The sequence below is a fragment of the Sceloporus occidentalis genome, unplaced genomic scaffold (assembly GCF_023333645.1).
Source record: "Sceloporus occidentalis isolate IW3139 unplaced genomic scaffold, rSceOcc1.0.p SCAF_39, whole genome shotgun sequence".
In the NCBI taxonomy this organism is placed as follows: domain Eukaryota; kingdom Metazoa; phylum Chordata; class Lepidosauria; order Squamata; family Phrynosomatidae; genus Sceloporus; species Sceloporus occidentalis.
The window spans coordinates 7,565,721-7,632,742 of NW_028317019.1; the positions used below are offsets into that span (position 1 = coordinate 7,565,721).

The 67,022-nt window shown below is 44.5% G+C and overlaps 2 protein-coding genes across 2 annotated transcripts; one reads left to right on the top strand and one right to left on the bottom strand.

Annotated features, from left to right (window-relative positions):
* The first annotated feature begins 4,966 nt into the window (after nt 1–4,966).
* LOC149290512 (uncharacterized) lies at nt 4,967–38,349 on the top strand. Its single transcript, XM_089489355.1, has 5 exons — nt 4,967–5,112; nt 18,263–18,431; nt 19,270–19,390; nt 23,142–23,873; nt 38,306–38,349. Exons 1-5 carry the CDS (start codon nt 4,967–4,969, stop codon nt 38,347–38,349), a joined length of 1,212 nt encoding a protein of 403 aa, XP_089345481.1.
* A 16,392-nt stretch (nt 38,350–54,741) lies between these two features.
* LOC149290513 (uncharacterized) lies at nt 54,742–55,857 on the bottom strand. Its single transcript, XM_089489384.1, has 2 exons — nt 55,721–55,857; nt 54,742–55,592 (listed from the first exon to the last, which is right to left on the bottom strand). Exons 1-2 carry the CDS (start codon nt 55,755–55,757, stop codon nt 55,111–55,113), a joined length of 519 nt encoding a protein of 172 aa, XP_089345510.1. The 5' UTR covers nt 55,758–55,857; the 3' UTR covers nt 54,742–55,110.
* Between the last annotated feature and the right edge of the window lie 11,165 nt (nt 55,858–67,022).

Here is a 67,022-nt window from a genome sequence, read left to right on the forward strand (position 1 = left end):
ATGAGAATGGAAATCAGAGTAAAGAGAGGAGGCTGTTACCCCATGATTAACCCCTCCTTATTATAGATTAAATTAATAAAGTTGCTGTGAGTAACCCAAGCATGACCCTGCTGCTTATGCCCCTAAATCCATTTAACCGTTGCATCCTTACTCATAGGAGCTAGCAAAGAATGGGGTCTACCTTAAGGGAATCACTGGAAGGAGATATTCATACAAAGGACTTTTGAAAAAAATATTCCATTAACCATGTGCAAAAATACTTTGATTGCCAGGTAGCATCATATCCTGTGAGACTGCCATAGAGTCCTGAGTCAGAGCCCAAGGCATAATGCAAGCTAACTGCAGAGGTCCCTTCATGCTGTTTGACACCAGGAGATGACTCACAACCAATACAGTATACATCTCACATGCGGATTGGTGTGTATTGTATTGGTGTTGTGTGTACAAGAGATGGTGAAGTTGATGGAAGTCGAGGAGGAGAGCTTGCAAATATTTGTAATATTTTGCAACTCAAGAGAGAGAATCTCCAAGGATTTTGATGAAATCAACTGTGTTTGTGACTTATTTTTCAGTGTGAAAAGTGGTCAGTGCATTGCCAATATCTATATCTGGATATTTGCTTCCGACTCTGTTATGTTATTGTTGAGCCAAGATGTATCTGAGAGCCAGTGTGCTAATCACTTTTGTCTGAGATATTTCCATCAAGCACCCATTGCATTCAATTTGGTTTCAGACCATTCTTCCACCCAGGAAACATTCTAAAGCGATTTAAACCTTTTTGGACACTCAGTTTCTGCTCCCAAGCAACAATTACAGTATAAATATCTGCCCTGGATGGCTGTTCTTTGATGCCAGTCCAATCACAGACACACAGTCTGTTGGTTTACATGGCTAAGCACCTCAATGCACTCGGCAACCCCACTTGTCGCAAGAGCTCCTGACTTCTCTTCCCATATGAAACCCTCAGCAATTGGAATCCAGATCCGCCTATGTAAAGTATTACCATTATGAAAGTCTTACATCTCTTGACCACTCCCACATGTTATCTAGTTCTTGTGCATGTGTGTGAACCCTTACATGTGTGTGTGTTGCTTTTCCCCTAAATAAAAGATAAAACCTATTTCAAATGCCTTTGGAGTTCTGTGTGCTTCTGGGCCTGGTATAGTTGGGCTGAATCCCGAGGTCACTCTTGTCCCAACCAAACTATACCTCTCTTTACAGCTACGTACCAAACTTCCCTAAAAGCATCACACTTGCGGGTGTCCTTACCAAACTCCAGCATTTTGGGTAACAAAGGGCCTCTGGAATCAACCATGGAGCTAAGCAAACTCAGGTTGGACAAAAACATTAGAGAAAAGGGAATTTTTGTGTCGCCTTTCCTCTCTTCATAGACATTGTTGATAACTGCTAAATGGAGCCCCTTAATATGTCTGAAAACAAGGGCCTGAGCCTTGTTCTCACCAGTTCACTCAATCCAGTCCTTAAAATCTGTGAGGTGGTGGCTGCCTCCCAATCCCCAAGGCCCCTCTCCTGGCCCTTCCCAGAGGTCCCTTCTTCTCCGCACAGAGCTAGGCGATCCTGACTTTCATCCTGCCTTCCCCTCCTGGATCCCAGAGGCCTGATCCCCTTCCCTTTCTCCCTCCGCTCTCCAACCTTCCCTCTTGCCATCTGCACTGCTTCAGCATCTCACCTTCACCATCTGTTCCCTGCCTTTCTGTTTTTCACATTCCCTCCTTCTCTCTATCACAGACGGAAATACACCCACAGAGTGTGTGTGATGCATAAAAGGGACACTTTGAGGCCCATTTGTTGAGAAAGGAAGGATAATCAATATACAAATAACTAATTGGGAAAGGCAGAGCAAGGGGGATTGGGACCTGGACTCCAATTTTGGTGAGGGTCAAGTGCCAGAGAGCAGCCTTAAAACATCTCTAAGACAGGGATGGACTACTGTTGTTGATGGGTGTGTGGTCACATTGCCACCCAGGGGATCTCAAGGGCACCCCCACATGGTATTCCCTGGGGGATGATAAATAATATTTTGCCCCTCAATATCCGACAGCATCCCCTTTGTCCCTGTTCTCTGAGCCATTGCAGGGTCAAGGGAGCCATTTTACACAAGAAGCCTCTCCAGAGTCTCAAAACGCTGTAGGAGGCACCAAGAGAGGCAGCAAACTTGGTCAGGGATGGGCTGAGGAGCATTTGGAGCCAAAAAAACATTTTTCTCCGTGGTTCCTTCCCACAAAATCCTAGAATTGCCAGTTTAAGATACGATATTTAGAATCCCTAGAAAATGGAGAGCAATAGTGCCTCACTAAACTACAAATTCAAATATTCTACAGGATGTTGCTATCACAATTAAACTACGCATGAAAGGGATCTAGGATTCTTAGTAGACCACAAGTTGAACATGGGCCAACAGTGTGATGCAGCAGCTAAAAAGACCAATGTGATCCTAGTCTACATCAATGCGAGTATAGTGTTATGGCAGGGGGTTGGACTGGATGGCCCTTATAGTTTTTCAACTCTTAAGGTAAGTAATAGTGCAACTCTATTCTGCTTTCATCAGGGCCCACTTGGAATACTGTGTCCACTTCTGGTCACCACAATTCAAAATAAATGTTCAGAAGCTGGAGTGTATCCAAAGGAGAGCAATGAAAATGATGAAGGGTCTGGTAACCATCAAGCCTTATGAGGAGTGGTTTAGGGAGCTGGAAATGTTTAGCCTGGAGAAGAAAAGGTTAAAGAGTGGATATGATAACCCTGTTTAAATATTTGAAGATATACTGAGGAGGGAGCAAGCTTGCTTTCTGCTGCTCTAGAGCAAAGGACACAGAACAATGGAAGCAAGGCACAGGGAAAAAATATTAGGAGGAACTTCCTGACAGTAAGAGCTATTCAACAGTGGAATATCCTCCCTCAGAGCATGGTGGTGTCTCATTATGGTTGTTGTTGTTGTTGTTGTTGTTGTTGTTAATTTCTAAAGCACTTCTTCTTTGAAAGGCTTTAAAGGTCTTTAAACAAAGGCTGGGTTGCCATCTACCGGGGATGCTTTCAGTGTGTATTCCTGCATGGCAAGGGGTGGAACCAGATGATCCTTGTGGTCTATTCCAGCTCTATGATTCGATGATTCTAAAGTGGAATCATAGTGCCATGATAATGTAGTATGAAAGGGCCCTCAGTCTTTATAGGAAGAGCAATGGATTCAGCTTCCTTACCCACAAAAGCCACATTCTCATAATTCTCGATCATCACATAATTGTACATATGTTTCTGCTTCTTTGTCAACAGTTTCCATTCTTCCTGAGTGAAATGTACTGCCACATCCGCAAAGGTCACCTGCAATAGAAAATAGCCTTCATTCAGAGAATGACTAATACAAAAAAAAAAGGGGGGAGCACATGATGCATCCCAAAATTATTTGATAACCTCAGAATTTAGTCCAGGAAATGAACTTTAAATTCTGTTAGCAAGAAAAAAGCTACTGCCTTTGAGATTCAGTTTGTCTCAAATTCTTTCAATATAATATACAATATAATAAACAATATATTGCTGGGATATTGATAATGGATTAGGATACTGACTATCGCAACACCTATAGTACATTTAGCCATTTGTTGCCAAATTTCAGAGGCAAATGTCATTTTTAAAAAGCAGTTCTGGGGAGCCCTGTGAACTTGATGGCCACGGGGCCACCCCCAATTTATATCCAGAGACATTCTCCCAACATTTCACAGATGGGAAAAACAAAACACATGTGGGCAAGCAACACCAGAAAATGGTGAAGATGGAAGAGGAAGATCACACAAGCAGGAAAGGGCACAGCAGTTTGCTTTTCCCTCAGGCTCCTAAGAAAGGAAAGTCCCTGCCCCCTTCTTTCTTCTCCTCTCCCTACTTTTGAAATGATGGGGTGCAAACTCCTTGGCACTCCTTATGCAGAAATTGAAATGAGCTGAAGAAAGGGGAAAGTAAAAGGAGGAGAGAGAAACCAGACTATTTAAAAGCCCTTGAAATAATGGGGTCACAGAGGATTAACCAGGACTGTCTCTACCAAATTCAGCCAGTATTTTATTTGCTTCCCTTTCATAAATTGGCCCAGCAGTGACACAGATGAAGCTATTAGGATAGTGACTCACCAAAGAGTGCAGCCTCTTTCTGCTGGAGCCCAACTTCCTCAGCTTGGCCTCTGTGTTGGCCATCAGGAGGGCAGGGGGTCCTGGTGGCCCTGCACTTGGTCACTTCCAGCAAGAGAGGCCCGAAAGCCGTGTACAAGGAAGCCGAGATGAAGTTCCTGAGAAAGGGGACCAGGATTAGGATTGGCTTGGTAAGAAACCCTGCAGCACTCAAAGAGACAGAGAACAGCATCCTGCTGGTGACACACACCGATGACATATGCCTCTTTTGGGCCAATGCAGAGGTGGGCATTTGCTTCCTCCCTCTGCACCAAACAAAGCTCCCCAGACCTAGCATAGATTCACTGCAGCTCCCCTACACAACAGATACTACATGCCTTCTTAGAGTGGTGGGGGATTAGGGGATGAGGAATTGGAGAAGGCCCTGGTTATGTCCCCGTAGCTAGATGTGAAATGAGTGCATCATTTGCTGAAACTTCCTGACCTCTCCAGTGGCCCTCAGAGGAAGATGTCTTCATTTTGCTTCTGGCTACATAAACACAGCTGGATGCTTCTCCAATACCTCGCACCCAGCACTCTCACCAGGCATGGAATGGCCATGCGGGATAGTTTCCACAACTCTATGGCAGGACCTGTGTCAGTGTATGGCCAGTTGTACTCTTATTCCACCTGGAGCAACACTGGATTATAGAGGGTTCTGTTGGGTCAGGCTTTCTGGCCTGGTGGCCTTTCATTTTCCCATTGGCCAAACCAGTTGCCCTCCATCCCCCAGGGAGGCCCCCGGTCAAGCAAATGAGGAAAGGAGCATTCTCTTCGGTGGTTGCCCCCCTTCCATGGGATCCAGCCCTCCTCCCAGGATCGAGGAGCACCAGAGCATTGAGCTGATGGCAAGAAAAAACCGAATTGCCATGGCAGTCTTCTGCATGCAGAGAAGTCATTATTCTGAGAGTGCCTCTGCCCATGTGACCATAAGTGACTGGTGAGTCAATCTATAGGTAAATCCAACTGATTCAGTGATTCTCTTCTGATCAGGACTAAGAATAGGATAGGATACAGGCTAGGATTTAGGAATGCATGTGGCTAGAACAAGAAATTCCCAAGCAAAGATGGACTGGTAACAGTGTGGAAAATAGGCACTCTCCACGTAGAATCATAGAATTGTAGAGCTGGAGGAGACTACAAAGACCACCCAGTCCAACCCCTTGCCATGCAGGAAATCTCAATCAAAGCATCCCTGACAGATGGCCCCCTCCCCATTTAGACACTGGTGAAAATAATTATTTCATTTTTGCAAATGAGACTATTTCTCTGAGCTTAACTGCTGTGTTTGTCTATGTCAGTCATAGTAGGAGCAAGAAGTGTGCACCTCCTCCCTCTGCTTGCTAAAGCCACATAGAAGTTGAGGCATGTACGTTTGTGTGCATTGTTTCAGAATGGACCTACACTCGTCCCCCGGGATACGAACGCGCCGCGTTGCGAATTTTTCGGGTTACGAAGAAAAAAACATTAATTAATTATTTCCGGGTTACGAACGTTTCCCCGGCTTGCGAAAAAAGTTTTGGTGCTTTTCGGCGCTATTTCGCACCAAAACGCGGCTTTCCCCATTAGCGCCTATGGGGATTCGGCTAACGAAAGACTTCCGGGTTACGAAAATGGCGCCGGAACGAATTAATTTCGTAACCCGGGGGACGAGTGTATTGTCAAAATCACATTCATCTAAACTTCTCCTTGCCTATTTTTTAAAAGCATGCACACTGCTGAATGTATTGCACTTGATACATGAAAAGTCTATAAATGTACAGGTTTATGCATGAAGATTACTCCCTGGATTATGCTCATTTTTGGGAAGGGAAGATGTAAGTAAATTCATTATATAAACCAAGTGAAACAAATACCTCACAAAACTCTAGAAAACACCCCATACACACACAGTCCCCAAACAAAGGACTCACTGGCGCATTGTGTGTCTGGGGTCTGGAAATCTCACTTCCACATTCTGGGAAGACAATGCTGCAAGAGACTGATTTGGGGCTTGATGCCTGCAAAGCATGGACTCACTCTCTCAGCTGCTGCCCTTCCACACAAACCTGGGCTGAAACATTTAAACAAAGGTCATATTTCAGCTCCAGGAATAAAAGCCTACCTTCAGTACAAAGACACTGACTTCTTCAGCCCCAGAAAGGCCTCTTCTGCAGTCCTTTATGGCCGGAGCTTCCCTGGGTCAGAGGCCGTCTCCTCAGCCGTAGAGAAGGGTTGCTCTGAGTGCGAAGGAGGAGGAGGTCCACAGGGCTGAGGGAGGGAAGGCAATGGGAAAAGGTCAGTGCCAATGGCCATGGAGGGCAGAAAGGTGACAATGCCTAGGAAACTCCTCTGAGTCCCAGCCATTCTAGGAATGAGTGGCAGGAGTGAGTTCAGGGGGCTGAGGGGTCTCCTTTCCCAAAGGGGGAGGCAAGGACGGAAGAACCCTCCCCAGCTAGGGCCCAAAGGGAGGGTCTCTTTCCCAACTCTCTCTCCCAGCCCTCAAATCCCAGCCTCCCCACTGGCCCTGAGTCCCTGCCTCTTCTTCCTCAGAGCCCCCCACAGGCCCCTTCCTTCCTTCCTTCCCCCCAAAATGGAGGGGCAGAGGCACAAAGGAACACACTTCTTTCCTTTTGGCCCAAGGAGCCTGGCCTCCTTCTGACTCTGGAGCCTCAGGAGAGAAAGAGAGGCCTCTGTTCAACTTAGGCCACAGAGAAGGTTCCGGAACATTATTCCCCACAGTCACAAGCAGCAGAAAATGGCCTCTGGAACACAAAATGGCCAGGGATGGTGGAAGGGACTGGGATTCTAGAACACAAAATGGCCACCAGAACACAAAATGGCCACTGGGATACAAAATGGCTGCCCCTTCCTCATCGCTTGGCAGTTGGCAGTTTGAGGCCTTCAGGGAATCCAAATTGGTGGATGAAAGGGCCCCAAAGTCGGAAGGGATCCCAAATAGGATTTCCAAACCTTAACAACACCTAGACATTTTCCTGATGCTATTGAAAGTGAAACTGATCCCCTCCTTAATTACAATCAATAGTGAAGGATGTTAATACTAATATTAAGAGTGCCCATCGTCCGCAACCCAGCTCAGGTCTTGACCGCTCAGGGAGGCCAGTCCAGCTGCAGGTGGCCCTCCGTCCGTCCGTCTGTCCTCCTTTCCTTCTGCATTCCTCCTCTTTTCCCCAGCATCAGCCCCTTTCCCAAGAAGACTGCATCTGCACTATAGAAATAAAGCACTTTGACACCGCTTTAACCGCTCAGTGCTATGGAATCCTGGGATTTTATCTTTGGACACTTAGCCTTCTCTGCCAGAGAGCTCTCATGCCACAACAAACTACAGATCCCAGGATTCCATAGGATGGAGCCAGGAGAGTTAAAGCGGTTTCTAACCAGATGATTTCTGTAGTGCAGATAGAGCCCAAGTCAGTTGTAAAAGGATAGAAGCAACCAAGTGAAATTTTTATTCTGTTAAAAATGGTTTTACTTTTTTAAAATATAAGCAGTTTGTTTTTCTGTCTAATCCTTATTCTTCTAGTTGTTGTTTCTTTGTATATTGGTTTGTTTCATTCTTGGTAAAATGAGTTATTCTGGTCGGTCTCCTTCCTTCTTGCCTAAAAGTCTATTAATAAGAAAACTGGGGAGTCTTTTTAAACTTTCCAGAGGAGCCACTTTTGGCCTTGTTTGGGGGACTAACCTCCTCTTAGAAGCCAAAGCCCTATGTTTCTGAATAATAATAATAAGGCTTGTATTAAAACTATCCTCCCCATTTCTGATCCCTTTTAAAACCCTTGTTCCCCAGAAGGAGCAGAGCTGTGTAATAAGAAAGCACTCTCAGAAAAGAGACACAAAAGACACACAAAGAGACACACTTCCTTCCTTTTGGCCCAAGGAGCCTTGCCTCCTTCTGACTCTGGAGCCTCAAGAGAGAAAGAGATACCTCTGTTCAACTGAGGCCTCAGAGAAGGTTCTGGAACATTGTTCCCCACAGTCACAAGCAGCACAAAATGGCCACCAGAACACAAAATGGCTGGTAGAATACAAAATGGCTTCCAGAACACAAAATGGCCACCAGAACACAAAATGGCTGCTAGAAGACAAAATGGCTACCAGAACACAAAATGTTTGCTGTACCACAAAATGGCTGCCAGAACACAAATTGGCTGCCAGAACACAAATTGGCTGCCAGAACACAAAATGGTCACTGGAACACAAAATGACCGCTGGGACAAAAAATGGCTACTTCTGTCTGAGCGCTTGGCAGTTGTCAGTTGGAGGCCTTCAGGGAGAGAGAGACCGAGGGAAGAGTGGAAGGAGGTCCTGGAGGGAGGGGGCCTTGGGAGATGGGGAGCCTTCCTGAGATATTTGGGGTTCGCTTCCTAACAAAGGGGTTTCTGGCCTCATAAAGGATTTGGGGCAAACTGGATCTGAAAGGCATTAGTAGCCTTTTCTCTTGCCAGTGGGATTTACAGTGTATTTCCTGGACTTGATCTTCCAGCATCCACATGGCCAGAGAGAGGAGGGGTCCTGCCTTGCAGTAAGGCCCCTCCAATCCTTCTGAACCAAGGACTACAACTCCCACATCTTCTTTCTTTCTTTCTTTCTTTCTTTCTTTCTTTCTTTCTTTCTTTCTCCCTAGCTACCTTGTGTTAGTGGTGTTACTGGACTTGTTGTCGTTGTGTGCCTCCAAGTTGTTCCTGACCTATGCTGACCCTAAGGGAAGCTCTTCGCAGGCTTTTATTGGCAAGATTTGTCCAGAAGTGGTTTTGTAAGTGCCTCTCTCTGAGGCTGAGAGAGTGTAACTTGCCTAAGGTCATTCAGTGGGTTTCCGTGGCTAAGAAGGCATTCGAACCCTGGGCTCCAGGGTCATAGTCCAATACTCCAGCCACTAAACCATGTTGGCTCTTTCTTGAGGCTTAGTCGTTTTTTGTGGAGTGGCTCTAAGTCATTGTCGACTTCTGGGGAGCCTCTCCTGGGGTTTTCTTGGCAAGAGCTGTTCAGAGGAGGTTTGCCATTGCCTTCCCTGAGGCTGAGAGAGTGTGACTTCTTGCCCAATGGACCCAGCTGGTTTCATGGAGGAGTGAGGCACTGGACTCTGGCCTCCAGAGTTCTAACCCAACACATAAACCACTGCACCACACTGTCTCCCATTCCCATGTACAACCTGAGAAATAATTGCAGGTTTTTTTCTTCATGTGTATCTTCACGTCACTTCTAATTTATGGCAACCCTAAGGCAACCTTATCATGAGGTTTCTTTGGCAGGTTTCTTCAGAGAGGGGTTGCCATTGCCATTCTCTGAGGCTGAGAAAGTGTGACTTCCCAAGGGCCGCCTAAGTCCAAAACACACTGCAGCAATAATCCAATCTGAGATTGCTTTAACTGCCCTAGCTGAGCTCAGTGCTAAGGAATTCTGGGAAATTTAGTTTTCTGAGACATTGAGCCTTCTCTGTCAGAGAGCTCTGGTGCCACAATAAACTCCAGTTCCCAGGATTCCCTAGCACTGGGCCAGGGAAGTTAAAGCGCTCTCAGACTGGACTATTGCTGCTGTGTGTTTTGGACCTTACTTGGCCGCAAACTGTCCATAGCCTGCAGTGCATCTCCTATTTCTGTTGGCAGTCCCTCCCTCCCAACACTTTCTCATTTCTCCCCAAAACCAGCGCAAAGATGGCAGATGGAAAGAGGTTTTAAAGCAGCATTTAAATCTGCCATATTTGTTTTTAAAAGACTAAATGTCCCAAATGCTATTATCAGTTTTGTAGCTATTATTACAGAAAGACATAGAGCACAAACTCCTCAAGTACCTTTATTTTCTGGAGTGAGATGGGCTTTTCCAACTGACTCACTGTGATGATCTCCGGTGGTCCAAGCAGCCAAACTGCGGCCCTGTAATAATAATAATAATAATAATAATAATAATAATAATTTATACCCCTCTCTTCAGCCAAAAGGCTATCAGAGTGGCTTACAAATTGTTAATTAGACATTTAGACATTATGGCTCTTAGCCCAGCAGACCTTTAACTTCCTTAAATCACGCTGCCATCATCCAGCGAATTATAAAAGGACTTCCCTTAACCTACACTGGGACCAGTTAAGGAACCTTATTTCTCCTTCTTTACTGATTTTCCCAAGCATCAACTGAGCCAAGACACGTGTAAAAGGAGCGTTGAGTAGTAGATACTCCAAGGAGATATTTACTATAAATAACAAAATATAACTAAAATATAAGTCCTACAAGATATTAAGAATCTTGCAGGTACAATATTTGTAAGTATATAATATTCAATTCATAAAAGCTATTAAAACCATAAATAAACCCAAGTGTCCAATTCTGAGACTAACTTCCAAGATCCGCTCTATAACTCTCTCTCTCGATCTCCAACCGACACAATTCCCCCAACTGTCTCTTGGTCTCTCAGGCCTTATATCTCCTTCTCACGGAAGCTTCCAGAAGAACCTTCATCTTGCTCTCTGATTGGTCAAGAGAGCCTTCCGTAGCAGTGATGTCATTCTGCATTTGCATAAACCTCCCTTTACTGCCTGAAGAAGACCTCCATTGACTGGAGCCCAGTCATTACACTTTCCCAAGGCAAGGCTTCCACCTATTTCCCAATGTTGCTCTGCCTCCCAGTTGTTTCCAGGTCTTATGGTGACTTTATGGGAGTCTCTGAAGGGGTTTTCTTGGCAGGTTTCTTCAGAGTGGGTTTCCCATGGCCATCCTCTGAGGCTGAGAGAGTGTGACTTGCCCAAGGCTTCAGTGGTTTTGAAGCCTTTTTGCTTTATCTTCTAGAAGGAAGCTGAAGTGTTGCTTCTTGCATTGAAGAATGAGAGGAACCTTGTGGCATCCAAAAGGCTAACATTCTCTGGAGTTATGTCTGATAATATGAATATATAGGATTTCAATCCCTGTTCGTTTATTAAAAGGTTTATAGTGCACCCCATATCATAGAATCTCATAGCTATGTCCCTTAATAGCAGTTAACCAAATTAAACAGTACTGTATATAAAACAAAAACATGGAACAAGATAGACAAGAGGCCTCCAGGCTCCACCTGGCTCTTTTGCATTGGTGGTGGCAGTGGAGCTGCGGCTGTGAGGAGGCCAAGCCTCAGACACCACTCCTGTGGTGGTGATGGTGACGGCGGAGAGGAGGCCAAGGAGAGTGCCAGAGGCGTCCTCTCCGCCGCCGCCTTTGCGTGAGGGCCAGGTGCTGGGCTGGAGTCTTCTTGGCCTCCAACACCCAAACCTGGCACTTTTGTGCTTGCGGTGGCAGCGAGGAGGCTGAGGAGGCATCTGGTGTTGCTGCTCCGCCACCTCGGGCTCCTCGTTGCCAAGGCCAGGGGAAAGGCGAGGTGTTTCTCCTGGAGGCCAAGTGTGCTGGCAGTGGAGCAAAGGCCGAGGAGTACTGCCAGAGGCCTCTTCGGCCCCCTCTCCACTGCCGCCATGGCGCAAGGGCCGTGTGGGGCTATTGGAGGCCAAGAGGCTTCTGGGTCACCACCCGGCCCTTCAGCGTCATGACAGTGGAGGCATGCAGGCCGAGGTGGAGAGGAGGCCTCTGGCGCTGATCCTCTGCCTCCTCTTCGCTGCCACCGCAGCAATCACTGCCACCTCCGCAGAAGGGCCGGATGGTGGGCTGGAGCCCTCTTGGCCTCCAACATCCCCACGCGGCCTTTCCCCCGACCGTGGCGGTGAGGAGGGAAAAAGTTGGGGAGGGGAGGAGAGGAGAGGGACTTTTGTCCCCAATGTTGGCACGTGTGGATTTGAGCATACGCGGATTTTGGTATACGCCGGGGGGCGGAACGGATCCCCCACGTATACCAGGGCCCCACTATATTTGCAAGCAAAGGAGGGCCAAGAGAGCCCTGGAGAGCCTTGCCTTGGGGTGGCTCTGGATCTCTGGTGCCTAACAAACTACAAATCCCAGGATTCCTCAGGATGGAGCCAGGAGAGTTAACACAGTTTCGAACTGGAATATTTCTGCAGTGCAGACACAGCCTGAGCTGGTTGTAAAAGGGTAGAAGCGCCCAAGTCTGGTTTTTTTCCTCTCTTAATAATGCTTTTACTTTCAAAAACTAAGCGCTTTGTTTTGTTATTTTTGTTGTTGTTTGTTTGTTTCATTCTTGGTAATATGAGATGGTCTGGTTTGTCAACTTCATTCATGCATTAAAATCTTTTAATAATAAAACTGAAGAGACTTTTAAAACCTCCCAGAGGAGCTACTTTTAGCCTTTTGGCAGATGGGGGGGGGGGGGGAATCCTCCTCTTAGAAGCCAAAGCCTGATGTTATGAAGAATAATAATAATGCTTGTATTAAAACTATCCTCTCCATTTCTGATCCCTTTTAAAACCCATGTTCCCCAGAAGGAGCAGAGCTGTGTCTATTTGAAAAGACACACAAAACACACAAAAATAAACACACTTCCTTCCTTTTGGCCCAAGGAGCCTGGCTTCCTTATCTCTCTAAAGCCTCAGGAGAGAAAGAGAGAACTCTGTTCAACTGAGGCCTCAGAGAAGGTTCTGGAACATTATTCCCCACAGTCACAAGCAGCACAAAATGGCCGCCAGAACACAAGGAGGCAGGGACTGGGATTCCAGCCAATCAGGGCCAGGGACACAAAATGGCTGCCAGAAAACAAAATGGCCTCTGGAACAGAAAATGTGAGTCTGGGGCAGGGGGTGGGGTCTTCCAGGTCCTCTGCCCCCATTGGCCAGCCTCAAGAAGAGGAGGAGCTTCTGCTTCTCTATTTAGCTCTGCGTGCGGAAAAGTGACCGAGGAGAGAAGCAGAGTGTCAGAGGGAGAAAGAGACAGATAGAGAGACAGGAAGGAAGGAGGAGAGAGGAGTAGAGTGTAAGAGAGATAAAGAGACAGACAGGAAGGGAGGAAGGAAGGAAGGAAGGAAGGAAGGAAGGAAGGAGAGAGGAGCAGAGTGTAAGAGAGAGAAAGAGACAGACAGAGAGGGAGGAAGGAAGGAAGGAAGGAGAGAGGAGCAGAGTGTCAGAGGGAGAAAGAGACAGACAGAGAGGGAGGAAGGAAGGAAGGAAGGAAGGAAGGAAGGAAGGAAGGAAGGAAGGAGAGAGGAGCAGAGTGTCAGAGGGAGAAAGAGACAGATAGAGAGACAGGAAGGAAGGAGGAGAGAGGAGTAGAGTGTAAGAGAGAGAAAGAGACAGACAGGAAGGGAGGAAGGAGTGAGGGGAGTGAAGCGACAGCAGAGGGACACGGCCTGGAACCACTAGGCTTCACTGATGCACTGAGATCTGGCTGGGCCTGGCTTGAGTCTACTGCTGCTGCTTTCCTTTGGCCACTGCCATTAAGGAGGGGAGGAAGGAGGCCCAGCAGTCCTTCTAGGCATGGGCCACTCTCTCTGAAGTCCCAAAGGGGATTTCAGTGCTTTTAATGGTGGTGCTCATGCTGTAGCAAAGATGATGATGATGATGATGATGATGATGATGATGATGATGATGATGATGATGATGATGATGATTTTATCAGGCCTAGGGGGGAGGATAGAGCTGCTGCCAGACCTTAATCATCATTAATGCCACCTTCCTGTGCCTTCTTGCTTTGCACCACTGTAATGGCCATGGCTCAGTGCTATGGAACTCTGGGAATGTTCTTTTGGTTTGGCATTTTAGGTGTTGTTAAGGTTTGGAAATACTGTTTGAGGACCCTTCCGACTTTGGGGCCCTTTCCTCCTCCATTATGGCTTCCCTGAAGGCCTCAAACTGACAACTGCCAAGCGCTGAGCCAGAGGCATCCATTTTGTGTTCTGGCGGCCATTTTGTGCTGCTTGTGACTGTGGGGAATAATGTTCCGGAACCTTCTCTGAGGCCTCAGTTGAACAGAGGCCTCTCTTTCTCTCCTGAGGCTCCAGAGTCAGAAGGAGGCCAGGCTCCATGGGCCAAAAGGAAGGAAGTGTGTCTCTTTGTGTGTCTTTTGTGTCTCATTTCTGAGAGGGTTTTCTTATTACAAAGCTCTGCTCCTTCTGGGGAACATGGGTTTTGAAAGGAATCAGAAATGGAGAGGATACTTTTAATATAAGTGTTATTATTATTCTTCACAAACATGGGGCTTTGCCTTCTAAGAGGAGGATTGCCCCCCAAAAAAGGCCAAAAGTGGCTCCTTTGGGAGGTTTTAAAAGTCTCCCCAGTTTCCTTATTAATAGATTTTGAGGCAAGAAGGAAGGAGACAGACCAGAATAACTCATATTACCAAGAATGAAACAAACAAAAAGAGAAACAAACAAGAACAACAAAAATAATGATTAGACAGAAAAACAAACTGCTTATATTTTAAAAAAGCAAAACCATTTTTTACAGGATAAAAATTTGACTTGGGTGCCTCTATTCTTTTACAACCAACTTAGGCTGTATCTGCACTGCAGAAATAATCTGTTTCGAAACTGCTTTAACTCTCCTGGTTCCATCCTATGGAATCCTGGGATTTGTAGTTTGTTGTGGCATGAGAGCTCTCTGGCAGAGAAGGCTAATATCCCAAAGGTAAAATCCCAGGATTCCATAACACTGAGCGGTTAAAGCGGTGTCAAAGTGTCTTATTTCTAAGTGCGGATGCAGCCTTCTTGGGAAAGGGGCTGATGCTGGGGAAAAGAGGAGGAATGCAGAAGGAAAGGAGGACGGACGGACAGAGGGCCACCTGCAGCTGGACTGGCCTCCCTGAGCGGTCAAGACCTGAGCTGGGTTGCGGACGATGGGCACTCTTAATATCAATATTAATATCTTTCACTATTGATTGTAATTAAGGAGGGGATCAGATTCCTCCTTTCAATAGCATCAGGAAAATGTTTAGGTGTTGTTAAGTTTGCAAATCCTGTTTGGGGTCCCTTCCGACTTTAGGGCCCTTTCATCCTCCATTTTGGGTTCCCTGAAGGCTGCCAACTGCCAAGCACTGAGGCAGAGGGAGCCATTTTGTGTCCTGGCGGCCATTTTGTGTCCCGGTGGACTTTTTCGTTTCTGTCAGCCATTTTGTCTTCTGGTGGACATTTTGTGCTGCTTGTGAATGTGGGGAATAATGTTCCGGAACAATCTCTGAAGCCTCAGTTGAACATGTCAGGAAATGACATGGATGTGGCCACTAGGTGGAGCTGTTGTGCAAGTTATATATATACAGCTCTAGTGGCAGTTAAATGTGTCAGCATTCGAACAGTGCATCATCGGAATGTTGATGCAACTGTCAACTGTCCTTCCTAACTGTCACTGAGAGACAGAGTGAGACAGTTGGTGTGTGAGAGCAACTGCCTCTCTGTGGATGGTGTTACTGTGGCTGCGTCCCAGGTTGTGTTATTATTGTTGGTTGGTGTAAATAGTGTGTATTAGAGACGGTTGTCCAATACACTGTGTGTGTGTGTGTGTGTGTGTATATATATATATATATATTGTAAATATTGCAAACGAAGATTAAAGTCCTCATGAAGAGTGAAGGCTTGTTCTGTGGTTATTTCTCAAGCCTGGAGCTCATGACCGTTTGCAGTGGTGAAGGAATATTTCCTTCTTGACCAGAATACCTTTGCAGACATCTCCACAGATTCCTTCTCCCTGGCGTCCTGTCGATGTGGTTCAACTCAGCAGGTGGTTGTGGTGGACACAGCGCGTCTTTCCACACGCCCCAACAAAACAGAGGTTCCTCTTTCTCTCTCTGAGGCTCCAGAGCGAGAAGGAGGCCAGGTTCCTTGGGCCAAAAAGAGGGTTGTGTGTCCCTTTGTGCCTCTGACCCTCCATTTTGTGGGGAAGGAAGGAAGGAAGGAAGGAAGGAAGGAAGGAAGGAAGGAAGGGGCCTGTGGGGGTCTGAGGAAGGGAGGCAGGACCAGTGGAGAGGCTGGGCTTTGGGGGCTGAGAGAGAGAGAGGTGGGGAAAGAGACCCTCCCTTTGGGCCCTAGCTGGGGAGGGTCCACCGGTCGTTGCCTCCCCCTTTGGGAAAGGAGACCCCCTCAGCCCCCTGGACTAACTCCTGACACTCATTCCTAGAATGGCTGGGACTCAGAGGAGTTTCATAGGCATTGTCACCTTCTGCCCTCCATGGCCATTGGCACTGACCTTTTCCCATTGCCTTCCCTCCCTCAGCCCTGTGGACCTCTTCCTCCTTCGCATTCAGAGCAACCCTTCTCTACGGCTGAGGAGACGGCCTCTGACCCAGGGAAGCTCCGGCCATAAAGGACTGCAGAAGAGGCCTTTCTGGGGCTGAAGAAGTCAGTGTCTTTGTACTGAAGGTAGGCTTTTATTCCTGGAGCTGAAAGATGACCTTTGTTTAAATGTTTCAGTCCAGAATTGTATGGAAATGTTGCAGCTGAGAGAGTGAGCCCATGCTTTGCAGGCATAAAGCCCCAAATTCGCTCTCTAACAGCATTGTCTTCCCAGAAGGTGGAAGGGAGATTTCCAGACCTCAGACACACAGTGCGCAAGTGAGTCCTTTTTATGGGAACTGTGTGTGTATGTGTTGTTTACTAGAACTTTGTGAGATATTAGTTTCACTGGGTTTATAAAATGAATTTATATACGTCTTCACTTACCCCAAATGAGCATAATCCAGGGTGCAATATTCAAGTCATAAACCTATACATTTATAGATATTTGTTATATCAAGTGCAACATATTCAGCAGTGTGCATCTTTTTAAAAAATATTCAAGGAAAAATGAAGAAATTGTGATTTTAACAATAGATCCATTCAGAAACAATGCACACAAATGTATATGCCTCAATTTCTATGTGGCTTTAGCAAGAAGAGGGAGGAGGTTCATACTTCATGCTCCTGCTATGACTGACATAGGAAACACAGCAGTTAAGCTTAGAAAAATAGTCTCATCTGCAAAAATAAAGTAATTATTTTGACCAGTGTCTAAATGGGAAGGAGGCCATGATGATGGGAGGACATGGATTAGATCTGTAAGATCATGCCCAAGAGCTAGAGCTTCTCCACCTGGGACATAGAGCAGGTCCTCCCCCTCCTCCTCTGTGTGAAAGAGAAGTCAAATTCTCATCAGTGATGATGACACAGCATGACAAATTTGTATTCCTGAATTTAAAAATCTGAGGAGTCCGGAATCCTGTTGGTTAACCCTAGAGAGCAGACCCACTGAAACCATAAGTGACTGGTGAGTCAACTTATAGATAAATCCCACTGATTCAGTGATTCTACTCTGATCAGGTTAGGCACAAGATAGAGGCTAGGATTTAGGTCTGCATGTGGCTGGGACAGGATATTCCCAAGACAAGATGGACAGGCAACAATGTGGAAAATGGGCACTCTCCACATGGGCAAAGACACTATCAGAATTGTGACTTCTCTGCATGCAGAAGGCTGCCATGGGAATTGGGTGCTCCCTTTCCATCAGCTCAATCGTCTGGTGCCCCCTGATCCTGGGAGAAGGGCTGGATCCCATGGAAGGGGAGCAACCTGAGAAGAGAGAGCTCCTTTCCTGCCCTTCTTGACTGAGGGCCTCCCTGGGGAAGGGCCATTTTTAGACGCATTCCACCTAGAGCAACACTGGAGCATAGAGAGTTCTGCTGGTTTGGCCACTGGGAGAATGAGGAACCACCAGGCCAGACAGCCTGACCCAGCACAACCCTCTATGCTCCAGTGTTGCTCCGAGTGGAATCAGACTACAACTGGCCATTCAGTGACCCAGGTCCTACCATACAGTTGTGGAAGGCATCCCACATGGCCATTCCATGCCTGGTGAGAGTGTTGGTGTGAGGTATTAGAGAAGCATCCAGCTGTGTTTCTGTAGTCAGAAGCAAAATGAAGACATCTTCCTCTGAGGGCTTTGTGGACCTCTGCAGGTTTCAGCAGATAATGCACTCATTTCACATCCAGCTATGAGGACATAGTCAGGACCCTTTCCAATTCCCCATCCCCTGATCCCCAGCTACTCTCACAAGGCATGGAGTAACTGTTGTGTAGGGGAGCTGCAGTGAGTCTGTGCTAGGTCCAGGGGGTTTTGTTTGGTGCAGAGGGAGGAAGGGGATGCTCACCTCTACATCGGCCCAAAGGAGGCATATGTTACCTGCATATGTCATCAGCAGGATGCTCTTCTCTGTGTCTTTGACTGCTGCAGGCTTTCTTGCAAGCCTTACCCTGGTCTCTTTTCTCAGGAACTTCATCACGATCCCCTTGTACACAGCGTTGGGACATTGTTTGCTGGAAGTGACCAAAGTGCAGGGCCACCAGGATCCCCTTGCCCACCTGATGGCCAACACAAAGGCCAAGCAGACGGAGCTGGGCTCCAACAGAAAGAGGCTGCCGAGGGTTAACAGCTCTTTGGTAAGTTGCCATCCTGACTGTTATTTTCATCTGTGTCTGTGCTGGATCATGAAAGCAAGCTGAGAAGATACTGTCCCAGTTTGGCAGAGAGAGTCTTGGTTAATCCTCTGTCTCCTCATTTTTTCAGGGGCTTAGGAAATGTCCTATTTCACTCTCCTCCTCCCATTTCCTCCTTTCTCCTCAGGTCAGTTCAGTTGCTGCAAAGTGCATTCCAGGTTCAAAAGAGTCTACAGCCCATCAATGCAAAAGAGGGGAGAGGGGAGGAGAGAAGGGGGCAGGGTCTTGCCCTTGCCAGGAGTCTGAGCCAAAAGGAAAATGCTGTACCCTTTCTCGCTTGTGTGATCTTTATCATTAACAACTTTGGCCATCTTGACCCCCTTCTGGTGTTGCTTGTCCACATGTGTGTTGCTTTCCCCATCTGTGAAATGCTGGATGATATGGAAGAATATCTCTGGACCTAAACTGAGGGTGGGCCCAGTGGCCCTGAAGCCCAGAGTACTCCCCAGAACTGTTTTTTAAAAATGAAATTTGCCTCTGAAATTAGGTGAAATATGGCTAAATGAAAACTAATATACATGTTGGAATAGCCAGTATGTTAATCAATCAATAGTATTCCAGAAATGGCCGAAATTATATTGTTTATCATATTGTATATTATATTGAAAGGATTCGAGACAAACTGGATCTCAAAGGCTGTAGCTTTTTGCTTTCTTGCAGAATTTAAAGTTTATTTCCTGGACTGAATTCTGAAGTGTTGAAATAATATTTGCAATGCACCATGTGTTTTCCTCCCCTTTTGTTTAGTCACTCTCTGGATCAGGGCTATTTTCTATTGCAGGTGACCTTTGCGGATGTGGCTGTATATTTCACTGAGGAGGAATGGAAACTGTTAACGAAGAAACAGAGACTGATGTACAGTTATGTGATGATGGAGAATTATGGAAATGTAGCCTCTGTGGGTAAGGAACCTGAATCCATTTCACTTCCTTTGAAGACTGAGGGCCCTTTCATAATTCACTGTCAGAGTGCTATGATTCCACTTTAGAATTATAAAATCAAAGAGTTGAAATAGACCACAAGGACCATCCGGTCAATATTCTGCCATGCAGGAAGAGACATTCAAAGCACCCCCGAGAGATGGCCATCCAGCCTCTGTTTAAAGACCTCCAAAGAAAGAGACTCCACCAAACTCTGAGGGAGTATATTCCACTGTTGAAGAGCTCTTACTGTCAGGAAGTTCCTCCTAAGGTTTAAGTGGAATCTCTTGTCCCTGTGGCTTGCATCCATTGTTCCATGTCCATTAATTTGAAATTAATAATAATAATAACCATAATGCGATGCCACCATGCTCTGATGGAGTATATTCCACTGTTGAATAGCTCTTATTGTCAGGAAGTTCCTCCTAATATTTTGGTGGAACCTTTTTTCCTGTGGCTTGTGTGATCGAGTTTGGATTTATATAAATTTTGGGTACCAAGCGATCAAAAATCATGACCCCTGACTGACCCCATCACAGCCGCCATTATCCCAAAAGCGAGCTGACCACGTAGCCGGACAAGCCTAGTAGGCCATGGCTAAAGCAGAAAGGTAGATTTAAACCTTTAAAACCAGTTCTGGGAGTTGCCATTGTCGCAGGCAACATGAATGAGGACAAAGGAAGTTTGCCTCACCTATTGATGGTATTAAGTACCCAGCCATCTACATAGTAGTCTTCTCCCAAAGAAGTGGCAGACCCTTTTGTGTATCCATTGTTTAACTTTAGTCTTAGTCAATAGATAGCCATGAAGACCTTTGTTCCGCAGGTAGCTATAGCCTAAGGATACGTTTCGCAGTATAAATAAGACCCAGATTCCAGCCCTCCTTTGGACTTTGTGAGCTACAGTTCCAAACCTCAACTCTGTCGAGCAATCGCTCCGGAGCTCTCTTGGGCACTGCGTCCTGCTGAAATCACTTGGGCAAGCCAAAGCCCACTGTCTCTTTCAGGCCTCTTGTTAGCTTAGCCCGCTGGAACTTAGCTCCTAGCCATCGCGGTTGCCGCTTGCTTTCCGTTCCCCGCTGCCATGTTCACTTACCAACATCCCTCACATCTGTCGCTTGGAGAAGACTCCTTAGGTAAATATTTCAACGGTGCCTCTATCCTTTCTCCTTTACCCCCAACTCTTCCCCTCCCTTGCTTTAGCATTGAATGTGCATGTGCGTGTGTGATCCCTTTTTGGTTGTGTGGCTTTAATAAATGTTTATATTTTATTTGCAGCTCATTGACATTGCAGTCTCTGTTTCTTGGGGTTGGACTATATGACCTCTGGTATACACATAGGGACCCAATCCGCTGCGTGCGTTGTTAGGACACGCCTCTTGTAAATTTGAGCTAATTAAATTCCCCTGATTTGATCCTTCCTAACACTTGCGTCCATTGTTCTGTGTCCTTTGCTTTAGAGCAGCAGAAAGCAAGCTTGCTGCATACTCAGTATCTCTTCAAATACTTGAACAGGGCTGTCATATCCACTCTTAACCTTCTCTTCTCCAAGCTAAACGTACCCAGCTCCCTAAGTCATTCCTCAGAGAGCATGGTTTCCAGACCATTCACCATTTTGGTTTCCTTCCTCTGGACATGCTCCAGTTTCTCAACTTCTGTTTGAATTGTGGTGCCCAGAACTGGACACAGGATCATTGCAAATGAGCTCTGACCAAAACAGAATAGAGTGGAACTATTACTTCCCTTGATCTTGACACTATACTCTTATTGATACAGCCTAGGATCACATTGGCCTTTTTAGCTGCTGCATCACACTGTTGACACATGTTCAACTTGTGCTCTACTACCATTCCTAGTTCCCTTTCACATGTAATTTAATTGTCATAACAACTTCCTGTGGAATCTTGGAATTTCTAGTTTTAGTGAGGCACTATTGTTCTCCACTTTGTAAGGATTCTCAATATCCAATCCTAAACTGCCAATTCTGGAATTTTGTGGTAAGGAGCCATGGAGATTAATGCTTTTTGCCCCTAAATGGTCCTCAGCCCATTCCTGAGCAAGTTTCCTGGCTTTTGTGGCCCCTCTTCCAGCCTTTTGGGGCTCTGGAGAGGCTTCATGGGAAAAAGGCCTCCCTTGGCCCTGCAATGGATCAGAGAGGGCCCAACAGTGGCAAAACGGCCTCCACTTCCACAAAGGGATGCTGTGGTATATTGAAGGGCAAAACATTATACCATATTTTTAGGCAACACAATTTGGGGTTTCCCCTGAGATCCCCTGGGGTCCAATGTGACCACCCCACTTCCGAACAGTAGGCCATCTCTGTCTTAGAGATGCCTTAAGGTTGTTTTAAGGCTCATCCCTCACACTTGACCCTCACTAATATCAGAAACCAGGTCCCAGACTCCTTGTTCTGCCTTTCCTAATGCATTAGTTGTATAATGATTGTCTTGCCTTTCTCAAGAAATGAGCCTCAAAGTGTCCCTTTTGTGCATCACACTCTGTGGGTGTGTGTCTGTGATAGAGAGATGGAGGCAATGTGAAAAACAGAAAGGCAGGGAAGAGATGCTGAAGGTCAAATGGTAAAGCAGTGCAGATGGGCAAGAGGCAGGGTTGGAGAGCGGAGGGAGAAAAGGAAGGGGATCAGGCCTCTGGGATCCAGGAGGGGAAGGCAGGAGCAAAGCCAGGATCGCCTAGCTTGAAAAACACACAAAGCATCACAAGAAGTAATTTGTATTGTAGCAATAAGGGTAAACATCAATCCATAAAATGAAATCCTAAACCTGGCAGGTAAAAATTGTCCCAAATAACTTTGAGAAATATAGACTTAAAATAGTAGCTTTGGCACGGTTGCTTAGAAAGTTGTATCCTAACTGAGTATCTCCCAAGCTGAGTTATATAACATTTCAAGCAGAATACAAGCTGCACATGGTGTGTTTATAGTGTTTATAGTGGCAACCCACTCATTAACTTCAAACTTCTAAAATGATTCATATAAAACAGAACAGTCAAATGGATATAGTGCAGAAAACACCGTATACAATCCTATTAATTCCAAAATGGAAGTTGTATAAAAATGTAATAGCCTGACTCTTGGTCATAATTATTTCAAGATATTTCATGGGTGTTTCTACATCTGTTCCAGAAAAAATCTGCTACAAATAATCGCAGATGCACAATATCTGGCAACTTTAACAGTTACCTGCTCCTAATAATACAATTATTTGCAAGCTCTCCTCTCCGACTTCCATCAACTTCACCATCCCTTGTACACACAACTGTAATCCACACCAGTCCACATGTGAGCTGTATACTGTATTGGTTGTGAGTCATCTCCTGGTGCCACACAGCATGAAGGGACCTCAGCTTCCATCATGCCTTGGTCTCTGACTCAGGACTTTATGGCAGTCTCACAGGATATGATGCCACTTGCCAATCAAACTATTTCTCCACATGTTTAATAGAATATTTTTGCAACATTCCTTTATCTGACTATCTACTTCCAGTGATTCCCTTAAGTCCCCCTCTAATCTCTTCTTTGATAACTCCTATAAATAAGGATACAATTGTTCCATAGATTTAGGGGCATAAGTAGTACGGTCATCCTTGGGTTACTAACAGAAACTCTCTTAATTTACTCTATAATAAGGAGGGGTTAATGAGGGCTAAATCATGGGTAACACCCTCCTCCCTTAACGCTGATTTTCAGTCTTATCTGTCACTGTGCTTCTTTACAGAAAAATATTTGAGTCATGAGAGAATCCACACAGGAAAGAAGTCACATAAATGCCAGCATTGTGGGAGACATTTTGCTTACAAGTCAATCCTTGTCATGCATCGAAGGGTCCATACAGGAGAGAAGCCATACAAATGCCAGCATTGTGGGAAATGTTTTTCTCAGAAGTCAGACCTAGTGAAACATCAGAGAGTCCATACAGGAGAGAAGCCATACAAATGCCAGCATTGTGGGAAATGTTTTTATATGAAGTCAGTCCTAGTGACACATCAGAGAGTCCACACTGGAGAGAAGCCATACAAATGCCAGCGTTGTGGTAAATGTTTTCCTCGGAGGTCACACCTAGTGATACATCAGAGAGTCCACACAGGAGAGAAGCCATACAAATGCCAGCGTTGTGGTAAATGTTTTCCTCGGAGGTCACACCTAGTGATACATCAGAGAGTCCACACAGGAGAGAAGCCATACAAATGCCAGCGTTGTGGGAAATGTTTTTCCTCGAAGTCACACCTAGTGACACATCAGAGAGTCCACACAGGAGAGAAGCCATACAAATGCCAGCATTGTGGTAAATGTTTTCCTCGGAGGTCACACCTAGTGATACATCAGAGAGTCCACACAGGAGAGAAGCCATACAAATGCCAGCATTGTGAGAAATGTTTTACTTCGAAGTCAAACCTAGTGACACATCAGAGAGTCCACACAGGAGAGAAGCCATACAAATGCCAGCATTGTGAGAAATGTTTTACTTCGAAGTCAACCCTACTGACACATCAGAGAGTCCACACAGGAGAGAAGCCATACAAATGCCAGCATTGTGAGAAATGTTTTTCGTCAAAATCATACCTAGTGATACATCAGAGAGTACACACAGGAGAGAAGCCATTCAAATGCCAGCAGTGTGGTAAAGGTTTTTCTTGGAAGTCAGACCTAGTGACACATCAGAGAGTCCACACAGGAGAGAAGCCATACAAATGCCAGCACTGTGGGAAATGTTTTTCTCAGAGGTCAAGCCTAGTGACACATCAGAGAGGCCACACAGGAGCGAAGCCACACAAATCTCAGCAGTAAACTAACATTATTTTTGTCAGTAAGGAATATAAAATATTTTCAATCCAACGGTGCTAAGAAAAGGCCCTTGTGATTTTGTTTGTAAGGTTTCTCTGTCCATATGTCTGTTTGTTTTAAAGTTGTATTTTGTTAAGTTTAGGTTTTATTTGCTAATAGTATAGATAGTTGCTATGGGTTGTCTATTTGGCTGGGGATTGTGGGTCATGGTATAGGTTAGCTAGATGAGGGGCTGGGATTTGTTGCAGCTGTCTAGAATATTTATGGGAATGATAGCTTTTGCATTGTGTGGGATGTTGGCTGAAGAAAGTCGGAGGCTGGTATTAACAGAAAGGGCTAGTTTCTAGGGATGGCAAAGGGGGGCTTGTTACCTGTGGGGCATAGACTGTAGGAATTGGAGGGGGGAGCTAGGCTTGGAAGAGGGAGGAGTTTTAGGTGTTTGGGGTTTTAATGTATTGTTTGCTTGGAATGGGCAGTTCTGGCTTAACCACTGAATTTTTGACTGTGTTCTCAATAAAGTTCTTTACTATTTCAACACACTGGACTCTTAAATGCACATAAGTTGTGAATTTGTGCTAAACTGACCCTTTATTCCCTCCTCAGTTTTCTGTTCCATTCCCAGCCATAAGAACAGCAGAGGCAAACACACACAAACACAAACATAGAAGATACACAGAGAGAGCTTTATTTCCAAAGCAGAGCCTTCCTTTCCTGCCTTTTCCTCCTGAGTCCAGCTCTGCACCTTGGGCTCGCCTGGAGTCTCCTCAAAGGAAGAAAGAAGGGAAGAAAGGGGAGACTGCTGAATCCCCAGCGCATACCTTCCTTTCCCGCAAAGGCCACCAGTGGAATAAGCAGCAGCAGCAGCAGAGAGGCCCTTGCAAATCCTGCGCATGTTGAGGAGGGGCCTCGAGGGGGATGTTGAGGTCGCCCAGGACCAAAAGCCTAGGTGACTCCAGCAGCATCTCAGAGACCAGTTGTGTCAGCTCCGCTAGGGAGTCTGTTAAGGAACGGGGTGGACATTAAACCAACAGAATCCCTAGACTTCGCCTAGTCTTTAAGCTGAGGCAAATACATTTGATGTGGTCGATCATATGGATAGGTATCCTGCTCAAGGCAAGATTGTCTTTATGGACCAAAATGAGGTCCCCTTACCTGCTCACTGACGGAGAACCCGGCTGGTAAGGCCTGATCCCAGGTGGCTGAGCTATCATCATGCAGCCAGGTCTCCATGAAACAAGCCAGGTCAGCCTCTTCGTCCAGTAGGAGATCCTAGACTATCTGCGTTGTATTTTTGACTGACCTGGCATTACACATGGTTGGTTTGGTATGCTCTCCAGCCATTTTGGGATAGCAGGGTGAATGGAAGGGGAGAGAGATATCTGTTAGGGTCCTAATTGCAGCCCATCTTGCAACACAAAAGGCAGTACTTTGAAAAAGGAATAGCTTTTATTGAAGAAGAAGTAATGGAAGTGACTTTTTTGTCAGGAATTAAAGAAGGTATAAGCATATCCCTTTTATAACCATATGCATCCACCTCACTCCATTTACCAATGAAGCTAATTAATCGGGTAGCCCTTTCCCGCACAGCGTTCTCCCACCCTTTTCTGCGCAGTGTCCTCCCATCCGGGATTCTGGCAGCTTTCCTGAAAGCAATGAAGCTCTCATGTGCCTTTTCTCAACCACTGCACCTCTGGCCTTGGACCACAGAACTCAGCCACACAACGGTTTTAATTTACATTATGGCTTAGCAATATATATAGCTATCTATAATATAAAACCCTATCAATCTCCACATAATATGATACCACATGAAAATATAATATGCCTAAACCCATAGCAACATAATATAATATAAAAATATCCATAGCTCTCTATGTTTCCCCTCCTTTTCCAGAGACCAGTCTTTTAAACTCAAGCCTCTGTTAGAAGAGTGATTCCCACACATTCCAATCCTAGCAAACAATCACATTCTTTAGCCATGATCTCTCTACCTCTTTCTAGTATCTTCTATTAAAGCACATATTAAAACATATTATTTTAACCCACCATAAATCCCATCTATCTTAACTCTAACCTAAACCTAAACCTATAACCCTTATGACATGAATCCCTAAATGAATAGATGCATAAATAAAGGTATTCATGACATAATGTGACCTCAGGCTGGTGCTCCTTACCTGAATGAGACTGGCCCATTGCGACCTCAGGCTGATGCTCCTTGCCTGCAGCAATGAGATGGGACCATTGTGAATTTAGGCTAATACTGCTTATCTGAAGGTTTGAGATGTGACCATTGCAACCTGAGGCTGATGCTGCTTGCCTGAAACACTGAGACTGGCCCATTGTGATCTCAGTTTCCTTGGCTGAAGCATTGAGAGGGTACTATTGTGACTTCAGGGTGGTGCTCTTTACCTGAAAGATTTAGACTGACCCATTGCGACCTCAGGCTGATGCTCCTTGCCTGAACGATTGAGATGGGAGAATTGTCACTTCAAACTGGTGGTGTGTCCCTGAAGGATTGAGACTGGCCCATTGTGTGTCAGAGTTCTGTCATAAAGGGTAAAAATATTAGGGTTTGGTTATTAAAGTAGGAGTTATAGTTGCAGTCCATAGTATGCAGTGTAGAGTGATGGATTATAGAAAGCCCGTAATGGAAAATGATAGAAGGACAGATGGAGTGGCTTTTAGATTAAGCAGGGTATTTGGAGAGGGGCTGGGGTTGCAGCTGTAGATGGTTATCAAGGAGGAGTGAAGCTGGCTTGGGAAGACCCCTCTTCAGGGTGAGGCTGTCTGGGAGAAGGGAAGGGAAGTATACACAACCTTGGTATCTATGCAACCTCCGCTTGTGTTGCTTTAGCTTGGGAATTGGGGGCTGGTTTAGGGAGGGATTGAGCAAGTACCTTTGGACTTCAGACTTTGCAAAAAGGTGTTAATGGGTGTTTCTGCCTGGATTCATCAATAAAGCTTCTTTTGTTTCAAATGAGTTTTATTTTCTGAGCACAGGACTGACTCCAGATCTCACTGTTTGCAATGTCTCACAGTTTTACCTCCAATGGAGACCCAGGAACAAGAAGAGTTCTTGGAGAACCCGGTGGTTCTGGAGATCCCGGTGGTGGAGGAGCAGGTGCCTTCTTCAGAGGAACTAGGGCCAAGCCCAAGACTGGGAAACCTTATGAAGCTCACACCATCCAGGCCACCACTGGAGGATTTGGGTTTCCGGCCCCAGACTGGGGAAAGGAAGGCCGTCGGGGGGCAGAGTGACAGCCTGGGACCTGGCAGTGGGGGAGTCGCTTGATAGCTGCCCCAGCACAGAAGAACCCCAGGTAGACGTTTATCGAATGGAGGAAGACATAAAGGAATTAAAGGACCTTATGCAGTGGATGGTGTCACAATTAAAGATATGGAGGAGGAAGATGTCAGAGGCAAACCGAGGGCAGCTGATGCTCATTGCCTGAAGCACTGAGGCTGTCCCATTGTGATTTCCAAATCCTTCACCATTTTAGTTGCCCTCCTTTGGGTGTCCTCCAGTTTCTCAACATCCTTTTGAATTGTGGGGCCCAGAACTGGACACAGTATTCCATGTGGGGCCTGACCAGAGCAGAATAGAGTAGTACTATTACTTCCCTTGATCTAGGCTCTATACTTCTATTGATGCAGCCTAAAATCGCATTGGCCTTCTTAGCTGCCACATCGCACTGTTGACTCATGTTCAACTTGTGGTCTACTTGGACTCCTAGATCCCTTTCACACATAGTTTCATTCATCAAGGTGTCCCCCATAATCCTATATCTGTGCATTTCATTTTTCTGCCCTTAATGCAGTACCTTACATTTCTCCATGTTAATTTTCATTTTGTTAGCTTTGACCCAGCTTTCTAGTCTATTCAGGTCCTTTTGAATTTTGATCCTGTCCTTTGGGGTATTAGCTACTCCTCCTAATTTGGTGTCATCTGCAAATTTGATAAGTATGCCCCCAATTCTGTCATCCAAATAATTGATAAAGATCTTGAATAGCACTGGGCCCAGGAAAGGACCCCACTGGACACAGCACTGGTCACTTCTATCCAGGATGAAAAGGAGTCATTGTTGAGCGCCCTTTCGGTTCGGCTGGTCAACCAATTACAATTCCATGTAACAGTTACCTTGTCTAGCTTGTTTCATGTTTTTGTTTTATATACCATTTAATTTGGTTAATTGCTATTAGTGAATTGCCCAGAGTGGCCACCAGATGGCGCTCCAGGATAGAAGTTGGTGAGAAGCCCAAGGAGGCTGCAGTGCCCTGAGTATCCACAAGAGGGCGGCGTTGTATTAGGAATGTTCTTTATGGATAAAACAGAAGTCTATGGGGACTAATGTGATTTTCCAATTGGCTCCCCATTCCTGAGGGGGCGTGGCCTCCTTCCCTTTACCTGGACCTTCCTCTGCTCCCATTGGCTGCCTATTCCCCCCCCTCGGTTGCCCTGAAAGCGAAAGGACCACCGGAAAGAAGTGGGGGGAATTGCAGCGCTGCATCATGGGAAATTTGCAACTGGGGGGTTTGCGGTGTTGAAACAGAGCAGAAGCAGAGCTGCATTCCACACCAGACCAATTCGGAGTGGAATCGGAGTGAGCTTGGAAGTGATTTCTGAGCATTCGCTTGTTACCTATTTCACCAAAATGAGGGGTCACTTTGGAACCACTGCGGAAGCCCCATGGAAGGAGCCCCCATAGAAAGGAATCCTGTGTGATGACACTCACATTTTCGCGTGGATTCGCATCGTTTGACCTGCAGTGGCTTCGGATCTGAGCTGCAAAGAGCTGCAAAAACCTCCGTGTGATAAACACAGTCTTTCAGATTTCAGAAAACTCTGTGGTTTGGGAAATAAGAAGCTAATTATCATAATTGTTGTTGAAATTCAATGCCCCAATAATATGGAAGTCACAGTCTGTCAAAGTTTACATGAACTGTGTGAAATGTGGTTTTTGTGTTGTTGTTGTCTGTCCTGAATTTCCCATCTCCACTAAATGACCCCAAGATCAAGCAAGAAGAGGGAAGGAGAAAACTGTGTCTCCTTCCACTTTCTCAACCCCATTTAGAAATGTATGAACCTCTTTCATGGCCATGCTTAGACACAGCTTTGCTCCTTAAAAAACACAAGGCTTGTAATCTTTCACAGAAGACATATTATTTGGGAGGCAGTTCAAGAAAAATCCTGCCAGGAAGGTGCCCTCAATTTCTTTTCTGAGGCATGTAGGCTGGTGGGCTTTTCATCCACAGTTTTATGGTGGAGGTGGCCTCTGACAATCATCCTTTGAACACAGACAAATGAAGAACTGCCTTCAACTTGACCACTAGCGAACCTGTTAAACGTTCACATGATGAAGAGAGTTCTGCCTGATGGATCCCATGATGCTTCTCCTGAGTTTCACTTAATTTCTTCAGGTAAAATTGTATTTATTTGTTAGACTGTTCTTATACTTTAAAAAAAATCTTCTCCAGTCAAAGAACTTGGAAAGAAGAAAGATCCCTCCACAAAATTGTCTGGCCTTAAGATGAATGAGAAAGGCATCATGCGAAATGAAGAAGAGACGGCGATCCTGAAACAGACAATTCTTTCTGACCCAGAGGAAGGGAGCCAAGTGAGTCTGGGACACTTTTATGCAATAGGTTCTTGGCCTTAGGAGAAAAGCCGCAACATGGAAAAGGGGCACCAGCTCATCTTTCTACTCTTTGTTCAAATGGACAGGTTTTCTCTGACCTACGGAGCCAAAGCAGCCCATTTGGATGTTGAATGCGGATTGGAGGATGACTCACATTTGCCACTGGGATCTTACTGGCATGGCTACAGGAACATGGATCTCATAGAATCAGAGGACGACCTGGAACTAACTGACAAGGAACAGAAGAAGCCTATGCACTTTCCATGTGTTTTAGAGTTGGGCAGCGTGTTCGCATCTGGCTGTCTTGAGAAGAGAGTTAGTTATTCCTCCCCACTGAGAAGTCATCCTTAAAGTGACGGAGGTTAGGGCAGGGAAGCATTAAATTCACCCCAAACTTTTTACTGAAATCTCTTCTTCCCAATAAATTCAATGCCTTGGACAGTCAAGATTAAAACCAACATGGATTCACTGTCCCACTAAGATGGAAGCCACTATGGGCTTTGGATACAATGGGACACAGACCTTTGTCTTTAGTGAGAGCCATTCAATGAATTTTACGAAGCAAGTCAGGTCAGATCTAGGAGTCCAAGTAGACAACAAATTGAATATGAGTCGACAGTGCGATACGGCAGCTAAAAAGGGAATGCGATTTTAGGCTGTATCAATAGAAGTATAGTTAGAAGTTAAGAGGTGATATGATAGCCCTGTTTAAATACTTGAAGGGATGTCATATTGAGAAAGGAGGAAACTTGTTTTCTGCTGCGACAGAGACTAGGACCCAGAACAATGGATGCAAGCTACAGGAAAAGAGATTCCAGCTCAACATTAGGAGGAACTTTGTGCTAATAAGAGCTGTTCAACAGTGGAACACTTTTTCCTCGGAGTGTATTGGAGTCTCCTCCCTTAGAGGTCTTCAAACAGAGGCTGGATGGTCATCTGTCAGGGATGCTTTGATTGAGATTTCCTGCATGGCAGAATGGGGCTGGACTGGATGGCCTTTGGGGTTTCTTCCAACTCTATGATTCTATGAATCCCCTTAAATCTTCCATCATTTTGATATAGTCCATTACTTTATCCCAGTCTTATTATACAATGTACTGTATTCCAGTATTCTTTCACTTTGACACAGGACCAGCAGAGATGGAAAAATGTACCCTTTTTATTTCCGCACATCCAGCACCCATCAGAACAAGTCTTAGATATTTTATGTATATTTTCATGTTTTAAATACCATCAAAAAAAATACTTTGTAATAGTTTTCCGTTAGGGCTTGGGAAGCTGTGTATTTTATCCTCCTTTTCCAGGTTAACTCCCATTCTTCCATCTCAATATTGTGTCCTAGATTTCTTGGTGATTGAACCGTGTTTTCTTTAACCACCTCAGATTCCATCTCATGTTTTAACAGGATTTTATACAATCTCCCCACAAGTGAACATTTCCCGATAGCAAGCACATTTCCTAGGATTTCTGTACTAATTATTTCTATTCCATATGTTTTCATATCCAACAAAAACCTCTCTCTTATTTGCCTGAAAATAAGCCCATTGCATTGTTTAACCTTATTTCTTCTAATGTTTTTCAATTTAATACATTAGCTTGGCTTATTGCCTTGCTTATTTATCATTGTATTATTATTATTATTATTATTATTATTTATATCGCGCTTATCCAAACAGATCAAAAGAATCAGTAAAATACAATAGCAACTTATCATTGTTGCGTCCAAAACTCTCCCAATTCCTCCCATCCACATTAAAATACAATTAAATTCTTAAACAGTTATTAAAACAATTATTAAAAATATAGCAGAGGCAGTTAGAGCAGTTGTTGAACAATTTATTAAATTAATAGGAGATTGCTGTAATGTTAATCTGGAAAGGCCTGCCGGAAGATATACGTCTTGATTGCCTTTTTAAATCCTTCAAGACGGGTGATATATCAGATCTCTTCTGGAGGCTATTCCATAAACTGGGAGCGGCAGAAGAGAAGGTCCTCTGGGTAAATGCAGAGAGCCTTGTTATGGTTGGCTGCAGTAAGCTTTTACTAGAGGATCTCAGTGTGTGGGGCAGATTGTATGGGAAAAGAGGATCCTGTAAGTAAGCTGGACCCAAGCCATGAAGGGCTTTAAAGGTTATAACCAACTCCTTATACTGTCCCCAGAAATTAATGAGCAGCCAGTGAAGAGACGTTAGAATAGGTGTGATATGGTCACCTCTAGATCTTCCAGTGACCACTCTGGCTGCCATATTTTGGATTAGTTGAAGTTTCCGGATTTGATACAAGGGTAGCCCTAAGTAGAGCACATTACAGAAGTCAAGACGTGAGGTTACCAGCACATGCACCATAGTTTTTAGGTCTTCTGTTCCAGGAAGGGACGCAGTTGGCGTATCAATCAAAGATGATAGCAGGCACTGTTGGCTTACTTGACATCTGGAGCAACGGATTCAGGAGCACCCCCAAACTGCAAACACAGTCCTTTAGGGGAAGTGTGACTCCATCCAGGACCAGTTGACAGACCTCTGTTCCCAGAATAGGACCTCCAACAATACACACCTCGGTTTAATCTGAATTCAATTTCAATCTCTTTTTCCTCATCCAGCCCATTACTGACTCAAGACATTCATTCAGAGGAGAGATGCCTTCTTTCGTTGACACTGAGATATCTCTGGTTGTCATGAGCATACAGATAGCACCCTGCCCGACGCCTCCAGATGAACTCTATTGGCGGTTTCATGTAGATGTTGAATAGCATTGGGAATAGGATGGCGCCCTGAGGAACGCCTGATTTAAGCTCCCTTTTAGTGTAGCAACTGTCCCCAAGCATCTCCATCTGGAATCTGCTTGAGAAATAGGACCGGAACCATTGCAATGCATTGCCCCCAATCCCCAATTCCCTCAGGCGTTCCAGAAGGATGCCATGGTCAATAGCATCAAAAGCCATTGAGAGATCCAAAAGCATCAACAGGGTCACACTTCTCCTGTCGATACTCAAGTGGAGATCATCTAAGGAGACCATAGCAATCTTGACTGTGTAGCCAATTTGAAGCCAATTTGAAAAGGGTCTAGATAATCTGTTTCATCCAAGACCACTTGGACTTGAAGAGCAACTGGCCTCTCACTCACCTTGTTTAGAAATGGAAGATGGGAGACCGGTCTGTAATTGTTCATGTCCAAGGGAACTAGGGAGGGCTTTTTCAGAAGCAGCCGTTCCACCACTTCTTTTAAGCAAGATGGAAAATAGCCCTCCCTAAGAGATGCATCTATGATACATCTCAGGTGAGTCCTAAGTGCATCTCCTCCTTGGAGGACCAGCCATGAAGGGCAAGGGTCGAGAGGGCAAGATGTCTTCTTCACACTTCCAAGGAGCTTGTCCACATCCTCGATACTCACAGATTCAAAATGATCCAGTATGATCTTATTCACAGAGTCACTGGACACCTCACCTATAGCTTCTGCAATTTGAATAGAATATTTTTACTGTTTCCTGTTTTTATACTATCGTTGTTTAATCCAGTTTTTGTATTGGGATCGGGGCATAGGGATTGATTTCTCTTCGATTTTATTGTAATCTCAATGTATTTTATTGTTGTAAACTGTCCGGTTTCTCAGTGATAGGGCAGGCTAGAAATAAATTATGCTAGCAGCCAAGTCGGCTCTTATCTTAGAGGTTTTATCTGTGAAATGGTCATTTAAAGCATCACACTGATTTGTGGTAGGCTCTAATAATGCATTCTGGGAGGTGGATTTCTGTATCAGGTCCCAGATGCTCCCCACTTCAGCCGTCCCTTTATGCTTCTCTTCCCTTGGCACTATCCTTCCCTCTCTCCTTCCTTCCTTCCTTCCTTCCTTCCTTCCTTCTCATCCATTCTCTTACATCCCTTCAAGGAGGTCCAAGGCCCTTTCAGCATTTTCCCAGAACCGGGAGGGGGGGTAATCTTTCTGGGGCTGAGGGTCTTTCTGCTGGTCCTCCATCACAGGGTTGTTGTGAAGGAAAATCCAGATCTTGGGGGCCGCTAAGCCTAGTTCCCAGGTTGCCAGGGAGGTGTCCCTCTCCCCAGAAGGGTCTTGGGTCCCTCCGTCTGCCTTCTCTTGGATGTGTCCTAAATTGGGGCTCTTCTCTCCCGTCCAGATAGAGCCCCTTCCCCCTAGACCCCAGGGAAAACTCCTCCCACCTGAAAAATGTTGTTTCCAATGCTATCCTGTGTGGTGCTCTTTATTTGGCACAAAAATATTCTCCAAACGAGGCATCAGAATGGAGGGTCTTTCCTCTGCCTCACTTTCCAGGAGGGAGAGGGCTCCTCAAAGCCCCTTTTACATTTGGATCCTGATCCCCTCCATGGCCATGTCTCTCTCCAAGGCTCCCTCCTGCCCTCTTTTCTCAGAATAACCCCACAAGTAGCTGGGCCCCAAGGAATCTCCCGAGGAGGAGGCAGGGAAAGAAAGAGGGAAGGGAAGCCTGGCAGCCCCCTGCCTTTCTTTGGAGGAGAAGAGGGGCTGCCTTCCTTCGTATAACTCCCAGGGCCCCCCAGAAGACCCTTCAGCCATTCCTTGTCCCCCATGTCCATCCCTCAGAACAGACTGTGAGGGAAACAATGGCTTCAGGTCTGAGACTGCGGATGCACACATACATCCAAAGGCCCCTTCTGATCATGCACAGGGAGCATCAGGGCCTTACTGCTGGTACTGTTTATTTCACTGGCAGCCTTTGAGGGAAGTGCGCCAAAGGTTCAGCAGCTTCCCTTCCCTTTCCTTCCTTCCATCCTTCCTTCCTTCTTTTGAGGAGCCCAGGAAAGGCAGGAAAGGAAGGCTTTGCTTTGGAAATAGTCTCTCTGTGTATACTGTATGTACAGGTTTGTGTGTGTGTGTGTGTGTGTGTGTGTGTGTGTGTGTGTGTTTGTCTCTGCTGTTCTTATGGCTGGGAATGGAGCTGAGGACTGAGGAGAGAAGAAAGTGCCAGTTTTATGCAAATGCAGAACTTCTGTGCATCAAAGAGTCCAGTGTGTTGAAATAGCAAAGAACTTTATTGAAAACACATAGTCAGAAATTAAGTATTTAAACCAGAACTGCCCACTCAAAGCCAAACAATACATCAAAACCCCAAACCTACAACTCCACTCTCTTCCAAGGCTAGCTCCCACCCACAATTCCCACCATCTATCTCCCACTATTAACCAGCCCCACTTTGCCATCCTTCTCACATACACAATCTCTCCCTGCCCCAGACATTTGAAGAATCTAGCTCCCTTTCTGTTACTACTGGTCCCCAACTTTCTTCAGCCAACATCTCACATTGCTATCATTGCTATTCTAGCTAGCTGCAACAAATCCCAGCTCCCCATCTAGCTAACCTATACCATGACCCATAATCCCCAGTCAAACTGATAAACCAAAGCAATTATCTATACTAGTAGCATTTAAAACCTAAACTTAACATAACATAACTTTAAAACATATACACACACATGGACAGAAAAAACATACAAATAAAACCATAAGGGCCTTTTCTTAGCACTGCCCGACTGAAACAGAATTTTTGTATTCCTTCTTTACAAAAATAATGTTCGTTCACTGTTTGAATGTGTGTGGCTCCTGTCCTGTGTTGCCTCTCTGGTGACTGAATAGGCCTGACCTCCAAGAAAAGCATTTTCCACATTGCTGGCATTTGTATGGCTTCTCTCCTGAGTGGATTCTCTGGTGTGTCAGTAGGGTTGACTGCCGAGAAAAACATTTCCCACAATGCTGGCATTTGTATGGCTTCTCTCCTGTGTGGACTCTCTGATGGTTCACTAGGTCTGACTTTGAAGAAAAACATTTCCCACAATGCTGGCATTTGTAAGGCTTCTCTCCTGTGTGGACTCTCTGATGGTTCACTAGGTCTGACTTTGAAGAAAAACATTTCCCACAATGCTGGCATTTGTATGCCTTCTCTCCTGTGTGGACTCTCTGATGTCTCACAAGGACTGACTTCAAAGAAAAACATTTCCCACAGTGCTGGCATTTGTATGGTTTTTCTCCTGTGAGGAGTCTCTGGTGTGTCAGTAGGTTTGACTGCCGAGAAAAACAGTTCCCACAATGTTGGCATTTGTATGGTTTCTCTCCTGTGAGGAGTCTCTGGTGTGTCAGTAGGTTTGACTTCAAAGAAAAACATTTCCCACAATGCTGGCATTTGTATGCCTTCTCTCCTGTGTGGATTCTCTTATGTGTCACTAGGTGTGACTGCTGAGAAAAACATTTCCCACAATGTTGGCATTTGTATGGCTTCTCTCCTGTGTGGACTCTCAGATGTATCACTAGGTTTGACTTCAAAGAAAAACATTTCCCACAATGCTGGCATTTGTATGGCTTCTCTCCTGTGTGGACTCTCTGATGCTTGACAAGGACTGACTTGTTAGCAAAATGTTTCCCACAGTGCTGGCATTTATGCGACTTCTTTCTTTTGTGGACTCTCTCATGACTGACAAGTTCTTCTGTAAACAAGAACAATGACAGACAAGACTGAATCTCAGCATTAAGAGAGGAAGATGTTACTCCAAGATTTAGCCCCACGTTCCCCCCTCCCTATGTGAGATTAAATCAATTTGGATGCGTTACAGTCATGCCGAAAGTACACGCTCCGCACATATTAGGGTTAGGAAGGTACATACTAGGGTTAGAAAGGGACGTCTATTCTAGACACCTCTGAACCCTAGTACACGCAGAGCACGTACAAAATGGCAGCATCCTTCCATATGGGCGCCGCCATTTTGATGTCGCGGACGCATAGCATCTGGACATCGCGCGGTGGAAGTGATGCCACAAGTGCACAACTAGCACCTCATGGCACCACTTCTGGGGTGCAGAAAGAAGCACCATTTTCAAGCTTCTTTTTTGCTGCGTCCAGGAACCACGCCGTTTGACCGCTGCGGTTCCCGGATGCAGCAACCAGCAGCGCCGGCAAACCACCACTTTCAGCTGGTCTGTAACGTGCCATAGTGGGTGTGAGTGACCTAAGCATAATCCTGTTCTGGATGCCCCAAATCCATATAATGATTGTATCCTTACTCCTAGGTGCTAGCAAAGAAGAGATTGTAGGTGAACTGCCATAAGGAAATCAATGGAAGCAGATAGTCAGACAGTTGAAAAATATTCCAATAACTACATGTAAAAATACTTTGATTGAAAAGTGGCATCATTTCCTGTGAGACTGCCATAGACCAGTGTTGAGTCAGAGCACATGGCATGATGCAAGCTAACTGCAGAGGATGCTTCATGCTGTGTGGCACCAAGAGATGACTCACAACCAATACAGTATACAGCTCACATGCGGATTGATGTGGGTTGGAGTTGTGTGTACAAGAGATTGTGAAGTTGATGGAAGTTGGAGAGGAGAGCTGGTACATATTTGTTTTCTATTGCAACTCAAGCTAAAGAACCTCCAAGGACTTGGAGGAAATCAACTGTGTCTATGAGTTATTTTTAATTGTGGAAAGTGGTTAGTGCATTGCCAATGCCTATATCTGGAGATTTGCTTCTGTTCTGGCTGTGTTATTATTGAGCTCTGGGAGTCAGAGCCAAGAGGGACCTAAAAGCTGGTGTGATAATCCTTTTTGGCTGAAGCATTTCCACCAAGCACCCATTTAATTTAATTCAGTTTCAGACAATTCTTTCCCCACACAAAAAACTTTCTAAAGCAATTTAAACCTTTTTTAATGCTCGCTTTCTGCCCCCAAGCAACAATTTCATTATAAATAGCAGCCCCAACTGGCTGTTCTTAAGCGTCAGTCCAGTTGCAGACAGACCTTCTGTTGATTTACATTGCTACACTCTTCTCTACACTTGCCAGCCCCACTTGCCATTGAAATTACTGTCTTCTTTCCTCATACTGGACCCGCAGCAATTGGATTCGAGATCCATCTAGGTCAGTGATGGCGAAACTATGGCACAAGTGCCAGAGGTGGCACTCAGAGCCCTCTCTGCAGGAACGTGTGCCATCACCACAGCACAGATTTTGCCAGAGTTTGTTACTAGAAAGCCAGAGGGACATGGCAATTTGCAATAAATAAGTGGCTTTTGGGTTGCACTTTGGGCACTCAGACTCTAAAAGGTTCACCATCACTGATCTAGGTAATGTATTACCTTTAGGAAAGCCTCACACTATTCACCACTCCCACCTTTGTTACCTAGTTTGTGTGTGTGTGTGTGTGTGTTTTACTTTCCCTCTAAATAAAACACAAAAACATATTTGAAATGCCTCTGGAGTTCTGTGTGTTTCCCGGCCTGGTATAGTTGGGATGAATGAGGTAACTCTTGCCCTAATATCTCTTTTGAGCTAAATATGAATTTCCCCTAAAATCATAGCACAATGATGGCGAACCTTTTTAGGTTCATGTGCCAAGGGGCAGGGCTTCTGCCCCCTCGGAATGGGGCTGTGTGTTGGGGCGGGGCTTCTGGCCCAGGGGATGTGGCTTCCACCCTCTAGGTGGGGCTTACCAGAGACAGCTGGGGGTCAGCAAAGGCCCATGAGGGGGCAGAGGTATGAGCACAGCCCCAGTCCTCCTCTTCCCGGACCTTTCTTCACCCCAAGGGGCTCTCTGGAGCCCTTTGGGCATGAGGAAAAGCAAAAGGGGAAGAATAGGAATGGGCAGGGCCCCTCTCTTCCTTCCAACAGATCTTTCCCTGCCTTCCAAGTGCCCCATTTGGGACACCTGGAGGGCAGGAAGGGTAAGTGGAGAGATAGGTGGCTGGGGAGCTCACCTGCCTCCCTCCCCCTGGATCTTTCCCTGCCCTCCAAGTTCCCCGTTTGGGACACTTGGAAGGCAGGAAGAGTAAGTGTAGAAAAAGAGGGTTGGGCAGCCTCCCTGCCATCCTCCCCACAGACATTTCCCTCTCCAAGTGCCCTCTTTGGGAGACTTGGAGGGCAGGAAGAGTAAGTGGAGAGGAAGGGAACAGGGCAGACCCCGTGCCTCCCTCCCCACGGACCTTTTCCTGCCCTCCAAGTGCCCCGTTTGGGACACTTGGAGGGCAAGAAGGATAAGTGGGGAGGAAGGTGGTTGGGCAGCCCCACTGCCTCCCTCCCCACAGACCTTTCCCTGCCCTCCAAGTGCCCCATTTGGGATACTTGGAGGGCAGGAAGGATAAGTGGGGAGGAAGGTGGTTGGGCAGCCCCCTCCCTCCCTCCCCACAGACCTTTCCCTGCCCTCCAAGTGCCCCATTTGGGGTACTTGGAGGGCAGGAAGGATAAGTGGGGAGGAAGGGGGCTGGGCAAAGTGCCACTTCTGGCACGCGTGGCATAGGTTCACCATCACTGTCATAGCACTTGTGAGTGTCCTCCCCAGACTCCAGCATTTCGAGTGACAAAGAGCCTCTGGAATCAACCATGGAGCTAAGCAAGCTCAGGTTGGAAAAGAAACATTAGAGCAAAAGGAATTTATTTGTTGCCATTTCCTCTCTTCATATGCATTGCTCATAATTGCTAAATGGAACTCCTAAATATGTCTGAAAACAAGGGTCTAAGCCGGTTCTCACCAGTTCAGTTCTTAAAATCTGTGAGGTTGGTGGCTGCCTCCCAATCCCCAAGGCCCCTCTCCTGGCCCTTCCCAGAGGTCCCTTCCTCTCCGCACAGAGCTAGGGGATCCTGGCTTTGCTCCTGCCTTCCCCTCCTGGCTCCCAGAGGCCTGATCCCCTTCCCTTTCTCCCTCCGGTCTCCAACCTTCCCTCTTGCCCATCTGCACTGCTTCAGCATTTCACCTTCACCATCTGTTCCCTGCCTTTCTGTTTTTCATATTCCCTCCTTCTCTCTATCACAGACACACACCCACAGAGTGTGATGCATAAAAGGGACACTTTGAGGCCCATTTGTTGAGAAAGGCAGTATAATCAATATACAAATGATTCATTGGGAAAGGCAGAGCAAGGAGGCTGGGAACTGGACTCAAATTTTGGTGAGGATCAAGCACCAGAGAGCGGCCTTAAAACAGCCTAAAGACATCTCTAAGACAGGGATGGACTACTGTCACATGGGGGGGGGGCGTATTGGCTCCCAGGGGATCTCAGGGGCACCCCCACATTGTATTGCCTAAAAATATGGAATAATGTTTTGCCCCTCAGTATCCCATTGCATCCCTTTGGGGAAGTGGAGGCCGTTTTACCACTGTTGAGCCCTCTCTGATCCATTGCATGGCCAAGGGAGATATTTTCCCCAAGAACCATCTCCAGAGCCTCAAAAGGATGGAAGAGGGACCAAAAAGGGTAGGAAACTTGCTCAGCGATGTGCTAAGTACCATTTGGGTGAGGAAAGCATTAATCTCCATGCTCCCTTCCCACAAAATCCTAAATTTCAGAATTAAAAAGTCCTTTGCTTGAACCAAAAGGTTTATTGAGAAACTCCGGCAGAAGCATCCATTAAGATGTCTAAGCAGTCTCTGAAGAGTCGAAATCTTTTCCCTCCGTCGTTTACTGTCTCCACACTCCGCCCTTTTCTCCCCCTTCAGCCCCTAACCAACCCAGCTGCCAAGGTACCTCTTGCCTCCTTCTTCCACCGTTCTCATACGCCTCTCCCCCTGGGGCATGCCTGCCACCCAAATCTCACAAACCAGTCAGTTAATAGCCTTCACAACTGATTCCCTTCCCCCAAGCCGTTCTAGGCCCCATTATACTTACCTACTAATTAAAACTACTAACATTTAAACTACTAACAATTTCCCCCTAAACCCCAATACCATTGTGGATCAACCACAGAAGCTGGTTCGGACAATTGGCAGTTTACAATGGAGTATTTAGTATCCTTATAAAGTGGAGAGCAATAGTGCCTCACTAAACCACAAATTCAAATATTCTACAGGATGTTGCTATCTCAATTAAACTACACTTGACAGGGATCTAGGACTCTCAGTAGACCATAAATTGAACATGGGCCAAGATAGTGATGCAGCAGCTAAAAAGGCCAATGTCATTCTAGGCTGCATCAATATGAGTATAGTTTCTTGATCAAGTTAAGTAATAGTGCCACTCTATTCTGCTTTGGTAAGGCCTCCCTTGGAATAATCCTATGTCCAGTTCTGAGCCCCACAATTCAAAAGTATGTTGAAAAGTTTGAACATGCCCAGAGGAGGGCAACCAAAGTGGTGAAGGATCTGGAAACCATCAAGCCCTATGAAGAATGGCTTAGAGAGCTGGGTACGTTTAGCCTGGAGAAAAGAAAGTTAAGAGTGGATATGATATCCATGTTTAAATATTGGAAAGGGTCGTATTGATGATGGAGCAAGCTTGCTTTCTGCTGCTACAGAGAAAAGGAGACACCACAATGGATGCAAGCCACATAGAAAAAGGTTCCACCTGAACATTAGGAGGAACTTTGGGACAGTAAGAGCTCTTCGACAGTGGAATATACTCCCTTAGAGCTTAGTGGAGTCCTCTTCTTTGGAGGTCTTCACACAGAGGCTGGATGGTGCTTGGAATGTGTATTCCTGCACGGCAGAAGGGGGTTGAACTGGATGGCCTTTGAGGTCTATTCAAACTCTATGATCCTATAATTCTAGTGGAATCATAGCACCATGATAATTTAGCATAAAAGGGACCTCAGTCTTCATAGAAAGGAGAATGGATTACGATTCCTTACCCACAGAGGCCACATTCTGATAATTCTCCATCATCACATAACTGTACATCAGTCTCTGTTTCTTCGTCAACAGTTTCCATTCCTCCTCAGTGAAATATACTGCCACATCCGCAAAGGTCACCTAAAATAGAAAATAGCCCTCATCCAGAGAGTGACTAAGCAAAAGGGGAGGAAAGCACATGGTTCATCCCAAATATTATTTCATTACTTCACAATTCAGTCCAAGAAATAAACTTTAAATTCTGTCAGCAAGAGGAAAAAAAACCACTGCCTTCAAGATCCAGTTTGTCTCGAATCCTTTCAATATAATATACACTATAATAAACAATATAATTTAGGCCATGGCTGGGATATAGAGGATGGATTATGATACTCACTATCCCAACACATACAGAACATTTAGCCACCAAAGAATTATAGTGCATTTAGATATTTCTTGCCACATTTCAGAGGCAAAAGTTAAGTTTAAAAAACTGTTCTGGGGAGCACTGTGGGCTTGAGGGCCACTGGGCACACCCCATATTTAGACCCAGAGATGTTCTCCCATATCCCCCAACATTTCACAGATGGGAAAAGGAAGACACATCTGGACAAGCAACACCAAAAGGTGCTCAAGATGGCCAAAGTTGTTTATGAGGAAGATCACACAAGCTAGGAAGTGCACAACAGTTTGCTTTTGCTTCAGCCTCCTGAGAGCAACTGGGACATTTTTAAAAGCCCCTGAAAAAGTGGGGCGACAGAGGATTAACCAGGACTGTCTCTGGTAAACTGAGAGAGTATGTTCTTCATTTGCTTTCATGAACTGGCCCAGCAGTGACACAGATGAAACTAATAGTCAAGAACCTCGACTCACCAAAGAGTTCTTGTACCTCTGCATCCTCTTTCTCTTGGAGCCCAACTCCCTCCGCTTGGCCTCTGTGTCGGCCATCAGGTGGGCAGGGGTCCTGGTGGTCTTGCACTTGGGTCACTTCCAGCAAAAGGTGCCCCAAAACTGTGTCCAAGGGGGCCGAGATGAAGTTCCTGAGAAAAGAGACCAGAGATTCAAAAAAGGACACAGATTGGATCTCTTATAAAGAATCAATGCAAATAGATAGAACTGGTTATAGAATAAAGACACGAGAAGATCCTAATGATCACGGTTATGATCTTTCATGGTTCTTTTACAGACAATTAAAAGAGCTCTTCCTAATGGATAAAAAACAATATGGTATTTACAAATCAGACTCTGATCTGGAACAGGAAATAATGTCGAATAACAATGACTTATTAGCAAGACTTTATAATTGTACAGAAGAAGTTTTAAAAGAAAATGTGATGAGATGGTCTCAAAACTTTGGTTTTGCAATTGAATTAGACCCTTGGAATTAGACACTTGGAAAAAAAGACTGAACTATACTTGCAGACAAAACATCAAAGAGAGTTATTATAAAACATTTAGATGGTATTTAACACCAGAGAGAATAAGCAAGATGTATAAGAATTGCAGTAATTTGTGTTGGAAATGTGAAAAGGAGCAGGGCTCAATCTATCAAATGTTTTGGACTTGTGGGAAAGAGATACAACTTTGGAAGTTGATTTAATTTGAAATTAAGAAAGTTGTAACTATATCTTTTAAAATCTCACCTGATTTTTTTTTTCTTTTTCTTAATAAAATAGAACAATCCATAGGGGGGGAAAAACATGGCAAAATATTATTTTATATATTGTCAGCTGCAAGAATAGTGTTTGCTCAGAGATGGAAAACTAAAGATATACCTTCAAAAGAAGATTGGATATTTAAGCTGCTGGACATGATGAAATGGACAAACTCTCAAGAGGAATTAGAAAGGAGCGTCAAATTTATATAAAGGAGACTGGAATAATATAACTGAATATCTCCAGAAGCATGGAGGGAAAATGCTACTTTAGGGATAGAAATAATTTAAATTGAAGTGTTTTAATTTATTCAAAGAAATATAACAGCTGTAAAACAGAAATATGTTGGGAGGTTAAAAGCCCAATGATGTTTAGTTTAATCTAATTGGAGTGATTTTGTATCAACTGTTTTACAATTTAAATGAGGATGAAAGAGAAAATAAATGATTCGTAAGGATAAGTCTAAGTAGAACAATATATATTTGCTTTTTACTTATTAACAGATAATTAAAAATGAATGAGATAGAAATAAAAGTAAATCTGGTAGTTTGGAAGCAGCGGATGGTAAATGCGAGTAATAGGTTTGTCTTTAAAGCTCAGTGCTATGGAATCCTGGGATTTCACCTTTGGACACTTAGCCTTCTCTGCCAGAGAGTTCTAGTGCCACAACGAACTACAAATCCCAGGATTCCACAGGATGGAAACAGGAGAGTTAAAGCGGTTTCGAACTGGATTATTTCTGCAGTGCAGATAGAGCCAGAGTCGGTTGTAAAAGGGCAGAAGCACCCATGTCTAGTTTTTACCTTCCTAATAATGGCTCTCCTTTAAAAGAAATAAGCAGTTTGCTTTTCTGTCTAATCCTTATTTTTGTTGCTCTTGTTTATTTCTATGTTTGTTTGGTTATAATATGAGATGGTTTGGTCTGCCTCATTCCTTCTTCCCTGAAAATCTCTTAATAAGGAAACTGGGGAGACTTTTAAAACCTCCCAAAGGAGCCACTTTTGACCTTTTTTGGGTGACAAGCCTCCTCTTAGAAGCCAAAGCCCAATGTTTGTGAAGAATAATAAAAAGGCTTGTATTAAAACTATCCCCCCATTTCTGTATAAGAAAACCCTCTCAGGAAAGAGACACAAAAGACACACAAAGGGACACACTTCCTTCCTTTTGGCCCAAGGAGCTTGTCCTCCTTCTCTCTCTGGAGCCTCAGGAGAGAAAGAGAGAGAACTCTGTTCAACTGAGGCCTCAGAGAAGGTTCTGGAACATTATTCCCAACAGTCACAAGCAGCACAAAATGGCCTCTGGAACACAAAATGACTGCTTGAAGATAAAATGGCCCCCGGAACACAAACTGGATGCCTCTGCCTCAGAATGACTGGGGGGTGGCATTGATGATCTGGCGGCAGCTCCATCCTCCCCCCCCCCAGGCCTGATAACATCTCTGCGTGAGAGCCACCATTAGAAGCATTGAAATCCCTTTGGGGAGTCCCACTCTCCCACCTTCAGAGAGAGTGGCCCATGCCTAGAAGGACTGCTGGGCCTCCTTCCTCCCCTCCTTAATGGCAGTGTGGCCAAAGAAAAGCAGCAGCAGTAGACCCAAGCCAGGCACAGCCGGACCTCAGGGCAGCAGTGAAGCCTAGTGACCAGGCCTTGTCCCTCTGCTGTCCCTCCACTCACCTCACTCCTTCCTCCCTCTCTGTCTCTTTCTCTCTCTTACACTCTCCTCCTTCCTCCCTCCCTCTCTGTCTCTTTCTCCCTCTGACACTCTGCTCCTCTTTCCTCACTCACTCTTCCGCGCGCAAAGCTAAATAGAGAAGCAGAAGCTCCTCCTCTTCTTGAGGCTGGCCAATGGGGGCAGAGGACCTGGAAGACCCCGCCCCCTGCACCAGACTCAAATTTTGTTTTCCGGAGCCATTTTGTGTTCCGGCAGCCATTTTGTGTTCTGGCAGCCATTTTGCATTATGGTAGCCATTTTGCGTTATGGTAGCCATTTTGTGTGCTGCTTGTGACTGTGGGGAATGTTCCAGAACCTTCTCTGAGGCCTCAGTTGAACTGACCATTGGCTTCTCTTTCTCTCCCTGAGGCTTTAGAGTGAGAAGGAGGCCCAGCTCCTTGGGCCAAAAGGAAGGAAGTGTGTCTCTTTGTGTGTCTTTTGTGTGTCTTTTCAGATTTCAATCCTATATATTCATATTATCAGACATAACTCCAGAGAGTGTTAGCCTTTTGGATGCCAGAAGGTTCCTCTCTTTCTTCAGAGCAAGAAGCAACACCTCAGCTGCCTTCTAGAAGATAAAGCAAAAAGGCTTCCAAAAGGACTGAAGCCTTGGACAAGTCACACTCTCTCAGCCTCAGAGGATGGCCATGGGAAACCCACTCTGAAGGAATCTGCCAGGAAAACCCCTTCAGAGACTCCCATCAGGTCACCATAAGACCTGGAAACAAGGCACACACACACCAGTCACAATATTGGGAAATAGGTGCAAGTCTTGCCCTGGGCAAGTCACACTCTCTCAGCCTCAGAGCACAGTAGTGATAGGAACTGCTCAGCCAAGGGTTTCCCCAGCCTTTCACACTGCAGCAGCCATGGAGCACTTGAGGGTGGAATGGTCAACAATGCTCCAGCCACCGGCCACTGCCTTCTTGGCTAAGGCAATGGTTGGGCAGAGGCTCAAGTCCATGGCGGCTCCCTTGATCCCAGCCATTAAGCCCCGAAGCTGATGGGAAGGTTAGGATTCATTTCTTCCCTGGAGAAGTCACACTCTCTCAGCCTCAGAGGAGGGCAGGGACAGACCTCCTCCCCAGACTAAATCTTGAAATTTAAGAATCAATCCAAGGACAGGATGGGCAGGAGACATCTGACCCTTTTCTGGAGGGACTATTTTGGATCTAGGATCCATTTTAAGGCCAACAGGCTAAACGTAAACACTGATCTCAGTCAGAGTCCTTGGTGAGGAGATAAGTTTGATCCTGCTATAAATCTGTGGATATAAGGATTCAATAGTACCAGCGGATCCACATATGCACACGTTCAGAACAAGACTGCACCTGTCTATTCACAAGCAAGTCTCACTGAGGTCAGGACAAGCATGTTGTTGTTGTTGTTGCTGTTATTGCAGTGTGCCTTGGCAGGAATTCTTCAGAGTGGTTTTGCCATCATATCCATCCACTGACGGCTGAGAGAGTGTGGCTTATTGCCCCAGTTCATCCAGTGGGTTTATACAGCCAAGCCTGTACTCGAACCCTGGGCTCCAGAGTCACCCAGGACATGATTTGGTTTCCTGGAAATACAGTGTTCAGAGGAAGCCTTTTGTTGCTGGACTAAGACTCTGGAGACCAGAGTTCAGATCTCGTTTCCTTAGCTTCAGAGGGTGGCAAAGGCAAAAAACCAAGGAGTCTTTAACAACGTGATTTCCAGAACTATATCTCTCAATCCTCCCTCCTTCTAAGGATCTCTTTTCACTGCCCTCCCTGCCAGGATCTCCCCCCAACTCTAGGATTCTGTGTATTCCTGCATGGCAGAAGGGGGCTGGACTGGATGGCCCTTAGAGGTCTGGGATTCTGTGTATTCCTGCATAGAAGTAGGCTGGACTGGATGGCCCTTTGTAGTCTAGGATTTTGGGTATTCCTGCATAGCACAAGGGGGATGGACTGGATGGCCCTTGGAGGTCTGGGATTCTGTGTATTCCTGCATGGCAGAAGGAGGCTGGACTGGATGGCCCTTGGAGGTCTGGGATTCTGTGTATTCCTGCATGGAAGAAGGAGGCTGGACTGGATGGCCCTTGGAGGTCTGGGATTCTGTGTATTCCTGCATGGCAGAAGGAGGCTGGACTGGATGGCCCTTCTAGGTCTGGGATTCTGTGTATTCCTGCATGGAAGAAGGAGGCTGGACTGGATGGCCCTTGGAGGTCTGGGATTCTGTGTATTCCTGCATGGCAGAAGGAGGCTGGACTGGATGGCCCTTGGGGGTCTGGGATTCTGTGTATTCCTGCATAGCAGAAGGATGCTGGACTGCATGGCTCTTCGTGGTCTAGGATTTTGGGTATTCCTGCATAGCACAAGGGGATGGACTGGATGGCCCTTGGGGTCTAGGATTCTGTGTATTCCTGCATGGCAGAAGGAGGCTGGACTGGATGGCCCTTGGGGGTCTAGGAGTCTGTGTATTCCTGCATGGCAGAAGGAGGCTGGACTGGATGACCCTTGGGGGTCTAGGATTCTGTGTATTCCTGCATGGCAGAAGGGGGCTGGACTGGATGGCCCTTGGGGGATCATTTCCAATTCTAGGGCTCTCAGATTTTCTTCTCTTCCCATTTTATAGAGGACAAATGACTTTGCTTCAAACTCAGTTGGCACTAATTAAAGCAGTGTGTCCTAACCCCATTTGGGACTTTCGGCCCTTGCCTTCCCCACTTCAGCCTCTCTAGACCAAAAGAATTCTGCAGAACTTAAAAGCCTCCATCTTATTCTAGGCTCAGAAGTGGTTAAGAAGGGAGGTCCTTTGCAGTCCAGGCCTCTGGCCACCCTCTTTGGGGTCCCTTCTGACTTTACAGCCCTTTCATCTTGCATTAGGGATTCCCTAAAGGCCTCCACCTGCCAAGTGCCAAGTGCTGAGGCAGAGGCAGCCATTTTGTGTTATGGCGGCCATTTTCTGCTGTTTCGCAGTGTTGCCAACAAGCCTCGGAGATAATTCCCGGAAATGCTTGTCCAAAACCCGCTGAATCCCCTCACATCACACTGAATTTTCAGTCACAATTCCCAGAAAATTCCCATAATGTTAAAATGGCGGATGTTTTGCAAATAAACGTAAATATAATTGAATAAAAATAATTGTAACTTATTTCAACTCTCAAAATCACCATTGAACCAAACAAAGAATCTTTCAGTCCTTTTAAGATATTTATTTTGACATGAAGGGGGTTCAGGAAGCTTTGTGCCAAATAGAAATGTGTTCGGATGCAACCGCACTGCAGAAATAAATCCAGTTTGACACCCTTTTAATTGCCATGGCTCAGTGCTAGGGAATCCTGGGAATTCTAGTTTTCTGAGACATTTAACCTTCTCTCTCAGCAAACTCTGGTGTGACAACAAACTACAATTCCCAGGATTTCATAGCACTGGGCCATGGCAGTAAAAACAGTATGAAACTGGATTGTCTCTGGAGTCTGGAGTGAAGATGCAGCCTGAGTTGGGTCCAAGACACACAGAAGAAATAAACCAGTTTAAGACTGCTTTAACTGCCCTGGCTCAGTGCTAGAGAACCCTGGGAATTGTAGTTTTGTGAGAAAGAGCTCTGGTGCCACAATGAACTACAATTCCCATGCATCTGAGGAAATACGCTTAAGTCTAGGAAAGCTCATGCTGCCAACTTTTCTTTCAGTGAGTCTCAAAGGTGCTACAAGATCTCTCTATCATCATCACCATTATTATTATTATCATTATTATCATTATCAAATCCAAATGCAGCTTAAGAACTGGACTTAAATTGGCAACACTGAATCCTGTAGACTCATTCTCTGGGGCTGTGATATGGAAGTGTGCAGGCAATTCCCTTGTTCAACCAGGGAATCCTGGGAATTGTAGTTTGTTGTGAAATGTATGTATATATGTGTGTGTCTGTGTTTGACTGTGTATATATATATATGTGTGTGTGTGTATGTTTGTGTGTGTGTGTGTGTATATTGCGTGTGTGTGTGTGTACCTTGAAGTCTGAAGAATAGCAAAGACAATCTGACAAGAAAGAGGGCAAGGCAGGCAGGCAATTGGGAAGCCAGCCACAGGCACAGCAAGCCATGCCTTCCTCACTCCTCACAGCAACATGCTGCAACCCACTGTAGCCTCAGAGCCACAGCGCAAGCAACCCAGGCAGCAACAGCAGCATATGCCTGCCTTTCTTCCCGCCTCCACCCTGGAATCATTCTCAAAAGCCCCAGAATCCCCCATATTTCCCAGAATATTCAGTTAAAGAGAAGAAAGACAGGTTGCTTACCTGTAACAGTATTTTTTGATTGGTCATCTGCTAATACATACAAATGGTTTTTACTGCACCTGTGTGGGACCCACCCACCCACACACCTGTCCTTCTTCATGGTCTCTGCAAATCATACAAATGGGTTAGACTGACAAGCTCAGGTCAGTGGAGGAGAGAGTGTCATGATGCCAGATATAATGTTCAAATAAAGTTGTATTTATTGAAACAACCATAATAAAGTTTTGAACCCAAAACACGTATTGAATATTCTTAAAAGTAGTGCACTTTAAACGATCAGGCAGTATTGGTTTAACATAAAGTGCCTATAAATTAAGAAAAACTTCGGCATTACAAAATAACAGCCATATAACTTAAATTAAAATAATTTAAAACTTATTTCCAAATGTTTGCTTTAATCATGGCTGGTGTGGGTTCAAATTTGAGACATCCACCTTTATCAGTAACACCCTCTTTGGTTGTCATCAAAGCTGCTATGGTTTCTGTCTTTAACCTATTCCGATGAACAGTTTTTATGTTATTGAGTACACTGAATACACGCTCAACTGAGGCATTTGAAAAAGGCAGTACCATAAGCAGTCGAATAACTTTTTTTTAGTTCATCAAACAAAGGAGTCCCAACGCTATTCTTGATAGAAAATACTTTCTGCCAGTATTTTTCGGGAGGCAGAGAGGGGTCCAATCCCAGAGTATGAAATTCTAATATTCCATGTTCCCGCCACTCTTGCTCTGCCTTGGATTTGTTTATATCCTCGTTAAAGCAGCTGAATCTGTCAAAAAATTTTTGAAGTGATCTAACTTGAAGGGATTGTGCTGTCTCTGGATCTATAATCTGTACTACTGAAAAAATGTCATCTTCAAAAACAAATCTCTTCTTTATTTGGCTGACAGCTTCAATGTAGAAATTTTGGCAATTTTGCATCAAAAATTCAATTTGTTGTTTTGGAATCTCTCTGTCATTTTTGAGCTCTGTTAAAGACGCATGAGCTTGAAGTCCCAAGTAAATCTCTTCTTTGGCGACAAAATTATTTGGATCCTTGTGGTCAAGGTCAAATATGTCTTTGCTCCTGACAAGACTTGGTTTTAAGTAGTTATTACACAATGTCTTCAAGAGTCGTTTGACTTCAGGCTTTACTTTGTGTAACATAGGGCTCTCAGATTGGAACGTGGTATTAAAGTCAGTAAATAATCCAAGAACATATGACATAAATTCCAGATAGACCTCTGTGAACTTATTGCTCATGGTGTTCAGCATTTCTTCAGTGGTTTTTGATGGGTCATCAAAAACTGTTTGTCTTAAATAAGCCTTCAGGGGTGTGTACTGTTCCAGTACTCTATCTACACATGCTTTTACAGAAAGCCACCTTGTTGTTGAAGGATTTAAGATTTTGTGAATTTCAACCTTGAAAAATTCTTGAAATTCCACTAAAATCTGTTGCCTACGGTAACTTCGGCTAAAGTGCGCCCCTAAATTTCGTAGGAGATCTTCCACACTTCTAGGTAGCTTCAAACAAGCTTTTGAAGCTACCAAATGAATAAGGTGACACGAACACTTTATGAAGACAACATCTGGAAGTTCTTTTTTCAAGAGTGAGACAACAGAGTGATGTTCACCAAACATTACGTTTGTTGTGTCTGAGGAAAATCCTACAAGATTTCGTAATGGTACATCGTTATCCTTGAGGATATCTTTTAAACAGTTTATCAAGTCATCAGCAGTCGACGATTTTAAATCTTTCAAAGCAAAGAATTTTGTTTTGGTTGTATTTACTTGATCATCATAATATATTACAACAAACACACACTGCTTAGTGGAAGAAATATCGGTTGTTTCATCCATCACTATACTAAAATAACCACATGGTTTGCTCAGGAGGAAGTTTAACTCCTTCTTAAATTCTGCACCAAGACATTTTTTTATCACAGCAGTGGCTTTTGTGCGGTGTTGGGTAAGGTTTTGAGCTATGTTTGAGTCAACCAACATCCTTGGAAGGAGTTCAATCAGAACATCCATTTTTTGCAAAGGTAAATTCTGCTCGGATAAATAACTAACTAGCTGTAACTCTGCCCTTTTTTGTAGGTAATTTGTTTTTGGTAAGGTAATCATTTCTTTCACATTGAGGTTTCCTTTAATTTCTCTGAGCTTAATAGCATGTTTATCAGTTGAATTATGTTTCTGGATATCACTTCTATGAGCTGTGATGTGTACGTCACACAATCTACAATAAGCTAGTTCATGCTCTCCAGATTTCTTCGTAGATTTCTCTAGCCATCCTTTGAATTCTGGCACACTGAGCCACTTTGATGAAAACTTTTTAAAATACATTTTTTTTTGTGGCTCAGAACATGAGGTATCCATTGGTTCTGTGACAGAATCCTTTTCCTCTTCAGGAACTTGTGGAGGCCTAACAGTAACACTTCTGCTATCACTTGACTCCACATTGGACAATTTTTCTTGCTTTTTGGCTGTAACTCCTGATGGACCAGGTTGTTCTTCCAGCTGTGGGGAAAAAAACGATCAAGGAGGTACCTACAGTACATAGCCTATAAGCCAAATCATATAAAATTACATAAGAAGTGAATTATTATGCAGTCTAGTATAACTCCACAAGGAAAACAACAACTAATTTTTTTCTATATTCATTCAATTATAAAAAGTTTAAATTTTGGTAGGCTATATTAATATATATTAATATAACAACAACTTGCAACAGGACTGTCAAGAAAGAATGTTGATCTATGAGATATAAGATCCATTTAAATTAACCCAAATAGTGTAAACTGCACAGATTATCCTGGCATTTTATTAGTTTGGGTTATAGTTTGCTATTATTCAATAAAATTATTACTGTATTAAATAATTTAGCAATTTAAGTATGCTTGTTTGTTTACTTATTTGTTCAAAGTCTAAAGAAACTGATGATATTATTTCAGAATCTTACCTCAGGTTTAGATTTTTTTATGACAAAACGGTCCATTCTTCCATTTGGAAACAAGCAAAAAACAGACAAACAAAAAACAGCTAGGTTAGGCTAACTACTAGTGATAAGACAAGTCTTAGATAACCACAAATGTACACACACAGGCCAGTTGCCATAACCACCATGGCCAAGAAGCAACAATAATTCAAGCTAGCTTTACCAGAAAGTATTATTATATTATTTATAATTTTATATAATGCTGTAGATTTGCACAGCGCTGTATGTACAAATAATAAATAAAGAGTCAACCTGCCTATGGCTTACAATCTAAAAAATAATAGGATAATACAGTACATATAAAATACATAGCAATACAGGAAATGGTTCAATAAAACAGGCAAAAAAAGAAGAAGAACATAGCAGTGAGAATCACACAATGCTTGGGAATGCATCTCTGAACAGGATGGTCTTCAACTCCATTTTGAAGCTGGTTAAAGAAGTGATAAGGGCCCTTGCTTGCAAATTATTGAGCAAATCTCTGCAGTGTGGAGGGTGTGGACTGGCAATTCCCTTGTTCAACCAGGGAATCCTGGGAATTGTAGTTTGTTGTGACATGAGACACTGCTTTTACCGGCAGCCAGGGCTCCATGCATGAAATTCTGGGCTTGGTGGTTTGTTGTGCCCAGAATCCCATCATCGCAGGGAGCCTTGCAGTTAGAAGCAGTGCCAAACTGGATTATTTCTGCAGTATGGATGGCAATGGAAAAGAGAACGAAAAAGAAAGCCACAAAACAAACTTCTTGGAAGACAGAGCAGGGATGCCAACTTACCAGGTGCTCTGCCCATGCTCAGAGGCATATTTAATCACTAACACACACACACAGTCTCAGGGACATCACATTCACATCACACAACTAACTAGTAGGGCAGCCCATGGAAGGGAGGGAAGATGGAGATAAACACATCCCTGATTATTCTACCCAGGTGCTCTGCCCATGCTCAGAAGCACCTTTCCACCTCTTTTTCTCCTCCATTCTTCTACTTTTTCCCTACTAGATTTTCCTCCCATCGACCCAAATGGTCCTCCTCACAGTACAACAACAACCCTGAGAGGTAGGCTTGGGGCACTCTGCCCAAGCTCAGGAATTCAGAAATTCAAATGTCACTCTCAGGCACACACAGTAGTCCCAACATCAACCCATGATACCATTATCAACTATTGCCTTTGTGATTGTGTGCCTTAAAACTTATGGCTTACTTGGAAATTCAAGGCAATTGGGATTAAGCCAGCCAAATCCCTCACTCCTCCTGGGCAGCAACACTTTGTGCCTGGGTTGGTTGCTTGCCCAATGCCTGCCTCTCTCTCTCTCCAGCAGCCGCTTTGCCTGGAGCGGAGCCTGAATGCCTGAGGGGGGGGGGCAATCAATCACTGTCCTCCTCTCTCTCTGATTGGCTGAAAAAACTGTTAGTGTGATTCCAGAGTTGGTTGGTTTGCTCTTTGCTCCGTTCTGAACAAGTTCTGGCTCTCAAAGGGAGTCGTTGGAGAGAGAGAGAGACTAGTGTTTTTTTTCTTCAGCCCTCTTTCTGATTGGCTGAAACTGTTACAATCCAAAGGGTTGGTTGCATGCTGCAGGCAGCTTTCAGGCTGGAGCTGAAAGTCGCCGAAAATGCACTGAAATAGAGGAGGGCACGGAAATCACACCAAAAGCTCTGAAAAGTCACCGTTTTCGTGTGAAAGTCGCGAAATTGGCAACACTGGGAGCCCCCTTCCCCAGGGAAAACCACTTCCCCCCAGAAAGCTGTTGTTTCCAATGCTATTGAAGCCTATGCTATCTGATGCTTTTTATTTGTCACAAGTCTTTTGACTGGGAGCCTCCCCTCTTCCCAGACATGAAGAGGGTGCCCCCATTGGAAGACCAAAGAGGGGGGCTTGCAAATCCCTTATCTCCCCCCAAATGAGGAGGAAGTGAGGGAGGGTCTCTCCTCTGCCCCACTTTCCAGGAGGGAGGGGCTCCTCAAAGCCCTTTTTACATCTTAAGGACCCTGCCCCCTCCCCCCATGGCCATGCCCCTCCTCAAGTGCCCCTGCCCCTTTTTTCTCATACATTTCTCTCCCCCACTTCCATCACTTCCTCCCTCAGAACAGACTGTGAGGGCAGCAATGGCTTCAGGGCCTGAGACTGAGCATGTGTACATGCCCCAAAGGCCTCTCCTGAGCATTTGCAGGGGTCGCCAGGGCCTTGCTGCTGAGGCTTATTCTGTTGGGAGCCTTTGCGGAAAGGGAAGGAGTGCACCCTTCCTTCCTTCCTTCCTTCCTTCCTTCCTTCCTTCCTTCCTCTCTTTCTTCCTTCCTTCCTTTGAGGAGACTTGGAGGATGCCAGAATGGGTCCCAAGGAGGAGCTGGACTCAGGAGGGAAAGGGAAGGAAGGAAGGCTCTGCTTTGTACATATAGCTCTCTCTGTCTGTTTGGTATGTGTTTGTGTGTGTTTGCCTCTTTTCTTCTTATGGCTGGGAATGGAGCTGAGGACTGATGAGAGAATAAAGTGTATTTTGTGCAAATTCAGAACTTCTGTGCATCAAAGAGTCCAACACATTGAAACAACAAATAAATTTATTGAGAACACATTATCAGAAATTCAGTGTTTAAACCAAAACTGTCCTCCTCAAGACAAAGAATACATTGAAACTCCAACACCTAAAACCCCACCCTCTTCCAATCCTAGCCCCCACCTCCACAGTCGCACAGTCTATGCCCCAAAGGGAACAAGACCCCCTTTGCCATTCCCAGAAACTAGACCCCTTTCTGTTAATACCTGCCCCCACCTTTCTTCAGACAACATCCCACACTTTCCAAAAGCTATCATTCCCATAACTATTCTAGCCAGTTGTAAAAAAAATCCCAGCACCTCCATCTAGCTGACCTATACCATGACCCATAATCCCCAGCCAAGTTTATAACCTGAAGCAATTATCTATACTAATAGCAATTAAACTTAACAAACTATAACTTTAAAACAGAAAGAGACATATAGACAGACAAACATAACACACAAAATCAGAAGGGCCTTTTCTTTTCACCATTGGATTGAAAATATAATTTTTGTATTTCTTATTGACAAAAACAATGTTAGTTTACTGCTGAGATTTGAGTGGCTTCTCTCCTGTGTGGACTCTCTGATGTGTCACTAGGCTTAACTTCCAAGAAAAACATTTCCCACAATGCTGGCATTTGTATGGCTTCTCTCCTGTGTGGACTCTCTGATGTGTCACTAGGTGTGACTTCTCAGAAAAACATTTCCCACAATGCTGGCATTTGTATGGCTTCGCTCCTGTGTGGACTCTCTGATGTGTCACTAGGTGTGACTTCTCAGAAAAACATTTCTCACAATGCTGGCATTTGTATGGCTTCTCTCCTGTGTGGATTCTCTGATGTATCACTAGGTTTGACTTTGACGAAAAACATTTCTCACAATGCTGGCATTTGTATGGCTTCTCTCCTGTGTGGACTCTCTGATGTGTCACTAGGTGTGACTTTGACGAAAAACATTTCTCACAATGCTGGCATTTGTATGGCTTCTCTCCTGTGTGGACTCTCTCATGACTCACAAGTTCTTCTGTAAAGAAGGACAATCACAGTCAAGAATGAATATCAGAATTAAGAGAGGAGGGTGTTACCCCAATTTTTAGCCCTTGTTGAACCCTCCCTATTTGATATTAAATTAATAAAGTTGCTGAGAGTGACCTGAGCATGACACTATTGCAGATGTCCCGAAATCCATGGAACAATTGTATCCCTACTGACAGGAGCAAAGAAGAGATTGTAGTGGGACTGCCTTAAGGGAATCAGTCGAAGCAGATAGTCAAAGGGCTGTTGAAAATATATTCCATTAAACATGATTTAAAATATTTTGATTGACAAGTGGCATCATTTCCTGTGATACTGCCATAGAGTACTGAGTCAGAGCCCAAAGCATGATGCAATCTAACTGCAGAGGTCACTTCATGCTGTTTGGCACCAGCAGATGACTCACAACCAATACAGTATACAGCTCACATGCGGATTGCTGTGTATTGGATTGGAGTTGTGTGTACAAGAGATGGTGAAGTTGATGGAAGTCAGAGAGCTTGCAAATATTTGTATTATTTTGCAACTCAGGATAGAGAACCTCCAAGGACTTGGGTGAAATCAACTGTGTCTGTGAGTTACTTTTAAGTGTGGACAGTAGTCAGTGCATTGCCAAAACCTATATCTGGATATGTGTTTCCATACTCTGCTATGTTATTGTTGAGCTGCATCTGGAAGTGTTGTTTCCAGATCGCGCTGTACATTGGCTTATGAACAGGACTGGAATTCAGAGCCAAGAAGGACCTGAGAGCCAGTGTGCTAATCCCTTTTGTCTGAGGTATTTGCATCAAGCATCCATTGCATTTAATTTGGATTCAGACAATTTTTTCCCCACCCAGGAAACATACTAAAGCAATTTAAACCATTTTGAACCCTCAATCTCTGTCCGTAAGCAACAATTTCAGTATAAATGTCCGCCCCGATATTTACTGTTCTTTGGCGTCAGTCCCGTTGCAGAGAGAAACTCTGTTGGTTTACATGGCTAAGCTCCTCAATATACTCAACAAACCCACTTTCCGTTCCCTTGCAGGACCCTCAGCAATTGGAATCAAGAACATTCTAGGAAATGTATTACCATTAATATAGCTTTACATTGTTCACCAATCCCACCTTTGTTACTTACCTCTTGTGTGTATGTACGAATGCTTGTGTGTGTGTGTGTGTGTGTGCGCACGCGCGTGTGCAAGCGTGTATTTTGCTTTTTCCCTAAATAAAACATAAAAACCCAATTGAAATGCCTCTGGAGTTATGTGAGATTGCATGCCTGGTATAGTTGGGCTGACCTCCGAGGTCACTGTTGCCTGAAGAAAATTATGTCTCTTCTTTGGGCTAAGTACCAAATACCTCCCCCCCCCCCCAAAGCATAGCACTTGCAAGTGTCCTCCCCAGACTCCAGCATTTTGGGTAACAAAGGGCCTCTGGAACCAAAAATGCAGCTAGGCAAGCTCAGGTTGGAAAATAAAAGTGCTTTTTCTCTAATTGTGTCCTCCTTTCCTTCTTTCCTAAATATTACTCATAATTGCTAAATAAAACCACTTAATATGTCTGAAAACAAGGACCTGATCCGGTTCTCATTAGTTCACTGAAACCAGTTCTGAAAATCTGTCAGAACTGCCTCCCAATCCCCAAGGCCCCTCTCCTGGCCCTTCCCAGGGGTCCCTTCCTCTCCGCACAGAGCTAGGCGATCCTGGCTTTGCTCCTGCCTTCCCCTCCTGGCTCCCAGAGGCCTGATCCCCTTCCCTTTCTCCCTCCGCTCTCCAACCTTCTTTCTTGCCCATCAGCATCTCATTTTCAGCATCTCTTCTCTGCCTTTCATTTTTCACTTACTGTCTCTCTCTTTATCACAGAGATACCCACAGAGTGTGATGCATAAAAGGGGCACTTTGAGGCCCATCTATTGAGAAAGGCGGGATAATCAATATACAAATAATTCATTGGCAAAGGCAGAGCAAAGGAGCTGGGACCTGGACTTCAATTTTGGTGAGGGTCAAGCGCCAGGGAGCAGCCTTAAAACAGCCTTAAAACATTTATAAGACAGGCATGGACTACTGATGGGGTTTGGAGGAGATCTCAGTGGCAACCCCACATTGTATTGCTGGGGGGAATGAAATAATATTTTGCCCCTCAGCATCCCACAGCATCCCTTTGGGGAAGTGGAGGCCATTTTACCACTGTTGGGCACTCCCTGAGCCACTGCAGGCCCAAGAGAGGTCTTTCCCCCAAGAAGACTCTCCAGAGCTTTAAAAGGATGGAAGAGGCACCAAAAAAAGTAGTAAACTTGCTCAAGGGTGTGCTGAGTACCATTTGGGTGTGAAAAGCATTAATCTCAATGACTTCTTTCCACAAAATCCTAGAATAGGCAGTTTAGGATGGAGTATTTAGAATCCTTAGAAACTGGAGAGCAATATTGCCTCACTGAACTACAAATTCAAATATTTTACAGGATGTTGCTATCACAATTAAACTAGGCTTGACAGGGATCTAGGACTCCCAGTAGACCACAAGTTGAACATGGGCCAACAGTGTGATGCGGCAGCTACAAAGGCCCATGTGATTCCTGACTACATCTATATAAGAATAGTTTCTAGATCAAGAGAAGTAATAGTGCCATTCTATTCTGCTTTGGTCAGGCCTCACTTGGAATCATCCTGTGTCCATTTCTGGGCCCCACAATTCAAAAAGGATGTTGACAAATTGGAGCATGTCCAAAGGAGGGCAACCAAAGTGGTGAAGGGTCTGGAAACCATCAAGCCCTATGAGGAGCAGCTTAGAGAGCTGGTTATGTTTATCCTGGAGAAAAGAAGATAAAGAGTGGATATGATATCCATTTTTAAGTATTTGAAAGGGTGTCATTTTGCGCAAGGAGAAGGCTTGCTTTTTTCTGCTACAGAGAAAAGGAGACACCACAACGGATGCAAGCCACAGGGAAAGAGGCTCTACCTAAACATTAAAAGGAACTTTGTGACAGTAAGAGCTCTTTGACAGTGGAATATACTCCTTTAGAGTTTGGCGGAGTCCTCTTCTTTAGGGGGCTTTAAAAAGAGGCTGGATGGTCATCTCTTGGGGGTGATTTGAATGTGTATTCCTGCATGGCAGAAGGGGATTGAACTGGGTGGCCCTTGTGGTCTATTCCAACTCTATGACTCTATAATTCTAGTGGAACCATAGCGACATGATAATATAGTATGAAAAGGCCCTCAGTCTTTATAGAAAGAGCAATGGATTCAGGTTCCTTACCCACAGAAGCCACATTCTCATAATTCTCCATCATCACATAATTGTACATAAGCCTCTGCTTCTTCGTCAACAGTTTCCATTCGTCCTTGGTGAAATATACTGCCACATCTGCAAAGGTCACCTGAAATAGAAAATAGCCCTCATCCAGAGAGTGACTAAGCAAAAGGGGAGGAAAGCACATGGTGCATCCAAATATCATTTCATCACTTCAGAATTCTGTCCAGGAAATAAACTTTAAATTCTGTCAACAAGAAAAAAATCTACTGCCTTTGAGATCAATTTGGTTTGCATCCTTTCAATATAATAAACAATATAATTTAGGCCATGGCTGGGATACTGAGGATGGATTAGGATACTGACTATTCCAACACATATAGTACATTTAGCCACAAAAGAATTAAGGTGCATTAAGCCATTTCTTCCCAAATTTCATTTTTAAAAAACAGTTCTGGGGAGGACTCTGGATTTCAGGGCCACTGGGCCCACCCCCAATTTAGATCCAGATATGGTCCCCCATATCCCCAACATTTCACAGACAGGAAAAGCAAGGCACATGTGGACAAGCAGAAGCAGAAGGTGGTGAGGATGGCCAAAGTTGTTTATGAGGAAGATCACACAAGCTAGGAAGGGCACAGTAGTTTGCTTTTGCCTCCACCTCCTGAGCCAAAAAGGAAGACCCTTGCTACTTATCTCCTCTCCTCTCCCCCCTTTTGAGTTGATGGGGTGCAAACCCCTTAGAAGTTATTTTTCAGCAACCCAAGAGACCTGAGGATAAGGGGGAAAGTGAGAGGAGGAGAGAGAAACCAGGACATTTTTGAAAGCCCCTGAAAAAGTGGGGTGACAGAGGATTAACCATTACTTTCTCTGCTAAACTGGGACAAGATGTTCTCCACTTGCTTTCATGAGCTGGCCCAGCAGTGACATAAATGAAACTAATAGTCAGGATGGCGACTCACCAAAGAGTTGTTCTTGGACAGCCTCTTTCTCTTGGACCCCAACTCCCTCCGCTTGGCCTCTGTGTTGGCCATTAGGTGGGAAGGGGGGTCATGGTGGCCCTGCACTTGGGTCTCTTCCAGCAAAATATGCCCCTTAGCTGTGTACAAGGAGGCCGAGATGAAGTTTCTGAGAAAAGAGACTAGAGTTAGGCTTGGTTTGTCAAGAAATCCTGCGTCACTCAAAGACACAGAGAACAGCATGCTGCTAGTGAGATACACAGGTGACATATGCCTCCTTTGATCCAATGCAGAGGTGGGTATCTCCTTCCTCCCTCTTCACCAAACAAAGCCCCCTGGACCTAGCATAGATTAACTTCAGCTCCCCTACACAACAGATACTCCATGTTAAAATGCTTTTCATGTCGCTATGTTATGCAGCACGTGAGGCAACATGTTAACGTATGGTGCCAGATTCTCCACCTTGACTGCAGTCAGTAGCTTGTGAGCTGAAGAAACACCTGTCGCTTTCTCAGTGAGCAAAGAGACACTGTAGTCTTCTCTCAGATGAGGCTCTTATTCATATAAGAAGTTCCACTGTGTACAACACTATATACATCGACACCCTCCACCATCCACACCAGTAACAACCCACTCTGAGGCACACACTGTCTGACTCTTCCTCAGTGACAGTTGAGAATGACAGTTGACAGTTGCATCAACATTTTAATGATGCACTGTTTAAATGCTGACACATCTAACTGCCACTAGAGCTGTCAATGACTTCCACAACAGCTCCATCTAGTGGCCACATGCATGTCGTTTCCTCAGACCTGTTCACCATGGTCCTGACACTCCATGCCTTGTGAGAGTGGAGGGGGGTCAGGGGATGGGGAATTGGAGAAGACCCTGGCTATGTCCCTGTAGCTAGATGTGAAAGGAGCACATCATCTGCGGAAACCTCCTGACCTCCCCAGTGGCCCTCAGAGGAGAATGCCTTCCTTTGGCTTCTGGCTAGAGAAACACAGCTGGATGCTTCTCCAATGCCTCGCACCCAACACTCTCATCAGGCATGGAATGAACATGGAGCATGGCTTCCACAATTCCCATGTTTCATTTTGTATTCCTTCTGATTTCACATCTATTTTAAACCTCTCCCTCATTTGATGATAAAGATACCAGTGACAATCTATGTTCTTCTTGTGTTTTGATCTCTAGTTTTCCTTGCAATTCTTTCAGTACATCCTTGTATCTTAAACATTTAGTTTTCTGGATACTTTTCCTCCCAAAAAGAGCCTCATGCGGCAAACACCATAAAGGTATTTTTGGACATATTCTACACTTGTTTTCCCCAGATCTTCAATAGAGCTTTTCTTACGAAATTATTTATGCTTTCTTTATGAACTTTCTCTTTACCGTAAATTAGGAATCCATGCCACCCAAATCTCAAATGTTCACCCTCCAGACATAACAATGGTTCATTCTCTAACACAAACCATTCTCTAATCCAGACTAAACAACAAGCAGCATAATAAAGTCCTCCTCTACTTTTGTCATCACAAAGTATTTTCATTTTTATCCTGGCTCTTTTTTTAATTCCAAATAAATTTTGAGATTTCCTTTTGCCATAGATTCGATGGATTTTCATTCTGGATGATGGGTATCGCTTGGAACAGAAACAGTATTTCAGGAAGGAAACTCATTTGGATCAGTGACATTTTTCCTAATAGCGATAAGTGTAATTTCCCCCATTTTTCTAGGTCTTTTCTGATTTCCTTCCATGTGTCTCATAGTTATTGTAAAATGGATATGAGTTTTTATTTGTTACATTTATTCCTAAATATGTAACTTTCTTTCTCACTTTAAATCCACTAATTTCTTCCTGCATTTGTTCTTCCTTTTCCTCATATTTTTTGTTATTAATGTTATTTTGTCTCTGTTTACTTTTAGTCCTGAAACGTATTTGAAACCCACTATTACATCCATCAATTGTCTTGTGCTCTTTTCTGGGTTCTCCAGGGAATACAAATGTCGTCTGAGAAGACTCTCATTTTAAACTCAGTTGTTTTTAATTTTTATCCCATTGATCTTATTTTCTAATCTTATCCTATTATTCAGTGCTTCTAGGATCAGAATGACGAAAAAGGGTGATAGTGGGAAAGCTTCTATAATAACTGACGGTGAAGCCATCAGTCCTCGTGTTTTCCCTTTTTTAAACTTTTTCTTATTACTTCAATGATTTCTGCTGCTGTGATCGGTCCATTTAATCTATTTCTTTCTATTTCTATACTCATTTTGGGGATATGTAAATTCATTTTATAAACCCAGTGAAACTAGTAACTTACAAAGCCCTAGTAAACAGCATGTACACACACAATCCCCACACAAAGGACTCACTGGCGCACTGTGTGTCTGGGGTCTGGAAATCTCACTTCCTCCTTCTGGGAAGACAATGCTGCCAGAGACTGAATCTGGGGCTTTATTGTTGGGGCGTGGAAAGATGCGCTCTGTCCACCATGACCACCTGAAAAAGTTGAACCACGTCAACAGGACGCCACAGAGAGGGAATCTGAAGAGATGTCTGCAAAGATATTCAAGGAAAATATTTCTTCACCACTGCAAACGGCCTTGAGCTCCCAGCTTGAGAAATAAGAACAATAGCACTTCAAGCTTTCACCCTACACGAGGGCTTTAATAAATAAGTTACTTTGTCAACCAATCAACAATAACAACAAAACAGAGAGGCAGTTACTCTAACATCCAACTGTCATAATTGACACACTCTCTCAGAAGGACTGGCAGCATCAACATTCCATAATGCAAGTGTCAACTGTTAACTGCCACTGGAATTTGACTGTTTACAATACTTAGCTCACAGCTGGTCTTGTGGTCACACACGTGTCATTTTCTAACATTTAAGCCTGCAAATCATGGGCTCAGTCTCTCAGCAGCAACCCTTCCACACAATCCTGGACTGAAAGATTTAAAGAAAGGTCCCCTTTCAGCTCCAGGAATAAACACCTACCTTCAACACAAAGACCCTGACTCCTGCAGCCACAGAAAGGCCTCTTCTGCAGTCCTTTATGGCCAGAGATTCCTTGGGTCAGAGGCCGTCTCCTCAGCCGTAGAGAAGGATTGCTCTGAGTGCGAAGGAGGAGGAGGTCCACAGGGCTGAGGGAGGAAAGGCAATGGGAAAAGGTCAGTGCCAATGGCCATGGAGGGCAGAAGGTGACAATGCCTAGGAAACTCCTCTGAATCCCAGCCCTAGGAATGAATGGCAGGAGTTAGTCCAGGGGGCTGAGGGGGTCTCCTTTCCCAAAGGGGGAGGAAAGGACCAGTGGGACCCTCCCCAGCTAGGGCCCAAAGGGAGGGTCTCTTTCCCCACCTCTCTCTCCCAGCCCCCAATGGACAGCCTCCCCACTGGCCCTGAGTCCCTGCCTCCCCTTCCTCAGACCCCCACAGGTCCCTCCCTCCCTCCCTCCCTCCCTTCGCCCCAAAATGGAGGGCCAGAGGCAAAGGGACACACTTCCTCCCTTCTGGCCCAAGGAGCCTGGCCTCCTTCTCTCTCTGGAGCCTCAGGAGAGAAAGAGAGGCCTCTGTTCAACTGAGGCCTCAGAGAAGGTTCCAGAACATTATTCCCTACAGTCACAAGAAGCACAAAATGGCCACTGGAACACAAAATGGCTGCCTCTGCCTCAGCGCTTGGCAGTTCTGGCCTTCTGGGAACCCAAAATGGAGGACGAAAGGGCCCCAAAGTCGGAAGGGACCCCAAACAGGATTTCCAAACCTTAACAACACCTAAAATGCCAAACCAAAAGAACATTCCCAGAGTTCCATAGCACTGAGCCATGGCCATTACAGTGGTGCAAAGCAAGAATGCCTAGTGATGGTGGCATTAATGATGATTAAGGCGGCAGCTCCATCCCTCCCCCAGACCTGATAATATCATCATCATCATCATCATCTTTGCTACTGCATGAGAGCCACCATTAAAAGCATTGAAATCCCTTTGGGGAGTCCCACTCTCCCACCTTCAGAGAGACTGGGCCATGCCTAGAAGGACTGCTGGGCCTCCTTCCTCCCCTCCTTAATGGCAGTGTGGCCAAAGAAAAGCAGCAGCAGCAGTAGAACCAAGCCAGGCCCAGCCGGACCTCAGGGCAGCAGTAAAGCCTAGTAGTTCCAGGCCTTGTCTCTCTGCTGTTGCTTCACTCCCCCTCTCTCTCTCTCTCCTTCCTGTCTATCTCTTTCTCCCTCTAAAACTCTGCTGCTCTCTCTTCCGCACGCAGAGCTAAATAGAGAAGCAGAAGCCCCGCCTCTTTTTGAGGCTGGCCAATGGGGGCAGAGGACCTGGAAGACCCCGCCCCCTGCCACAGACTCATATTTTGTGTTCTGGCAGCCATTTTGTGCTGCTTGTGACTGTTGAGAATAATGTTCCGGAACCTTCTCTGGAGCCTCAGTCGAACAGAGGCCTTTCTTTCTCTCCTGAGGCTCCAGAGGGAGAAGGAGGCCAGGCTCCTTGGGCCAAAAGGAAGGAAGTGTGTCTCTTTGTGTGTCTTTTGGGTCTCTTTTCTTCTTTTTTTTAATACAAATTTTATTAAACATTCTAAAAGAAAAAAAGTACAATACAATCTTATTCACATTAATTAAAGTACATTCCACTACATCCTATAAAATATTTTTCTTCAGTTCTTAATAAAGTTGTTTACTTCTCGTTCATTCTTTATTATCTTTATTATTTCAGCTGGACTCTACAAAAACCCTTTTCCCCTATTAAATCCTATATAAAAAAGAAATATCTTACTCAAACATCCTAATACATTAGCGTTTTCTACTTTCCCCTGTTATTATTAGCTTATCCATCCTTAAATATTTCCACTCTTAGTTATGACTTGCACCCCTTTTTCTAAACAGTTTCTATACGTTCTACGTTCTAAAAGTCAATAGTATTGGTTTTACATTTCCACTGCTATTAATTCTTTTTCTTATGTTTCTATTATAGTAGACATTTTATCCTCTTTCACACTAATCAGATATGACTTCCAAATATCCCATTCATCATTAAATTCTTCCATATTTTTGTCATTAACCAAATGTGTCAGTTTATCCATCTCAAACAAATCCAACATTTTCCATCTCCATTCTTCTACTCCAGGACTTTCCTCTTTCTTCCAATTCTTCGCGGATATAGTTCTAGCTGTGGCCAAAGCGTACAATAATACTTTTTCATGTATTTCTTTACCGTATTCCTTGATGTCAAATATATTTAAGAGGTAAAATTTAACAGTCAGTCTTCCCTTTAATCCAAATTTTTTTTCATTTCGATATGTATCTTTTTCCAAAATTGTTTCGCTGTCGGACAATTCCACCAAATATGTAAATAGCTACCTGTCTCTTTGTTACATTTCCAACACAAATTTTTATTTTTTTAAAACATTTTTGCCAGTCTAAGTGGGGTAAGGTACCACCGATACATGGACTTAGATATGTTTTCTTTTATGTCAACACTTATCATATTTTTTATTTTTCCCCTCCAAAGATTTTCCCATTCATCCAATTGTATTGTTTCATTTATATCTTTGGCCCATTTATTCATGAATTCTTTTACTGTTTCAGATTCTAATTCATATTCCAATATTAATTTATATATATTTGAAATTTGGTGTTTTTTTTTTTTTGGGGGGGGGTCTTTTATAATCTTTTCTAGATTTAGGTCACCCTCCCCAATTCCTTCCTCTTTTGTATCCACTAGAAAGCGTTCCCAGATTTGTCTGTAGGCAAACCAGTTACTAATAATATCCTCATCTTGTAATTCCTCCTGTGTTTTCATAATCCTATTTCCCTCAACCATTTTAGTAATATCATTGTAAGTCACTCAGTCATCCTTTTTATATTGCTCCCTTCCAAACATAGCCTCGTTTGTCGATGCCCATAACGGGATTTAGGACACCACTTTTTCTTAAAGTTTTGCCAGATCCGTAATAAAGATGTTTTGATAATACGATTATTAAAATTTTTATCTAATTTTATTTTGTCATAGATTAAGTATCCATGTAAGCCAAATTTTAATTCGAATTTTTCTAACCTTACCCAATCCAGAATCCAATCTAAAGAGCATGCTTGGTATTACCATTTTAAATTTGGAAGTGCCATTCCCCCCTATTCACCGAATCATACAATATTTTCATTTTAATTCTGGGCTTTTTCCCATTCCAAATAAATTTAGATAGATCTCTCTCCCATTGTTTGAATGGGACATCACTAATTATAATAGGTAAGCTTTGAAAGAGGAAAATCATTTTGGGGAGTACATTCATCTTAAAGAAGATCCTAATGATCAGGGCTGTGATCTTTCATGGTTCTTTTACAGACAATTAAGAGAGTTCTTCCTAATGGATAAAAAACAATACGGATTGGCAAATCATACTCTAATCTGGAACAGGAAAAAATGTTGAATAAAGATGCCTTGTTACCAAGACTTTATAATTGTATTGTTGAAATCTGTACATAAGAGAATGTTATTAAAGGAACTATGACCAGATGGTCTCAAAACATTGGTTTTGTAATTGAATTAGACCAGTGGGAATACACTTGGAAAAAAAGATTGAACTATACTTTTTGGGGGGACAAGCCTCCTCTTAGGAGCCAAAGCCCAATGTTTGTGAAGAAGAAGGATAAGGCTTGCATTAAAACTATCCTCCCATTTCTGGACCCTTTTAAAACCCATGTTCCCCAGAAAGAGCAGAGCTTTTTAATATGAAAACCCTCTCAGAAAAGAGACACAGATGGCACACAAAGAGACACACTTCCTTCCTTTTGGCCCCAGGAACCTGGCCTCCTTCTGACTCTGGAGCCTCAGGAGAGAAAGAGATACCTCTGTTCAACTGAGGCCTCAGAGAAGGTTCTGGAACATTGTTCCCCACAGTCACAAGCAGCACAAAATGGCCACCAGAACACAAAATGGCTGGTAGAATACAAAATGGCTTCCAGAACACAAAATGGCCACCAGAACACAAAATGGCTGCTAGAAGACAAAATGGCTACCAGAACACAAAATGTTTGCTGTACCACAAAATGGCTGCCAGAAGAACAGAAAATGTGAGTCTGGGGCAGGGGGCGGGGTCTTCCAGCTGCTCTGCCCCCATTGGCCAGCATCAAGAAGAGGCGGAGCTTCTGCTTCTCTATTTAGCTCTGTGTGCGGAAGAGTGAGAAAGGAGCAGAGCTTTAGAGGGAGAAGGAAAGAGACAGACAGG

Bases quoted from the DNA above. Each gene is read 5' to 3' on its own strand.
- LOC149290513 (XM_089489384.1), bottom strand. From the start codon at position 55,757: ATGGATTTCGGGACATCTGCAATAGTGTCATGCTCAG. The intron at 55,593-55,720 runs GTCACTCTCAGC...CCTTCTTTACAG, and splicing joins TGCAATAGTGTCATGCTCAG to AAGAACTTGTGAGTCATGAG.
- LOC149290512 (XM_089489355.1), top strand. From the start codon at position 4,967: ATGGGATCCAGCCCTCCTCCCAGGATCGAGGAGCACCAGAGCATTGAG. The intron at 18,432-19,269 runs GTAAGTTGCCAT...TTTCTATTGCAG, and splicing joins CGAGGGTTAACAGCTCTTTG to GTGACCTTTGCGGATGTGGC. The intron at 23,874-38,305 runs GTGAGAAATGTT...TCCACCCTCTAG, and splicing joins GCCATACAAATGCCAGCATT to GTGGGGCTTACCAGAGACAG.